At 47.9% G+C, this 71094-nt stretch overlaps 3 protein-coding genes across 3 annotated transcripts; 2 read left to right on the top strand and 1 right to left on the bottom strand.

Moving 5' to 3' along the window:
- Positions 1 to 12576: 12576 nt before the first annotated feature.
- Positions 12577 to 16485, bottom strand: EVX1 (even-skipped homeobox 1; the record flags this gene model as incomplete). The annotated part of the gene is made up of 3 exons (XM_080610786.1): positions 12577 to 13611; positions 14335 to 14585; positions 16056 to 16485. 3 exons carry the CDS (start codon positions 16483 to 16485, stop codon positions 13081 to 13083), a joined length of 1212 nt encoding a protein of 403 aa, XP_080466912.1. The 3' UTR covers positions 12577 to 13080.
- A 35221-nt stretch (positions 16486 to 51706) lies between these two features.
- Positions 51707 to 53666, top strand: HOXA13 (homeobox A13; the record flags this gene model as incomplete). Its single annotated transcript, XM_080610690.1, has 2 exons — positions 51707 to 52379; positions 52970 to 53666. 2 exons carry the CDS (start codon positions 51707 to 51709, stop codon positions 53212 to 53214), a joined length of 918 nt encoding a protein of 305 aa, XP_080466816.1. The 3' UTR covers positions 53215 to 53666.
- A 14807-nt stretch (positions 53667 to 68473) lies between these two features.
- HOXA11 (homeobox A11) lies at positions 68474 to 70838 on the top strand (the record flags this gene model as incomplete). Its single annotated transcript, XM_080609872.1, has 2 exons — positions 68474 to 69153; positions 70606 to 70838. Exons 1-2 carry the CDS (start codon positions 68499 to 68501, stop codon positions 70836 to 70838), a joined length of 888 nt encoding a protein of 295 aa, XP_080465998.1. The 5' UTR covers positions 68474 to 68498.
- Positions 70839 to 71094: the final 256 nt, after the last annotated feature.

The raw sequence follows: 71094 nt of genomic DNA, 5'->3' as shown, positions 1-71094 counted from the left end.
TCATGCTGGCACAGAATGACGTGAGATGCATGAAAGCTTTGGAGAATAAAAAAGTTGTCAGGAAAGGACTCAACTGAAACAGACTGAGATCAACAAATTCCTAAGCTATTGACTTAGAGCTATGGGCATGTAGCTATCCTTAGCTAAACAAAATGCTTAATGCCATAGGCTTTCCAAAGCATGGGTTTAAAGAACATGCAGAGATAAAAAAGATACAATTAGATACCTGTCAGGTTGCAAACAACCAAAAAGACAATGAAGTGACCAAAATGATCATGTAAAAAAAAATGAGAATTGGTGCACTATATAAGCAGACATGTTTGTGAAGGCATCCTGGAAGTGTCTGCTCTGATACTCTCTACAGCTATTGTCAGAGGGTTAAAGAAAGACTTTGGGGATTTGAGAAGGAAGCAAGAGGAATGGCTAGAGGAATATCCATACAAACCTTTTGGAGACCCTTCCACACTTACAAGTTACAAAGAGCAGAAAATATGAAGTGTTCTCAGGACTTTGCTTCTAGTCTGAAGCTGAACTTTTGCTTCAGTGAAAGAATGGGACATGTACTAGTAAGAAAGAAGCTGTATGAATAGTGTGTCTCGTTCAAGGGTGAGGGGAGTGGCTGGAAATTAGCTAAAACAGCAGGAGCTTATTAGTATAATGACTCCAGGGAAGACAGCTGAAGATACAAACATGGTTCCAGCTGCAAATATGGTATAATAAACAACAAATTTTGGACCAATGTAACAAAGAATGTGAAGAAAATGAATGTTTTGGATTCTTCTACAACAGTGGTTGGGTGTGTGGATAACGCAGCCAGAGAACAGGAAAGTCTTACTAGCAAAAAGATGCAGTCAGCATCATTAGCAGATGGTGGGATGAGTCATGTGAGCAGAGCGTCACACTCAGCTTATAACCTCTCTAAGCAGACAGAGTAAGTAAAAGCAGCGAGCAGAAGGAGGGAAGACCAGCTTAGTAATTATAACTCACAACTAAAAAGTCTCAAAAACATATGGATTGATGTACTGACTAACAAAGACCAGGGATGCTGACAGGGGTGTGTCAAAAACCACCAAATCAAACCCAAGAATGGGATGAATTACTTCTTAAACATTTGTCTGCAATATCTAAGAATAAAAATAGTAGCATCTGGACAAACTCAGTTCAGCATCTGTGCTACTTTATCTCATGCATCTAGCAGTAAACCATCTCTGAGAGTTTCTAAAATTCATGGATAATTCCCCAACTTGAAAGGCATATTGTCCAGCATGGAAAAAACTATTTTTTGGACCTTGTTATGATGAATTAATTTTTAGACTGGAAACTGGTGGGTGGCTAGAGACCGGAAATTACATTGCAAGAGCAATATCTACATGGAGGGCAGCTTCTTAACTTCAGAACAGTCCTGGGAGAGAATGAAATGAAGGCAAATATCTGAAACAAGATCACCATGGAACATGCAGAGGGAACTGTACTATATAGCAATTAGTATAAATTAAATGTTATAAACTGAAGGAAGCTGAAAAGGGAAGCTGAAGACAACCTCTGGTTAATAAGCTGTAAAAGGGGTAAAAAGCAGTAAGAAAAAGTTCTGGAGTATACTGAAAACAAAAGAAATCCTCTCAACAGTGTGGATCTAATACTAACTGGAAGTGAAAAATCAGTGTTTTAATCTTCATTTGGAAATCAGGGTGATGTAATCTTTAAAAATGGGAAGATTCAGTACTTTTAATAGGATTATTAACTAAAGAGGATATTAAACAATGCTTAGTGGGATAAAGAAATATTAATATCAGTGAATTTGCAAAGTCTCAAAAGAAGTAACTGATGAGAACTCTTTTTGCAACAAATCTTGGAATACTCATGAAGTTTCAAAAGAGATAATGTGCTTCTACCAAGAAGGAAAGGAGGTGACCCTGTAACTGGGCTGATTAACTTGGCATCAATATTAAAGAAAATAACAGCAAAACTGATGTGGGATTCATTTAATAAAGAATTCAGGAGAGGAATGTAAGTTACGTCCATCAACACAGTTTTATGAAAAATAGGTCTTGGCATTGCACATTTGATTTATTTTAATGAGATTCTGAATTTAGTTTATAAATATCTCAGCCTAAGCTTTTTAAGGAAGTTACCCCATGACATTCCCATCTTAACATATTATACAGTACCCTTGATCAATAGGTGTCAGAGACTACTTCAAGCAAGTTAAGAATTGGCTTATTTAAAGAGTACAAAATAGAGTTGCTGGTATAGACATCATCATGAAATGGGATTATGGCTAATAAGATTCTACACAGACTGGTATGTTCAGCAGTACTGGCTATTGTAATCAAGTGGTCAGAAATATGTACTTACCCAATACTGGTCAAATTTGTATTCAGGATGCATATGCCACGTTACGTATGTGGCACTTGCATATCTATCTAGCTGTTACCATGTCTATGAAAAGAAAACAGTGCACAGAGGAGAGCTATCAGGGGCTACATCACCTTTTGTTTCTTCTCAAGTACCTCTGTTATTCTAGGTAACAGGACAGTCCTGTAGCTAAGGTGCACAAATGTCACAGAGGAATTTCACCAGACAAACAAAGAGATTCTAAATATTGTAAAATATAAAATCAGATATTTAGGAACAATCGATAAAAGCTGTCCATACCAACTGACGAACATGTCGTAGAAAACAGAGGTGGAGAAAAACAATGTTGTAGCGAAGAAATGTGTGAACATGCGGTCCCATTGTATTGCTGCAGAACTGCATTTGGGCTTGTGCAGTTCTTGGTTGCCTATACAGGAAATATTAAATAGAAATAAAAAGACTGCTGCTGAAACAAGTGCTAAATACCCTGCTGGAGCAAGAAGCTATATATGGCTTTCATGCTTTGAGAGAGGAGACTGTAAATTCAAAGATGGTGTAAGAAAAGCCTCACTCAGAGCTCAATAACTGAAGAAAGTGCCTCACCTTGGCAGGTCACACAAATTTCGTTTGCTTAGGTTGTCAGAGTGAAGACAGAGAGGTACTTCACTGCAGTATGTAAACTTCTTTCATGGAAAATACTGGATAATACAAGTTGAGTAATTTAGCTGAGAAAAACAGAAGGATAAATTGTCAAAAATATTTTATTAGAAATGAAGAAAACTGGGTTCAAGGTTTTTTCTGGTTTATTTGTTTGCTTTTGCCAGTGAACCATAGTTGGTGCATATTACCAAGATTCTCCATAAGCTGGTATCTCAAGTCACATCTGGCACCTGATTTTTTTTTAAATCATATGTATCATATTGTATGTCATATGTATCATATTTGGCTCAATAAAAATTAACTGGGAGAAATCTAATGGTCTGTGATATACAGATCAAGCTGTCGGTTCTCTAGAGAGTTTAACTCCAGATAGTTAAACTATAAAGCAACAATTTTAACAAGAAGTCTGGGAAATAACTTCTTGGAAACTTACTGAAAAAACATCAATAAGATGGGATAACAGCTATTCTGTAATTTCTGCTGTTGTGGCAGATTACAGTAAACATCAAGTAACATCCCTTGCTGAAAGGGTAATTATGATAAGCTGAAATGACATGCACACAAATGCTCAAATTTAGAACTGCCTTTTCAAGGAAAGGCTGTTGTGAAAATTATGTTCCTGCATTAAAAAAGTGATTGAGGCCATCAGGGTAGATGATTTTGCCCTTGGTGGAGTTATATCCCAGTGATATGTTGTTGCTGTATCATCATGAAGCCATGCATCACAGTATGGAAATGTCACCAGAACTGACTGCCAGGGTTTTGAGAAGTTTAAAATCACACTTTGGCATATCTTTCTTTTGGCTAAAGAGTGAGGCTGGCACTGAAAACAAAGTACAAAATTTGTACTGGATGTAGGAATCGCATAAGATTCTGAATATGCTAAAATTGTGTGATATAGCTAATCATCACTTGCTTCAAATCTCAGGTGATTGCTCCTATGCAGTGTCAAGTGCAATTTGGGTTTGGCCGAGGAATGTTGACCTGCGGAATATCCTCTGGGACAATGGCAGGGAGATCAACACTGACAGCCAGCACAGTTAGTATCAGCACCTCTGATTTCTATGTCTGGACCTGGATATCCCACACCAAACTCCCAGCAATGCATATGGCTCTTCCTCTGTGAGGCAATGTTAGAAAATGGAGGTCATTGTCCTTTTCCCTGTCTGTCTTGTACTATTATCTTACAAATGCTTGGGCACGGTCCTTGAGATACAAGTGGCCAAGTGGAATATGTTATAATGCAAAAAATGGTATCTGTGTCAGAGATGTGGGTGTTGACTGCCCTACTCACATTAGAAGTAGGGAACCACAATTAGTGATGCCACTGCCTTTTTTTCTTGGAGGACCTGTTGTCATGATCTGAAGATCTGTTAAATAGGCTAAATAGATGTAGGAATATTTGACTCCTTACCACCAATACACAATTCAGTTGCTCCATGCTGCAGTAAGTCTCTATTGTAAAAACCTGCCTTTCTGACACAAATAACATGCAGGCTCTCAGGTGGGAACCTGTGACTGGCAAAGGAAAGGAGAAGGGTATTGGGTCATTCTCTCTCTACGTTCTTGTACCTCTTGAGCCAGTGTTAATGGGGCTGAGAGTGGTGGAAACACTCAGGCTTGCCCACTTGTTCAAATTCACCTTGCCGCTGGCTGAACAAAGAATAGGTTAGGAACATCATTTGGAGCCAAACCACCACCTTTGCGATAGACCTTTCCGGCCTTTGGGATAGACCCCAGTCTGCATTTCAGCTGACTGCAAGCATAAAATCGACAAAGTTAGGGGTTTCCCCCTCTTGTGTCTCCCTTTCCCCCTCTTTTCTCTAAGATTTTATACTTAATTTTTAGATGTCAGAGGAGGCAAGTCTGTGATCCTTTCTAGTTAAAGGTTTTGTAAATCAGAATTTTTAGCTTTGGATTGTATTTTACTTCAGGTCAGGTCATTCGTGGAAAGAGGTTTTGGAACCTATGAGTCAATATCTCCGCATTAGAGAAAACTTCCCTCTCTAAAGTACACAGGCTTGAGCAAACGTTAGAATAATTGTAGGATCATTCCCAGGAGTGATTTGCAATCTGTGGGAGTACAAGGCCACATATTAATTGTGTAGATCTAGTAATAGTAGTTGCTTTATTTGCTCTGTAGCTCATCTTTGATCCTGCACTGCAATAGCAGTAAGAAAACTTCTCCTAAGTAGGCAAAAATGCATTTTGGGATGAGTTAGGACCTTCAGAATTTGGTCCCTGGCAGGCAAGGTAGAAAGTGTAAAAGGTTTTTTAATGAAAATTTAGCAAGGTGAAACCAAGCTATTGGGAGAACTGGCTGAACAGACTGCTAGGGTTTTTTCTCCTGGGCAAGAAACTGAGAGCACTCAGTAGAGAGGGGAAGTGGCATTGTCAGGCTGGGACTTTTGGTGGCAATGCATGACACATACTTACGTATGACATTGCACAACACATGCTTATGTATGTCAATGCACGACACAGGACTTGGCTTCTGGGGACTGGATGAAAAGATGCCCCTAATGTAACATGTTCGGGATGAATATGGCAAAATGACAATATTTTAAAAGGCAAATGCAGAAAAGCAAATAAAATAATTCAGCTTACAACATCGATCAGGGATGTTTTCCTTTAAGAAGCCGAGTGACTGAGTTTCGAGGTGTAGCTGGGTACCAGGGATTGATGGCTCCTGAGACAGCCTCGAACCGCCTGCCTTCCCCAGAGATGCCTCTGTGAACAGCGGGTTTGAAAAGTCAGCGTCGCTTCCTGCTCTGCAAAATTTATTTCCTTATTAATCAAAAAATCTCATCTTCCTCTGGCTTCAGGTGATTTTTTTTATTTTCTTAAACAGAAAAAAAAGAAAAACAAAAAAAAGAAAAAGAAAGAAAAAAAAGGAAAAAAAAGATAACAAAGTAGAAGAAAACCAGAATTCTGTCAAGGTGAGCTTCCTGTGATCTCTAGAACACCCCTTTTGACGGTCCTTATCAAATATGAACTTCCCCCCCCCGCCTTTCCCTCTCTCTTTCTGAGCAACTTCTGATCTCAGAAATGTATTTTATACATCTGATGGAAGAAGCGATCAATTTCTTTTTCGACCGAGCGTTTTTTGGTATAGAATAAATTGGCGGCGCTTTTTCCTCCCTGCGTTTGCGTATTTGTTTTGTTTCCTCCTCCCCCAAGGTAAATCTAGACCGCTGTAATGACAACTATATATACAGTACATGTCATTTAAAGAAGACGTTTTATCAAGCTCCTCTAAATCTGCAGTCAGCCTCATTTAACCTCTAAAATTACGCTTAACGGGCGACCTTCATTACGCAAATTGGAAGGAACTTGCGGTATGTTTTAAGCAGTGTCGTTTCCACGCTGAGGATCCCCCCTCCGCGGCGAGAGAGGGATTTGATTGCAGAGGCCGGGGCACACGGGTATCTGTGGGCGCGGAGCCCCGCAGGACGGTTTCCAAGCAGCCTGTCTCAGGTTTTCGAGGTGCTTTTTATCCCTCCCAGCTCGACGGATGCAGGGTTCGTGCCACCCTGCTCGACGAACGCAGGGTTCGTGCCACCCGGCCAGGTTAGTTATTTGTCACCTTTCGAGCTGGCAGGGCAGCGGGGAAAGCACTCACCGTCCCGCTCCCGGGTTGCCTGTCCCAGAGGACGCCAATTAAAGGCACTAATTGGACAGCGATACATCAAAGTCCACCGCTGAGACTGGCTCCTCCGAGCTCCAGGGGGCCTGGAGAAAGGCTTTTGTTTTAGACACCCGTGGCGGATGGAGGAGCAGAAACACGCACCCGCACGCCTCCCCCGGCCCGCTGCCAGAAGCCTTCGCATATCCGTGTCCCCAGCACCACCATCACTACCCGCGGGTGGGTGCGCCCCACGCTTCCCTTTTAGGTGCTGAAAAACCGCCTTGAGCCGGGTTCCCGTCTCACAGAGGGGACAACGACCCTCGCACGCTCCCTCCCAGGAAACCCACCTCCCCGTGGGTAGCGTGACCAGCTCTCTCTGCGGCCTAATTCTGGGGGCTCCCGGGGAGACTTCGGTGACTTCTTCTCTCCTGGAACCAGGCGGAGCCGATTGACCCACGCTGTCCACGGGTTCTCACAGCTCTCACCCTCAAGAACCCTTGTATAAGGGATGCAGAGCCGGGCCCTACCCCTAAAATATCTCTGCTCCCTTAGGGCTGCTTTTCCCTGTGCATTGGGGTGAGTATTTTTGGGGCAGCAGGTGTTTCTCACAGCCCGGGATCACCTCGCGAGTTTAGATAGAAGTCTGAAACGGCCCTTCCAGGCAGCCCTTCAGGGGGTGAGGACTTCAGCTAAATGGGTCTGTGTTTGGAGAAGTGAGAGGAAGGAGGCAGTTACACACTGGAACACTGACGAATAAACTTGGTCTCTTCCCTGCTATCCATTTCTTTTTCGAGAAACGCAACAATTCTCCCCGTCGCCAAAAGGCCTGCTTGAACTTTCTGAGAGGTTTCATTAACCCTGAGTTACTCGGGACCTCGTAGCTTTTCCGGGTGCAGCTCACCAAAGCCCAAGGGAAGAGTCGGCGCTCCTAGGAGCGGAGCAGGGATGTTCTGCCGCTTCATCCCCTGCCAGGCGGGCACCGTGCCCCTGCTCGCCCGGCCCGGGGCGGGGAGTCGGTAGTGTGCAAGGCTGGGATAGGGGAGACGCAGGGCTCGGGCAATAGCAGGACCGGTGATGTATTTATCTGTACAGATCTGGATCAGGCAGGCAGAGGCAGAAATTACAGTCCTCCCGGCAGCCGGGATGGGTATGCTCAGGCTGAGCGGCACCGTGGTTTGCGTGGTTGCGAGCTGCTTCTTTAACGTTTCCTTTCTGCAGGCATCGCCCCCAGGAGCGGATCTCGGCCCCGCGGAGATGGAGCTGGGTGGCCCACGAAGGAGCGGAGTCCGAGGTGGAGTTTGGCCGTGGTGCCCCTTTCCACCTCACCTGTAGCTCCGCTCTCTTCCTCAGGCCGAGGAGGATGCGCAAGAAGAGCGAAAAGGTGTTAGATCGTTTACTGCCCACGAAGGCATTTGTTTTTCATTTTACAAACTCTTCCCTTTCAGTAATTGTTCCTGTTTAGAGCGTATACCTTTCACTGGGCTCTGCCGCGCTATAAATAATCTCGATGAAGATGCAAGGATATGACTTTCACAAGATTGGACAATTGATTAAATCTGTGACCTGCAATTGCGAATAATCTTGGAAGGCTATTTAAACAGATGAAGGCCTAAATTGTCTTGCTTGTATCTGAATTAATTTCTCATTCATCATCATTATGGACTGATTGGTTCTATTCAGGCTTTGCAGCCTGCTGGAACGAAACTGGATTTAAATGAGACTGTAACACAATTTAAATGCTCCTCAGCTTTAACGAGGCCAATCGAGCAGCTGCAATAAATACAAATATTTTTCTAAACAGCCTTGTTTTAAATAATTACTTAATACTTTCATGTGATGTTCTTAAGTGGCAATTTCTGTCTCTGAAGTCCCAGGCACTTCTTTGCAGAGAGGGCAGCAGGGAAAATCTCTTTGCGTGTTTGCTTTGTGTGTATACGTGCATGCCACACAGGGATGGAGGTTCTTTAAAATATGGTTTGTAAATATTAGTGCAAACCTGCGCTACGGTCTTGGTCGTAGGTACACTCCGTTTAACGGATTAAAAAAAAAAAAAAAAAAAAAAAAAGAATAAAACAAAAAGCAAAAAGAAGCAAACAGTGAATCGTGAATTGGAGGCCAGAGGTTGTTGTGATTGATCAGTTTTCTTGGCTGAAGATCCTGAGCTAGCTATCTCTTCTTCCACCTACTTAGAGAGAAAAAAAAGAATAAAAACTTTCCGAAGACAGGGACCAGCCCCGGCGGGGACCTGCCCAAATCGACTCTAACCCCATCTCCTGCCCGGTAGCAGCTCTCCCTACGCGTACGAGGATCAGCACTTCAGCGAGTGCCGAGGGGGGACAGGATCCTCCCGTCTTACAGAAAGATCAGCGGGAAGCTCTGGAGGGAGCAAGCAACAAACGAGTGCGCTGGGGAGGAAGATGCAGTAAAAGGCCGTGGTTTCCCCTCCTCCCCCACCACTTTGCACTCATCCAGGAACCTGATGCACCTAAATGAAACCGTTTGTGTTAACGAGACGCCAGCTCATCCTGACGTCGGCTTTACCCTAGGGTGACGCTATTGTAAGCGGACCTTGGGGTGACATATGGCGGAGAGTGTTTTCAGGGGCTCAACTCAGTAAAATAAAGTAGCTAGGCTAGCAGGAGCATAACAGAAAACAAAAGGAACCTTCAGATAGACAAGCTAAAAAGCTGAAGGAGCCGCATGCCTTTCTGCAGGTGCCGGCAAAACGACCTAGCAACCCAACAGAAAATGTGAAATATGGAGAGCCGATTTCCTAATGATCTAGGGGCTGGAGCAAAGAATAGTGCTGGGAAAGCAGATCCGATCCAGTTTAATCATCCAACCTTAATAAAAACATAGTCTAAGACGGGGAAGTAAGCGGCGGTCTCAGCGCTATATTTCTTAATGGTACAGGAGGTGACACATAAAATACAACAAAGATGGGCTGAGTGATTTGATAGTAACTGAGCAATTTAATGCGCGAGTTACAGCGCTGCTCCCCGGGATCGTTTAAGCTTTACCCGTTCTCTAGAGCTCATCTTCTTCCACTTTTGGTCCTTTTTTTATTAGTAGTATTATTATTCAGTTGTTTAAAATGAGCATTATCCCAAACATATGCGGTGCAATCAGCTCGGTCACACTTACAAGAACACGCTTTAATAAGGCAATCAATCAAAGGCTAACAAGAGGGGGTGGGAAGGCCTTTCGGAGCTGAATTTGGCTGGCTGGGAAGCGGAGCCGATGTTGCACATGGGGTACCCCGAAGACAACTCCGCACTCGCTGGTGCCAAGGGGGCGGGTGCCCACCGCCGGCTCCCGGCGGGGCTCATCCTAATTCCTCCAAGCGTCTCATCCCCGGCCAGGGCTCGGCAAGGGAAACCTGCCTGACTGGTGACAGTGGCTCGGGGCCAGAAGCAGAGCCTGCTGCCGTCTGGGTGTCCGGGGTTTGCCCTCCGCCGTCGGCGATGCCCCACGCTTGCCCGGAGCGGGCACCCCCGCCGGCGGTGAAGGCGTTAACAGCGCCGGCCCCACGCAGCAAAAGGAAAATTTCATTATGAAGTAATGAGTAATTCCTCCCAGTGAGATGTATTGTTATATCTTCCAGTTCAATTTAGGAGCACAGGGGCTCAATTACCTAGAAAATACAGTCAATTAAAGGCTGCTGATTGGACACGAGGACGGATCATCGATCTTGTACTTTCCAATATCGCTCCAGACACCTCATTTTCCCTCCCCTATTAACTGAAAATACTCTTGGCATTACCGCGACCCGCAGCCTATTTACCTGTCGCAGGCAATTTCTGCCCTGTGACCGAGCCACGGAGAAATTCACAGTCACCCTTTGCCGCAGCATCCTCCGAGAGCGGGCGGCGGGGAGCGGGCCGGCTGCGGACTAGCCGCGCTCCCGGGCTCTGCCTCCCCACTGCCCGTTCTTACGTGGGGGTGTCCCCTTTCAGAGCGAAAGCAGTAAACAGCGGGTTAAGCACTCTAACACCTAGATATAAAAAATATATGTATTTGAAAAAATATATATATTCGGTATGTCTGTGTATACATATATATATATATATATATTGCCCTGCACCCCAGGCGATGGCATACTGTGGACTAGGCGTCTTGCAAGAGCGAAAACCTTGGTGGCAGCAGTAGCATTCCTGGCCGCATCCTGCCCTGTCACCGCGGCCCCGCAGGTGCCTCTGCCCGGTCCCGGGCTGCTTAGGACTCCCCGGTTTGCAGGGCAGCGCTCAGCTGCCCCCCGGCCTCCTCAGCGCTCTTCGTCCCGGGGGTCGCCGCGGGGGGTATCAGGCACTCGCTCCGCAGCTCCCGTTTTCTCTGACTGGTTCTTCTCCTGTCTGCTAAAAGGCAAACTAAGGAGGGGAAAGGGCTGCAAAGCTCGGCTGTTGTTCGGCTCTGACCTTGGACGCTGTTTACAATTGCTGTTTCCGGGGGGATGGGAGGGGGGGAGAATCTATTTGTGAGTGTCCAAAAAGGGCCATCGGTTTCCATGTCCATGAGGACTTCTCATTTAGAAAGGGCGGAACAATCTGCCCTAAATGATTTAAAGATGGTGACTTTGGATCAGCTTTTAAAAAGCTGGAATAAATTTTTTTTTTTTTTTTTTTTTTAATTTGATAAAATACATCCTGACACGCCCATGTCTCTTCCTTGCTTTCCATCCGCTACAAGGAAACGCTGCTATTCACTCCCTATCCTAAGGACAAAAAGTCTCCCGTGTGACAATAAACCAGAGGCTCCTCAGCAATTTAACACAAAGTAGATAACGGAGGTGTCAACACGTCTTTGTTCTGTCCAGCATTTATTTTGCTGCTTGTTGAACTGTAACTGTTAGAAACTGCACGAAGGTGAAATTTGTCTTAAGCAACACTTCTACTTTTTCCTTTAAACACGCACAATAAAAATATGGGTGATATGTTGTTAAAATGTGTCTGTTGTTATTATCGTTAGCGGTGCTGTTATTTTGTGATTGGATTTTATTCCGACATGGTAACAAGATATGGCAGTCTGTTCTTTGGGCTATTTAGAACGATCTATATTTATAATATAGAATTAATTAAACAATTCCAGCTTTGGAAGAAACTGCTACCCAGCCCGATGTCTGTGTGCTTTAAATTTTAGGTTGACAGAAATTCAAGCAAAAGCAATGATGTTATCTCTTTCCGAACTACCTGAAAGAGGCGCGAGGGGGGTGGGCTTGTGAAAGAAATACCCCTCAAAAAGGAAGAGGGACCAGTGTGAAGGACACATACAAAGATTAGGGGTGCGGGAGGAAACACAAAACCCAAGGCGTGAATTAACTAAGAAAAAAGAAAAAAAAAAAAAAAGAAAAAAGCAAGCAGAAGCAGCAAAGAAAAGTCAATGAGAGAACTGAAGGCTGAAGTACAAAGGAAGGGAAATAGTCTTTGCTCCAATTTACAGACTGGTGATTGTCTGAAGGAGTTGTGCTCCCTGTCACCTAATCTCTTCCCTTGGCGGCTTGTTAGCGTTTGGCATGCGGGTTCTGCTCACCGAGCATTATACATTCGATATTCAAAACCCCTCTTTACATATACATCACTTGCTAATTTCGTCAGTGTGTGTGCACATTTCAGCGACTGGTAATAGGACGTTGTTGTTTAAAGGACAAATATCTCTGACTCAGAAAGAGGCAGGAGCTCGTATTTTTTTCCCTGCCAATTCCAGTCTGCCTCTTAAAAATAAAACTTGGAATGAAAGAGGAGACGAAATGTCGGATTTCTGCTCAAAACGAAGGAGACAAGAGACAGTAAAGAATGCTATTAAACCACGAAAGTAATGTACAGAATGACAGTTTTTCTTAATGGTAAAGCATTGTTTTTCTCTATAGAGACAACTGGATAATACTGTTGGTTGCAATCCAGAAACCTTTTGATTTCGCTGTTTGCGTGTTGATTTTATTTTGTGAACACTCTGGTAGGTTACATCTTTGCTTTCTTCACGCGCACAAGCCATTTCGTTATCAAGATAATGTTTCTTTCAAGTATTTCAGATTTTCCTTCTCGTAGGTTTGTGCGTAACGTTTGATGCCGTGATCCGCAGAAGCCCCAGCCCTTGGTAAGAAGTCTATCCACGGAAAAGAAAGTCCCAGCTCGTTTCTAGAGATTACAGACGTATATTTCTTTCGGGTTGGTTTTCTTCCTTTCGCGTACCTAAAATTCTTCTCAGGGATAAATCACCAGTCATTTCTTCCCTTATTTTTTTACCTTTATTTTATTAATTTTTTTTACCCTTGAAATGTAAATCCTTTTAAGACTTAACTATTTTTTTAGTATGGTTTTTTTTCCTCGTAGGTGTCCACTTCTAGGGAGAGAACATAATTAAATAAACATGGGCTGTAGGTACATTAACTGGAAGAGAATCCCGGGAAGGGAACAAGTTTTTAATAACTCTGAGGTGACGGTTTATCTCGTTAAAGGTACTTCTTCTCGCTGGTCCATGGAAACTGAGGTGGATTTGCTCAGCACAGAGGGCGTGAAAGTGAGGAAAGAGTCAGTCCTGGTTGTGGCCGAACAGGTAAAGTCTGATCCGGAGGGTCTCTGCGACAGCCCGTTAGACTGGCCGCTGTGGCAAGCCAGACAGGAGCAGGGGTTGCCCCCAGCGCTGCTGAGTCCATGGCTTGGGGCAGGGTAGAGAGAGGGATGTCTGAAGGCGCACAGCAGTTCTGGTCTCGGGTAGGGGTGGGACAGGACCCGGAAGGTGTCCAGCGGCCGCAGCGGGGTACTGAAGGGGGTAGCGGCGGAGGCCGATGTGGCGCCGATGCCCATGGGGGAGTAGTAGGGCAGGGGCAGGTGGGATGGGAATGGGTAGGGTAGGTTGCCGGTGGCCGCTGCGTGGCTCATCATGTAGGTATAAAACGCAGGGTCTGCCGGGTGAGGCCAGGTCATGGCCAGACGCTGCCGCTTGTCCTTCATCCGGCGGTTCTGGAACCAAACCTGCGGGGAGAGGGCAGGCGAGAGCCGTCACCCACCCGCCGCCGCCCTACCGCCGGCCCCTGCCCAGGAGAGACACAGGCGGGAGCGCGGCTGCCGGCGGGCGGAGACCGGCGCCAGCGCTCGCTCCCAGAGGGTGTTGTCATCACGTACGGAAGGATCAGTTAAGCCCCTATAAATCTGCAGGGAGACCCAGTGGAGCAGCCCTTCGAGGGTGCTTGTTTTCCTTTCTTCTTGCCAGGGCTTGTCCTGCTGACCCCCAGCCCGGGCTCCTGACAAACCCATCAGCTCTGCCTCCTTGCTGCCGTTTCGCAGCCAGAGCTACCTGGGATTATAGTTATTAGTTTTATTTTTATGTGCAAATGGAGGGGTTTTTTTGAAAAGGCAAAGCAAAGCGAGATCAAATTAAGATCTGCTACTGGCTTCTTCTTCCCTCCCCCAAGGGCTGAGAGAGTTTTGGACTGGATTGAGGGGAGGATTAAAAAGTAATCTGTTAGGGAGAGGCCTGATTAGCGGTGCTGGCTGGGATGGCTCCCAGAGCTGTGTTCCCTCTCCCGCATTGCTGCTTGCTGCAGGGTGCGGGCAGGGCCAGAAAAGGGGCGGGAGGGAAAGGTGGGGGGAAGAGGGAGGGTTGTACTGGCAAAGTGCTTTCCTGAGTTTTGCAAGGAAGTTTGGCCATATAGATTTATATCGTGCTAATTGGAAACATGTCCGAGCTGTGTGTACCTTGATGGTGGTTTCTGGCAGATTTAGAGCAGCCGCCAGTTCACATCTCCGGGGCCTGGACACGTAGTTCTCCCGGTAAAACTCCTTCTCCAGCCTGGCGATCTGCTCGCGGGTGAAGGCTGTGCGGTAGCGGCGCATCTGGTCGCTGGCGCTGCAGGCCAGCGAGCCCTGGGAGCCGCCACTGCCTCCGCTGCCCTTGGGGTGATCCCCCCCGCTGCTGGGGCTGCCGGCCAGTGCCTCCGAGCACGTCCCTGCGAGGGGAGCCAGGAGCAACGGCACACGCTCGGAGAAGGGTGGGAGCGTAGGGATGCTCCCCCCCCCCCCGCCTCCTCAGCGAGCTGCTTTCTTCCCTCCATCCATCCCCACTCGCCTTATCTATGCCTGCATGGGTATACTGAGGATGCCGATTGAGACATCCAAGAGGGAGGGCAGGGAGAAGGGGATGCAGCAGAGGGTTGATGGGTGCTTATTCACTCTGGTAGGAAGGCTACCTTTGTGTGTGTCCCCTCGTTTGCTCGATGCCTCTCTGCTCGCTTCCCACACCGTGAAGCCGGAGGTTGCCGCCGCAGCATCCCCTACCCCTTAGCGGCTCGGAAAGGCAGGTGTGCCTCCTGCCCTAGCCGCACAGCTCCACGGTCCCTGCCTCCAGCCCAGACAGGGCCCGGGAGCCGAGCAGCCGGCAGGCAGAGAGCCTGCTCCCTCCAAGGGGAAGGTGAGGCCTCAGGGACTTTCGTCTCAGTTTCAAAGCTCAGGATGAGCCTCTAAGGGACGAGAGAGGACAGACAGTGCTTTCCACTCTTTCCGGCTTCCTCATGAAGTGATGGAGAAATAGGGAGGAGGGAGAAATGAGTTGTTGTCGGGGTAATGGGAGGCTCATCCGAGCTGGGAAGGTGGGAATAAGTGGCCTGGCCCGGGGGGCAGGGGGAAAAGGGGCCAGACCGCTGCATTTGCTTTCAAATGCAACTCTCCCTCATTGTGCCCGAGACCAAAGGCAATTAATTCACTGGGACCATTTCCGAGCTGGCGCCACCGAGACATAGAAGTGACAAGGTAATTTGGACCTCTCCTCCTCTCCTCTTTTTTTCTTTTTTTTTTTTTTTTTTTTTTTAACCCAACTTGCAAACAGGGACCTCTCTGCCGCACTTGGGGCAGGCATGAGTCGGCGAGCGATTTTACGGTCTTTATGGGCGCTTCCGCACTCACCCGGGCACATTTCACCCTGCAAAACCACAAACAGCTCTCGGCCAGAAAACCCGTTTGATCTTGCCCTCCTCCTCCCCCCAGCACATACAAAAAAACCCGCGGTGGGGAGGATCGGAAGGGATTTCCTGGAGCACGCACTGTGCAGGCAATAGGGAAGAATATAAAAAAAAAAAAAAAAAAAGATGGAGGGGGAGAGTGGTTGATGATCTTGGCCAAGGGGGTCCTACGAGACAAGCTGCAGACCTGATGCATCCACGGCGGGAAGCCTGGCTCCCCTCCAGGGACGCGGGGGCTGCCCAGTGTCGTGTTCTCTGACTCCTAAACAAGCCTCCCTGTGGCAGGCAGCTGAGGAATCAGCCAGGAAAGGATGTCCCCCCATAAACACCCCTATTTCGCTGCCCCTCACTCCGGCGGCTAGGGGAAGAAACCTCCGGCAGTCTTCCCCCCCCACCCCCCCGGTGCTGCCACCCGGCCCCGGCGCGGGCGGGGGGCTGGAGGCATGGGAAGGAGTTGGGTACCTTTGCTGTGCTGGTACTCGGCGCTCCCCGTGGCGCAGTCCGGGGTGCAGCTCACCTCGATTTCCTCATAGAAATCCGACTCTGTGTCCGAACTGCTCTGGTGCCCTTTGGTAGAGGGGAGCTCCGGGGCGGGGGGCTGCTGTCCGGCCGAAAGCAGCGCTGCCGCTGCCGAGCGGCTCTCCGGCACCGTCCCTGTCCCTGGCAGCACCTCCACCTCCTCTTCGTCTTCTCCGCCACCTCCTCCTCCTCCTCTCTCCAGGGACGGCAAGGGGCCAGGTCTGGGGCTGAGACAGTTCCGATGGATCATCTTCTCCTGCGGCTCCGGAGCGGGGCTCCCCACTGCTTCGGACAAATTAGGCACCCTCTTGCCAACTAGAGCGCCAAGTTGTGTCCCCTCCAGAAACATCACCATCTCCTTTCTGGTTTCCATTGTGGCTTTGCTTAAGGGAGGGGGAAAAAAGTGCAAATCTTTCCCCCCTCCCTCCCGCTCCCGCCCCAGCCTCGTACAAACCCAGCAACCCTCTCCTGGCAATGCAGAGGAGCAAGCGGTGAGATAGGGTGACCTTGTGATGCGAGCGCTACACTCTGCTGTGCTGCTCTGGGAGGGATCACCATTGCCCTCTTCTTTCTAAGCTGTCATCCTCAATGGTGCAGTCGTCATTACAGTACCACCGGTGACGCCACACATTGATTGCCAGTGGATAAATAGAAACGTCTGCCATGGGGAAGATGAAAGGAAGAGCCGGAGCGAATGGGCTAAATGCGTGATGCACCAGGTGTAGGAACCCGAGATGGAGAGGGAAGTGTGAAAAAGAGATGCATATGGAGCTGAGCTGCAAAGAGGTTGTAACATGCGGAGAGAGTTCCGCAGGGGGAAGCCTTGCCTGACAATTAAATAGCCTTTTGACTGCCTTAAGCCACAACCTTGATGTAGAATTGAGGCGAAGATCCCTAGCTGCATCCTGGAAGTGAGAAGATACATACTCAAGACTCTTCCTTGGATGCATTATTTATTGCTGGCAATCAGCTTCCGCATAACTGCATATATAAGGCTTTAAGAATCCTTTGCAAACTTGAGTATAAGGAAAATTGCTGGTGACATTTGAATGCAGAAATAGCTTTGACTTCTTGTTCTGGTTCAATATCGGTTCCTGCTCTTATAACTGCTATTGATTTCTGTTGACTGAGATTAAAACGTTAGTTTAAATTTTGGAATCGCGGTTACATATTTGTGGTGCTTTACAGCTGAAAAGATACAATTACTTCACTTTTCATAACTGTGGTTGTCTTAATTATCTGTTGTTTGTCTTTTACTCTTGTTTCTTCCCTCGCAGTTTCCATTTGTTCTACGATTTTTGTGCTTTTAAGAGGGCTTGACGTCTCCTCCACTTTCTCCTATTTATCTAATTGTTTTGCAAAAATTATTATCTGCTTTCAGGAGGAAAAACCTCAAGAAGAAGGTCTGCCAAGAATAATTCAGGCTTCGAGAAATGCATGTTATCAAGGCCAGAGCTTATGCTAGCTAGTGGATGCTGTCATAACCGAAATGACAAGGGCAACTATTTGGACAACACTTATCTGAAAATAAAGGACATTGTACCGCGAATATAGCGGCACATGGGGTCTCTTTAGCTTATTATAATATTTCTAATGAGTGCGGAAAGTACTTTGTCTCTAGTTAATATTGACTCACACATGTAGTGTCAAGTCATTTTCACCATCTATCTTAACTAGGTTGTTCTAATTTTTTTCTCGGAGTGTTATTGGCTAGTCAGGTTACAGAAAACGTTCGACCAATTACGTTCCTAAACCGGGAAAAGAATTTACTGGCATATTTGACGTGACGTTGCTTCGGTGGGGAACAAGGCAGAGCAATAGGAAACACGCTGTGATTTTCTGCCCAGCCTTGTGAGAGAGACGGGCACGATGCAGAGAGACAGAGAAACAAGATTCCCGGTCCGGTGGATGCATGGATTAAAGTGTGCCCCCAGGAATAGGCATACTGATTTCAGGGGGATAAACCAGGAATTCTCACGGGTCTCTCGCCACCAATCTCCCTTTCTCCCTGTGTAGACACACACACATGTTTCCAAGCAAATGTGCATCGTGTGCACACAATGCTCCGGATTGCACAATTTTCAATCATATGTGTAACGCGTGCACTGCTCCAAAGCTTGCCAGTTTCTTGAAAACTCACTGTTAAATTCCCTTTCCCTTCTCTCCCTTGTCAGCCTCTAGATCGGTGTGTGCCCCTCAAGCTCCACATGAAGACCCGACGCAGCCAGGCTCTGCCCCACGGACTGTGCGGGAGCCGGGGGAGCAGGATTAGGTCCAGCTGATGAAGGAGCAAGCGATGGATGGATGGATGGATGGATGGATGGATGGATGGATGGATGGATCTATGATAAGGCAGTCCTGCTTCGCCACTTGGCCGGTGGCCGCAGTGCGCCTTCTCCCGCTGAGCAGAGGCAAAGCGCCAGCTCTGATCCCGCTGCGCGGAGCATCACAGAGGACTGCGGAGCGGCGCGGTGGAGCCAGGCAAAGCGAGGTGGAGGGTCTTGTGCCCGTGTCTCGCTGGTACGGCTTCCCAAGGCTGGCTGCATGGGGGGGGATGGGTTCATGTCCCTGGCACCTCTGGGACAGGGGTGGTGAAGGTTCGGCCTCCCCCCAGGTCCGGGGTAGTCGCAGGCTTGCGGGGAAATTCTCACCTCCAGCCTCCTGCCTAGCTCGGCCAAATAGCCGTTTCGGAGGAGGCTGTTGTCTGTGGTGGACGGAGATGTTTTCCTCATTAATATGAGTAAGGTATGAGTAACTACGAGTACTAGGAGTCTGGGGGGAGCAAGAGGAGGGATATCCATGTCTCTTTCTAAATAAAACAGTAACCGGCAGCTCTCAGAGCAGACGATGGAGACAACTGCGGAGGTTAATGGGAAATCCTGTCTCTGGCAGGCTGGAGTCCTAGGATTGGTTCTCGTGGATTATGCTGATCCATCCCCACAAATTTTTCCATTTTCGTTTACAAGCCACTGCTGCCTCCTTCCTCACCCCATTCTTAATCCTCACCAGGATGCCTCCCGTCATGTTCCTCGGATAGGAGGTTTTGTTAAGCCCAAAATGATGGTCATTGCCACGGACGGCTGAGGTACATCCACGCACGGTCGTACGCACACCACCACACACGGACACAAGAGGCTATTTGCCGAGGGTAAAGGCAGAGAGTTGAAGGCCCGAGAGGAGTCCTAAAGGAAAAAATTATAAATAAATAAATAAAGTCTCTGTGGGACTCGAAGTTTTGGGGTCAATTTAGATTGGGTTGATAAAGGCTTGTTAAAATGTCTCTTTTCACTTCCCGCAGGAAGAGGACAGGCGGTGGCACTGCATGGCGAGGCGAAGAGCCCGTCACACTCCCCGCCGCGGCGGCGGAGCTGTGCCTCTCCCGGAATGCGGGTCCGGCGCTCTGCCTTCTGTCTAGTGTTTCCCACAGATCTGTCAAGACCGATTTGGAAGGAGACTCCCTCATTTGGGATTAATTTCCAGGCAGATTGGAAAGTGTATCTCTTAGGGGTTTTGTCCCCTCCCACCCCCCCTCCTTTCCTTGGCTGTTCCAGACCGAGATTTAAAACCTATTAAGTCTCTCTCACTCGCTTGGTCACAGCCGGGATGTTATAACTATCCTCAAAACTTTTCAAACTGATTTATTTCTCCGAGTTTACAGCTTTCCTTGCTGATATACGGCCGAGGCGAGATCAGGGCGACTGCTTTCAAAAGGGTATTGCTCCTATTTCTGCATTACCCCTGCTGAAAGGTGTCCCGCATCCGAAAAGCGAACGAAACTTTCCCCTTCCCCAAAACAAGGAAATCACAGGGGGACATTCAAATATTGCTAGAGTTATACACTCGTAAATCAGGCTTTTCCTTAAAAGTGGTAAGCCTGGAGAGGGAAAGACACATCACACCCTCCTTTCCCACGGGATATTTATTTTCCTTCGCCGGTCAACAGGGTGTCAATAACTTGTGACCGATGATGCCGAATTACGACTGGGAACCCACGATGCGCCTTCAGTTGCTCTAAAACCCCACGTCTCGACATCTTTAAAATAGGAAGAAAGTTTTGACATACTGCGGAACTATTTATTGTCGACCAAACCCCTGATATGTACAGCCAATGGGTGACCAAAGCAGAAAGCCTATTTTTAAATTTTTAATGGGTAGTGTTAACAATAATGGCGTAATTATCACTGTTTTATTAAGGCTATTTTTTACGACATGGTTAGAGGTGGAAGCTTTGGAGAGAAGAGAATAATAGGCGCATTATTCTGGGGTGTAAAGACAAGCTAGTACAACGACAGCACATAACACGTCAGTAGCCTTGAGGAGCGAGAGGACAGAGCCGTGAGTGGGATGTGACTAGGAGAGAATGTAATGGCGTTTGCAGGATCCGAACGAGCACACGTTTCTTTCTCCGTCTAGCTCTGAATGTCGGATGCCGGCATCTATTTGGAGGTCATCTGCCTATTCTTGCTGATGTATTTATTTATTTATTTTTACCTGTTGGCTGCCCGAAGCAGCGCTTCCCTCCTACCGCAGGAGGCTCTGGAGATTTTTACCTTGTTAGATCAAAACCTGGGGACGAGGGGGAAAGGGCGCGATTTCCGCTCCTAGGACATTCAGGATAAGTTTGCCTGAGGAAACAAGATCCGCTGCTTTACTGATTGCAGTGAGTAAATCGTGTAGGAATTTGGGCTTTCGATTTCAATTGCTATCGCTTCCAGACTCGTCGAGAGCCATAAAACTGCGGCAACCTTTTAATGTTAGAATAAGCAGTAGAAACACAATCTGCGTGGCAAACTCCCTGATTTGAAAGCAGAAGAGTATTTATTATGTGAATTTAATTCCGTGGGAGGCAGGAGGCATAGGTAAATGAAAATCGACAGCATTTTAGTGGCTTCCGTGACTGGACTTTTCTTTCTTTCTTTCTTTCTTTCTTTTTATTTTATTTTTTTTTTTTTTTTTTAGATTTGATTTAACCAGAATTGAGCTAGCAGCCAGCTGTGCTGCGCATCTTTGCAAAACCCGCCCGCGAGTGACAGCGTCACCTGAGACCTAAGCATCTCTCACAGAAACACTGAGGGGGTCTCAGTAGGTCCTTACGTGTCCAAAAGAAAAGCTTTAAGGGGGACTGTATCATCAACAAGACAAAATCGCAGAAATGGCAGAGGCGATCACCCAGCCTTTCCTCGCTATTAGTATTTTGCTACAGACATGAAACGGCGTCGGGTTTTCTTCCTGTCCCCAAACCTGCCTTTTTTATTCCCGTCCTGTTTCCACCCCTCGCTGTCAGCAGGGGCTAACCTGGAGGTGGGAAACCCACTCTCTCGAACCCGCATTAGGGCTCGGTTTGCTGAAACTCCCTGTCCTGCCTTATTAAACAGAGCCTGCGGCCCAGGACAGGCGGGGAGGAGCGGTGCTGCCGCCTGGGCGCAGAGCACACCGCGCGCCCGCCCTCCCCTCCGGAGCGACGGTACCGGCCCCACCTCCGGCCGCCCGCACCGGCCACAACGCCGGCCGCCCGCGGGGACACCCCGTTGTTTCCCGCACCGTCACCCCCGAGCAGGCGGCAGAGACCCGGAGAGACAGTTTCTCTGCTTTTCCTGGAAGGAAATGGCTGAAACGAGGGGCGTTTGGAATGCACAGTGTCATCTATGCCCGCTGTAAACAAGCAACGCACGGTCAGAACCAGCGGCTGTCTGCGCCCTCTTGCAGCCCTTCGCTTTGCAGCCTTGCTGTCAGATTTAGGCCTGGTTCTGCTCCGGATGATAGGATAAATCCTGGTCTTTTCACTGGGTTGAAGATACTTTTACACCGAACTTTATCAACTAGAATGGAGAAGGGCGCAGCTGTGATCCAGAGCATTGGAGACTGACCCGAAGAAGTGGAAATTGAATCCCCATATGTTCTGCCACGAGAAAATGGATGAAAAAGTCTCAGCTCATTTACTGGATCATAGGGACCCTTTTCATCCCAAGAGAGGAGTGAAAAATCCCTATGGAAAGTTCCTATGGAGATACCGGTGTCCAAGGGGTAGAGGATCTGCTGAGGGACCTCTCTCAATTAGGGAAATACCAGAAGTGGGTATCTTACTCCAGAGACCCAGCTGTGTGTCTCTTGTAATGAAAGGGTGATTTCTTCTTTGATTTGAAAAGGAGATCTGACCCCATGGGAACAAGCTACAGTCGTGTGTAAAGAGACTCCATTTAGAATGACAAGGAATGGAAAGTTATATATGAAAAAAAAAAAAAAAAAAAAATAAAAAGGAAGAAAGAAAGAGAGGGGAGGAGGGAAGGAAAAGGAAAACCCAGGCACCAAGGACAGGCATCTCACTGAAAATTTCCTCACTCCTCACTGAACCTGAGTGCCATGGAAAAACAGCAGTTGCACTGATGCAGAAGGCTAGCTCAGTTTTTTGCCCACCTCTGCCTCATTCAAACTCTCCCCAAAACAAACACACATTAAAACTCAAATATTGACCCAGAGGGCATGTGGAAGGAAATCTTACCTAGTTTTTGCAATTAAGAGTCAAATGTTAACTCCTTAACCTCCAGTCCCACCTTCAAGAAAATTCACCTACAGCTAGCCAAGCTGAGATGGCATTGCCAGTTATCACAGCAGGTTTGGCTGCCAGGTTTATTTTTTGCCTTGCAACTCCGTGCTTGGCCTTCTGGGATGAGGATGCACATCCACAGGCTAAGTCCGTCCCACAAAAAAACCCAAAACATCAATCCTGACTCCCTGAGCACTGGTCAAGTGCTTCAGCACTGCTGCCTGATTCAGAAAAGCCCAGGTCTGCATCCTGGGTGCTGGATTCCTAATGCCTGACCACCACCTCTCTGTCTTCTGCCTGTGAAACCCGTGGTCCCCTTGACAGGGACAGAAGTGACTGATAGTCAAGGTCAGCATGGAGCAGCAGGGCATGTGCACTGAGCAAAGCCGGTGATCCCGACTAACTGTGCTGATGGGGATCCTTCTCTCATAGCTCGTTGTTGCTCCCTGCATTCTCAGATCTCAGCTCTGGCCACACTGTGCATGTCCCGTTTCTGGTGACTATTGAGCCTGTGAGATAGTAATGAGGGCAAAAGCAGAGATGTAAGAAACTTCAACAGCAAGTCATGGGCTTCTGCCAGAGACCACTGAGTTCAGATCGGGAACAAGTAGAAAATCCTGAGTTTGTCTAAAAAAAACCCCTTATACCAGGTCAAATAAATTCTCTGGAAGCAGACTCATTTATGCTCTTCTCTCTCCCCCTTCCCTCTTCCCCCCCCCCCCCCCCCTTTGATTGATGCCTGTTTATGAAGAACCCAGAAATTTTGCTGGAATTACTGGCTGACTTCTGATCCTACCTACCTCTACATGGTAACAATAGTTATCATAGACTGCATCTGAGTTTTGCTGTCACTGAGGGCCACAGACAGTGAAAGGATGAAGGGGGCAAGGAGGCAACCTGAGTTACCCACCGGTGTAACTGCATTAACTCCTTGAGGCACGCATGCCAGCAGTGCAGAATATCCCCCTCCCCCGGGCACAGAGGCGCAGCCTTTCGGGCCTCCTGCTTCCCCAGCTGAGCTGAACGGGGGGAAATCTGCATCCCTGCTGATTCAGAGTCAGGCCCAACCCTGACCATGTTGTTCTCAAACTCGGAGAGAAAATTGCGAGCCCAGCGAGATGGAGTTTCCATCAGGTGGTCCCACGGGATGCCCGGCATACAGGTGGAGTAGGTGTGGGATGGTGGTCCTGGGAGGAGAGGCACTGCAGCCGCAGGGAGGCCAGGAGACAGATCATCACGTTTCTGCTGGAAATTGGAGGCGTATCGGCATTGCATGGAAAGAAAAATCAGGACATGTTCATGCAATTGCCTCCTGAGCATGGGCGTGAGAAAAGATAATGTTAGAAGCAAAGTGCCTGGGTATTCGCTGTTTCCGAAAGAGGAAATGAGCACTTCCTGGGAACCCTGGCTGAGAAAGGCGAGGGCTTATTTCTCAAGCAGGACAGCACTGTGCAAAGCACGGCTAACAGGACGAAGGCTGCAGCAGGCAGCCACGGCACAGAGGAGGGGTCAGCTGCTCACTCCAGGGCTACCCTGCACTGCGTGTCACATGCTAGACGGCTCTGTTTCTCTGCCAGCTTTTTGCACACACCTTTAGAGACTCGTCTCTCACGGATCGATCCCGAAGTCCCAGTCCAATGACAACGATAAAGGAGACGAGGAGGGAACACGGCCTTCGGGCATGTGGGAGGTCCGGGAGAGGACTGGGTCCCTTCCTTCCCCGGCCAGCTCAGACCTGCCATGGCCCCTCAGCCGGCCGTATCCCTCCTCCCTGCAGCGCCGGCTGCGCATCCCCTTTGCCTTCATCCCTTCCCCCTTCCCGGCCGGCGGTCCCTGGCTGTGATCACCGCGGCCCTACACTAACTGCTGTCTTCTTGCGCCCCCCACTGCTGATGGGCCGCAGAGATGAAAGGAGCCAAGCCAGAGCCAAGCCATCCAGATGGCCCTCGGGGTCCCGTGGTTTTTTTTTTCTTTCTTTCTTTTTTTCGTGCCAGGGAAGCGTGTGGGAGAAGGAGCAATGGAGCAATGCGGGCAGGCAGCACCTCCGACGGTTCTTGCCCGGGGTGCCGGGACGCCGGAGTTTCCTGCCCTCCTTCTCCCGCTGGCAGGGAAGGAGCCACTGAGGCAGCGGCCTCCTGAGCGGGCGGTGGCATCAGCACCGCCCTGCGCCTTCCCTCCGGAGACGTGGCTCCGCAGCCCGCGGCTATTTCGCTGGTTCATTCAGAGATTACATCACTCTCGCCGTAATCATCCCTCCAGGCCAAGGACATTTTGTCCAGTCAAACCTAAAACTGTTGGAAAACACGCCCAGGGAAAGAAACGGCTGTTGCAGGTAAAACCTGTGGGCGATTAACCCAAACAGGTTCTTCTGGGGCTGTCCCCGCTTAAAAGTGCGGTACAAGGGAGCAGCTTCGGAGAAGCAGCTTGGTACTCTCTGTTGTTCCTGGAGTGTCTCCGAAAAATCAGGTGTTTTCTACGGGCGGCCAAGGGTTTAGTTGTGCAGAGACTGAACTCACGGAAATAAATATGCCTCTGTGCTTTAATCGCATCTGTTGATTTCTTCTAAGACATAATATGAGTTCCCCTTTTCGAGTCACAGTATGTACCACATACCACATCCTGTCCTTGTGTACATACATATAGATACACGAACACGCACATACTCATACCACGTCTACATAGAAAAAGTTCTTCTCCCCTTGTTCTTCCATTAAAATGCCGTTTCAACAATGTGCTCAAATCCGGAAAGACTACATTGATGCGCATGTCTCCTACTATGGGTTCACAGCAACCTGTAGGAGTTTTTCATTCCCAGTTTGGAATGCTTTTCGTCTTGCTGCCAACCAGCAATTAAAAAACATAATAATAATAATAATAAATAATCAAAGCATGTGGAACACACCACATGGGCTGCTCCTTTCTCATTTGGTGTGTGGATATGCCTTTCTTACCATTTTTCTAACTAGTCCCATAGGAAACAGGTATTACTTGACTGGGTTAACTTCCTTCCGTGGGCACCACTGTAGCAGGATGGTTCCGTAGGGGAAACTTTGAACCACCTTTATATTTGAGGGTTTGTTTCCCTCCCCACCACCCTCACCACCTTCCCCCATCCCCCCAAACCCCCCCTCCAGCTCTTTTTCCACGGGACCACGGGATTCGGTCCCCAGCAATGTCTCAGGAGGAGCGAACTTCAGACCCAGAGCTCTAAGGAAACAGGGCGCTTCCCCGGTATCTGAGGGTGATCCGAGGTCGGAGGCTATGGGACCCGCCGCCGCACATGCCCATCCCAGGCGGGATCTGGAGCTCTGTCCTTCGGGCAGAGCCGGGTTCCAGGAAGCGCGAGCGGAGGCGCTTGAGTTTTAAAGACGTTTTCGCATTCTTTTTGGCATGGCAGCAGGTTGATGGACCCTTGAGACGCGTGAAGGCCGCCCGCCTGCGTCGGGTTACAGGGAGCCACGCTTCGCTAGGGCATCCCTGATGCTTTCCCTACTCCCGTCTCCCCCATCGCAAATAAACACTCTGTGATGAAGGAAAAACCATAAATCTTATCGAGTTACTTCCAATTCTCAAATATGTTTCATTTCAGGCAGTGCAGTTCTGCAGCAAAAGCCCAATCTATCCTTTGGAATTGTTGCTGAAAGGAAACAAATAAATAATAATTTTAACAGTCCTCACAACTGGGAGAGAAAAAGCGAAATAAAATATTGCGAAGAGGGAAATGTTCCCTGGCATTCAGGCTAGGTGCAGAGAGACACAGGAAATGGGGTATAGCTGACTGCGTGCTCCGAAACTACCCCCGTTGAATGGCAGGAGTATGCCTGGGAGCTAGATATAGGGGACAGCCTGAGATGTCGGAACTGGCGCTTTACACCCTCACATGCGGATGCACACTCGTGAGTCTTGCGCTAGAGAGATGAAATTGCAAATCCACTCTGACCGGGCAGGAAAGGGCTCCGGGCGGGGTGGGCTGAGCCTGCTGCCTGCCGGCACCCCTCTCCGGGGCAGCGGGCGGGAAGCCGCCCGACTTTGCGGGAGACTGGGTATTTTGAATTGCGTGGGGGTTATTACTCCACACGTTCCCGCAGCAGAGACAGGGAGATGGTTCAGATCCTGCTCCCGCCCCCGAAACTGGCGGGGCTGTAGGCAAGAGGGTGTAATTAAGCCCCTGCCGTGTTTTTTTTCCCACCGGGATATATCACGGAGCGCCCTGGCAAAACGGTCCTGGCGGGCGAGGTCGGGGCTGAAGGCGGCACCTCCGGCCCCGCTGGCCCCGGCCAGGAGGCAGCAGGATAGCCCCAGAGCCCCCAGCAGCTCCCGGCCCCTGCCCAGGCACAGAGCTGCGAGGCCAGACGCTCCCTTTGAAATCCGGGGATTATCATCTACAAGGGGCCCTCTGGCAAGAGAGGGGAGCAGACTAGCTCCATCACAGTCCTGAAATGAGTAAGGGTAGGGAGAAATCTCTCTCCTCAACCGTTGTCTCCCTCCCACCAGGCTGTTTCTGGAGCTATTCCCTACACCACTCCCTCACCCTGGCAGCCAGGGGAGGATGTGGCTGGCTGTCTAGGGCTGCATTTTCCATGTACTCCTGGTATAGAAAAGATAGCCACTGATGCTGTAAATACAAATAAACTTATGAAGATCCCATTCTCTCGAAGCTATGGGAGTACCCCTGGGCAGGCAGCTGGAGTCCAGCACCCTCCACCTCCCTTCTTCAACAGCCACATGGTCCTCTTGGCTGGTGGTCAGCACGCTCTTGGTCCAAGAGCACCAAGGGCAATGGGACAGGTCCCAGGCCATGCAGTTGTCCTCAATGCTAGTTTTCTCAGAGCCTGGCCTCTGTGACACTCTGGCTTTGGGTGTAGCAGCAGGAATTACCTACTTCTTCCACAAGCCCTTCCCCAAATGCTGAAGATGCCAAGCCAGAGCTGGTCTGCTTCATACTACCCAAGAAAAGGCTGATCTCCAGACCACTGGTGGGGCTGGAAAACTTCCTGCCTTTGGGTTAGAGAGCACAAAGAGGAGGTACCAAAACCATGTGTCCGAGGTGGCTGCCACACGCAGCACAGAGCAAAACAGTCATCCTCGCATTTCTTTTTTATTTTTAATGACAACATCATGTGTGTGCTTGTATAAATCCTCAGTGATTTCACAGCTCCCTGCGGTAATATCACCAGGCTGACTCTTATGATTTCCTCTACTCCTGCACAGTTTTATATTTATAGGTCTCTTACAGACTCATTCACAGAAATAAAAAGGGCAGGAGTGGAGAGAACTTGATTTCTGGCTGCTCTCTGAGGTTTTCCATGCCAGATCCATGCAACATTCAGAGCTTTGGAAATGTGGGTTTGTAAACCAACTCCTTAACTGTTTGCACCCACATTAGGTGGTTAGGCACACACACGCATGCATGGAGTCAAAAGTCATGCCTAAAGAAGGGTTAAAATCTGTGAAAGTGAGCGCTGTAAAAGGGAAAAAGAGGGAGAAAAGACCCCCAAGCCCAAAAAAACCTCTGAATAGTCTTGAAAGAATCTTCGCATGTCAGATGCATTAACCCCATATAATAGCCATTCTGGTGCCTGCTAGGTCACAACTCTCCCAGTGCTAGGAAATCCGAACTTTGTGTGGATTAGGATGAAATCAAATGGGTATATCAGCATGAAAATTGGACAGTTGAAGAGCAGCTGCTGGGAGGGCCAAAGGGTCTGAGTTATCCAAAGGTTAGGGCCCAATCCAGCTATCATTAGCTGAAAGAAAACATGCAAATAGTGATTATGGCAGGGAATCAGGAAAGAGGTGTTCTAAGCATGATAGCTCTTGAGTGTCATGAGTAGGGGGAAATTGTCAACTCATCTCTCTACAAGGATGTTACTTCATTCTCTTTACTCTTCCTTAGCTGTGTGTTTGCAAAGTGTTTTCCTATTGATAGAACAACATTTACAGAGTGCTTTTCTCTGCCTCCCCTTCAAGAAATGTCCCTGCAGCAGTGCTTTGTGGAGTAAATAAAAATAAAAATAAAAAGACAATCAGTGGGTCTTCCTCAGATCTCCAGCACATAAAAGGAGATCTGTGTGTGCCCTGGTGAAAGCAGTCTAGAACAGAAGCCAGTTCCTCATTTCTGAGACAGGAGCACATGTATGAGTTAAGGATGCACCAAAGGAAAATATGGTGCATTCCAAGCCCTGCAGGGAGGTGAAAGGCACCAACACTACATGAATAGCAGATGCCCACAGACTGTATTTTCCATGGCATCAAGCCTTCACATTAGTAAGAGATCCTTCCTGAAGTGCAGTAGTCTCCTATCAATATCAAAGAATTGGAGTTTCAGATATGCAAGTACCTGCCTTTAGTGGCACTTTGGGCACTAGTGCGCCAATTCTTTATTCTATCTCTTCATTGTGCCTGGAAGGCTTTGCACACCCTTTGTACAGCAGAAGTTAATCAAAACAATTCTCATGGTTAGTACACCTCACAACATAGTGGTGAGCATTTGTATTGGGCTAACCAACACCTTTCAGAGGTTTTGCCTATCAAATGACACCAGAGCACTGACTTTCAGGTGCCTACCTGCCACACAAGCGAGAAGGTGGATCTGACCTATGAACCAGGAAAGTTCACAGAGTAATTTGTACTTTGTAATCTGTAGAAATTGAGTGATACAATTTAACATACAAGGCTACTTTTGATGAAGTCTATGACTGGAGGGTAAAGACTTGTTCAGACTTGGAAATGTTTTAAAGCATCCACACAGGACTTTCTGCTCCACCTTAGATCCACACCCCATCTCAGCCCAAGGTGAATTTCCTGGTTAGGCAACCCTGAGTTCCCGATGGAGATAAGGAAGAACACAGGAACTTGTTCAGAACAAGAACGTTCATGTTAGGAAGTACCTAGGGAGGGCCATTGTATTTTAAACTCAGATCCCATCTTAATTTGCATGAGCTTTCAAGAGTAAACGCTCATTACCACCGATTGATCCTTAGAATAACTTCCCAGTTCAGCATGAGTGTCTTAGGTTGGTTTGCACTAGCTTCATCTAATCTAAATGTAATTAAATGAAACTCCACTGAGATAAAGGGCTCCCATAAGTCTTCATGTAGATTCTCAGCTCAAACCACAACTCAGACCACTTCTGCATAGAGGTTGGATATAAAGTGTTGAAAAACTTCTTTTGAAATCAAGAAGGCCTCACCTGAGCGGGAAGACCAGATCACCCCCATCATGCCTAACAGGCAACTTAAACAATGAGGACACGCTCAGCTGTAAGTTACCACCTCACAGCCATGGCAGCAGAACTGATGGACATGGCACCTCTTGGTCCATTGCAATGGAATAGAAAATAGGTTTATAGAAACCACTGCTGGAACACATTAATTAGTCTCTCTGATTCCTGAGCTTTGACAGCTCTGCTGATGATGCAGAAGAGATCTCCACCTTCAGCTTCTTCATTCACAGCTACTGTTATTAATTAATACAACATGATTTTAGTTTAAATTAGCACACCAGACGCCATGAGGAACAGGCACCCTCCTTTTTTACAGCTGGAATGAAAACAGCAGTAACCTCTTCATCTACATCAGCTAAATCTAAGACAAATCATCAATCACATCCCTCAGTGAAGTGCTGTGTTATGTAGATGCTCCTGCTTATGTACTTGCTCCCACTTCAGTATCTCATTTCTGTATAAACAGTTTTTTAATCAGCAAGAGGGGAATCAGTATGCTGGGTTGATAATGGCTTGAGAATGAGTATGTCACCTATTGAACTGCTTAACCAGCCATTACTTGTCACTTAGCCTGTGCAACTGGATGGCCAAAACCTTAGCTGAAGTGACAGGGTGTTTTGCTATAGTCAAGGAATGAATCCTTCACAGCAAAACCATTTTGATGGTATATATGATCTTGCAACCTTGTTTTCCCACTGCTTCTGATTCACACTGGCTCACATTGCAGCTCTCTCATGTAGCCTGTTCTAGTTAGTCCAGAGAGCACAGGCTGTGGCTATATTTACATGGCACTCATACCTTGTGTCCTGTTGTGTAGCATATTGCAAAGCTGCTCCAAAACACACTAAATCACACTCCAGCAGAGCCTGATTCCATGACACAGTCTTTGGGCAGAACTTCTTGACATATTTTAATCATTTGGAGAAAGATTTTTTTTTATCTCAGAAAAAACGCCCCGCTCTTTAGACATCACTGGAGTGTGGATGATGAATTTAGGAAGAGAGTAGGAGCCAGGAAATCTGGAGTTTTCTTCCTGCCTGATCGCTGGCCCTGTGGCATTGGGCAAGTACTAATCTTTCCGACTCCACTTCCCAGCCTGTAAAATAGGGGTAATATTAGTTACTTCATGGTGACGACTGCAGTAGTGATCAGTTAACAGGTTTTCTATGGTAATAAAAACTTTGAATATTATTACCCATAGTATTCTAAAGAGGAACAGTATCCTTGTTATTCATACTGATACTTGAGGGTAATAAGAACAAGCCACCCCCTTACCCTGTTTATCAGGATCACTTTACAGTACTCCTCCAAGAGTCTGTCTTTGAAAGAGGGACATACCCATTTTGTAATACAATTCATCTGCTTAGGGGCATCCCAGGCATTATACAGCTGCTGTGTGACATCCGAAGTGGAAACAATGCAGTTTTCATTAGAGCAGATTTTGACTGGAAGAAAAAAGCTGGTTTTTTTAGTGTCAAGCTTCATGGTTTTCTCTTGTGCTTCTATTTTGTACTACTTTGTCTTTTTCCACATTTTGCTCATGAAGAAACTTCTCCTTTCTCCCTCTGAGGAAATCAAAATGAAGCTCCCAAAACATTACAAGTGTACATCTTTGTTTAAGATTTTCTCATGAAAAGAAGGCTGTTTGCTGTCAGCTCTTTTCCAAGCCACTTGGCTCCTCAAGCAGATGCCCGTCAGGGAAGCTGCTGATGTCTTCTGTTTACCAATCCTCTCCAGTGTTCAACCACCATCTCTTTTCCTACATATAGATGGAAAATCTCTTCAGAGCAGGGGACATCTCAGTGTTCTCTGCTTTCTCCACACTCCACAGATTGAGTCCTACTCACAGTTCTAAGGAATAATGGTGATAATAACAATGAAATTATATTAGGTTCATTAGCCCTAATAATTTCTCACCACTGGAGCAGTGCCTGGAAACCTCCTGCTGTCAGTGCAAACCCACATGGGTCTGTCTGATCCACATGGAGAATCAGGCCCATTCTGGAGCAGGGGCAGGGCAGGTATTCCTGGCCACTCTTACTCTGGTATTTTATACAGTGGAGTAGGAAGTTAAATCAAAAGGCTCAGCCATAGTTCCGGCTCTTTAGAGGTAGCAAATATTTTCTGTCTGCAACACCACTGCTTGGCTCTGTAACACTAAGTAAATCTAAAATATAACCCAAACCCTCTATAAAAGTAATGTAAACTTCCAACATTTATAACCAATGCTTTGCGCTCTCTTGTGTTCTGTGGTAGAGTTTATTGCAAGGCTTCATAGAAAGCCATTTACCTACACCCACATCCTGGGTAGGACAGTGTTTTCTGACAAGTGTCTGTCTGCAGAAAGCCACAGCAGAGCCATCATAACCAACATTTTGTGGAAAACAGCCTTTCTTATTCATTCTGCAGTCTCTGGTTACTCCCATCCTATATCCCTGATTCCAGGCCTTCCCTGTCATTGCTCCTATGGTGCTCCTATGCACTAGCTGAGAGGCTGTAACAGGGCTTGCATATCTCATGTAACAAGGAATTGCATGACAAGGAATGATACAGCCCAAGTCTTTGTCTAGCTTTCCCACAAAACTCCTGATGCTGGTTTCACAGTACCACACTCGTGAAAGGTCTGACGCTCAAATACAACACCTAGCCAAAAACTCATTCCATTTCATGTGAGTGAATAAGCAGATCCTTGCAGATAGACTGCCTTGGAAGAGACTGAATAACTCGTTTGGAAAAGCATTGCAGTGCTGGAATACAACCCACTGATAGGTCTCCACCAGCTGAGAAAAGGAACTCTTCTAGGGACATGAGGTGCGTGCAGAAAGGTTTTGAAGCCTTTGGCTGTGAGCTGACTGGTGTTACAGGGCTGTGGGCAAACTTGTGATCTACATGCCTGTAGCTGGACAGGGTTGCTGGGTTTGCATTTTTAACAAGACACACACACGAGCTGAACGAAAAATTGAGACAGGAGGAGGGAGAAGCAGCTGCTGGGGCTGATGGCTACTGATCCTTTCCATGTGAGGGTGTAACCTTTGGTAACCCTGCCCCATGTCATGTGACAGGGCCAAGAAATAAACCCTGGGCTCTTACCACCACTCTTGTGTGTTACACCTTTATTGCAGTGATGACAGGTTGATGGCTACACTGAAAGGCTCTTTTCCTTTGGGGAGTCCTGTCCAATGTTTGGCTTTATCCATCCATAAAGGCTGTCTAAGTAGTGTAGGGTCGGTGGGAAAGGTTCCCGCCCCTCCCCCCCCCCTTCCCCCAAAGACTGAGAAAGGGGCCCCTCACCTGCCTGTCAAAAGCCACTAACTCACTGTCACCGTGGCCAGCTTTCTCCTCCCTAGAAGTGGAGCATACTTACCTCCATATAAGACTTTCAGAAGGATCCTACTTCCCTCTCTCCTTTTCCTACCCCACCTCATCTCATCCCAACCCAGTGTACTGAAATACTGTGTACTTTTCTCGGATCTCAGGAGAGAATATGGCAAAGGTGCTCTCATTTTAGATAAGTCCTCTGGCAGTTTGATGAATACTGTAGCAGTTCCTCTCCTTAATAGTTTCACTATTTTCCTTTCTGACAATTACATTATTAAGGGCTTTTAATATTCTGCAGGGTTATTATGAACATAGAGCTGCTGCAGGGGTATTGGAAAAAGGAAATCAAGAGTTAAGTGAAGAAAGAAATTAGCTAGGAAGGATGCCAATCACAATTTGTGAGCTCACAATTCTTTGAATGCTATTATTCTTACTTTTATCCCGCCCCTCACACCCCCTGGCTCTCTTTTAATTACCAGTCATGGGAAAGGTAAGCTGACCGGTTTGCTAATTCTCAGCACCACAAGTGGTAGGAACGAGTTTAAACTGGAGATCCTAAAAGCTTTCTCTTTGCATAAGATGAATTTATAGCTTGGAAACTAAATATTTGTTCAAAGAACTGTTGGGGGTGTTCAACCACACAGGAGAGATGAAATGGCAGCTTAAATATTTCATTTACATGCAATATGCACAGCATTAAATCCTGTCTTAATTCTTCACCTGTTTTCTGAGATCCTTTGACAAACACAGGACATTTCACCTCGCCATTGTTATTTAGAGTGACTCTCAGGCTCGTTTGTTTTGTACTCCTGTGTGGTAGTATCCTAGGAGGGGAGCAGACTCCGGTCTCTAACAGGAGCACCGCAAGCTGCAGCCGGGTTGATTCCTTCTTTAGCAGACATTTCCAAAGTGCTGCTACTGAAGAAGGATGGCGCTTCACCCAGGAAACCAGATCTGACTCCAGTGGGCATGCAGATGCTCGGGGGATGAGCTCCATAGGAATGGGTATAAATAGAACTAACAAGCAAGCAAACAAGCAAATGGCGTTTCCCACTATATGAACTTAATTAATTTTCTCTGGTGGGAAGACGGTCCAGTGATTTTGAGGCTTCAGAATGTTCAGTGTAGTATTTACTTCTGCACAGCAAGCCTCGTCAGAGGTATTTCCATGTCCAGGGGCTCTTTTTCTGGTAGCTGGCTGAGTTATCATGAAACTATGATCAATAGCTTACTCAACCAAAGATTTCCTGTGCTATGACTCCTACAAACCAACCCATCTCACTATGCATAAGTCTGAAAGCCTGCACCACTGTGCGGCAGAGCTCCTTCCTCCACACACACTGGTGCACACAAACATACACAAGAGCACATACACTCTCTGCTCTTTCTACTTACTGGTAAAACTACAGAAGAAGAGAAAGCACTTCTGCTCAGACGATGATCTGATAATTTGCTTTTGAAAGAAATATACATATTTATCCATAGGTTCTGGATATGCTTCTGGGTTTGAAAATATATGTAAACATGCAAATTTTTACTCCATCCATAGTTTATTAGAACAAAACATATTTCTTACTTGTACTTCTAATAGAGAAGATTAAAACCGTACCAAATGTGAGCATTATTGACTTTGGAAAAAGGTTTTATTCTTTATGCCCTCAATGCCTAACTTAATATTTTGAGGTGGCATACAAGCTGTGATCATAAAACGAGTTTTACTGGGAAACCATGTTTACTTCTTGTTTATCAGGCTTATTTTAATTCATTCTGGGCAGGTTCCAAGTGCTGTGTAAGAGATTAAAGGCAACTGCACACCCCAATTAGCAGCCAGCTTTCTCTAAGTAAAAATATTTCTGAGGGGTGAGATGAAAGTGGAATTATTTCTGTTCATTAACAGTAGAGAGCTGGGGAGGGTTATTTTTTACTGAACGGCTATACCTTGACTTTGAGCCTCTCAAGATTTAAAATGGGTGACCATTTTAAAAGTTAAACCCAGTGCAAAAAATACCCCTCCAGGAATGGCTTTCGATAGAGCACACGAGCTCTGCAGTAAAAAGCATACTGACTAGTAAACCATCGGGACTGTGCAGGACTCCAAGCTCTCCAGCAGAAAATCTAGCTCTGGGGCACTAATCTCTCTCTCCGTCTTTCATGCAAAACTTTTCAACTGAAACCACGGTGGAAGCCTTAAAACTTTTTGCTTCCCTTTAACCAAGACGGCAGAAAATTCACTCTGTTCTATGGGGACAGTCGGCTACGGGGCTGAAAAAAATCACCTTCAAAAGGACTTTACCGTCTCTTTCCTAATATGATTCCTCTTTGCAAGTGTAAATCCTACCTCGTGCACACAGTAAGCGAGAAAAGTTTCTCCCTTCGGAGTAGTATGGAGTTTATCAACTAAAAATTGAGCAAATAAATCTTGAAACTTTATTTCGGGAGTGTATTTAATACCTGAAAGACTTATTTTAATTTTCACTTTTTCACAGAGGCTTATAAATCTTACTGTATACCCGCTTAACCTTTTGAGGAAAAAAAAAAACAATAAAAATTAAAGAAAGGGAAAGAAAAAAAAAGGGGGGGGGAGGGGGTAGCGAGCAAAAGCAGCGTCGGCCACAGCAGAACAGCCTTGAGCACACACAGCCCGCGTAGCCCCGACACGGCGGCGATGGGCCGGGCAGAGCCCCACGCTGCATCCCGTTTTCGGTGCCCACGGGCTTCCCAGCCGCTCACAGCCCGCCTGCCAGGCAGCTGTTAGCAAAGCTCTCCTCGGTGCCTGGGCCTTGGCAAACTTGTTCCCCCTCCTCCGTCACCCCGGGGTAAATCCCAGGCGTCTCCTATTAACTTTCTAATGAGTAGAGAGCCAGGGAAGGAGAGTCACCCACCCGGGCTAAACCCCGCCAGGATTCCGACGGAGACCCCGATGACTGATTTATTTACCGTCATTGTTTTACTAGACAATGCTCGCTTCCCGAGAAACTTCGGGCATCTCGGGGGCATATTGTTCTGAAATATCTTCGAAAATACCCCAGCTGCCCTCGTTCCGGCCAATCGTAACACCTCTTTGATTTGAAAGGGAGAAAGCTTAAATCCTTGCCTTTTATTGAAACCAGCGAAGGACTTCTGGAGGAGCGGGCTGAAGGGAGGGTAGGAGAAACGGGGAAAGGGAGCGGGGCTGTGGGGAGCCGTCAATCAGCATTGATCTCGCATCCCCTTGTCGAGAGGAGACAGCGCCGATGCGTGCAGCGCACATCGCTCGGCAGCCGCACTCTCCGCATCACCTACCGCCCGCAGCCGGGTCCTGCATAGGGAGCCACGGAGAGCGGGGCCGGGCCCCCCTCAGTGGCACCTGCGCGGCTCCGCGTCCCGCCTGCCGCTGCAGCCAAGTAACACTCGGCGTCACAGACTAGGATGAGTCTATAGCCGGAGGTTTATCTCTGGCTCGCCGAAGCGGTTCCTTGCTCTGACAGCCGAGGGAAAGGACAGGGATGCAGACTGATTTCTGTGCGGGAAGCCTCGCCTGTAGATTTGAAACTGCAGCACTGCCCTGGAAACACTTCTTCATAAAATGTCTTTTCAAACTCAACGCTCCCCATCATCTACAAGCTCAGCTGTAAATGTGTGGGGGTATTGGCTCCTACAAGCGGGAGAAGAAATATGCATGTCCCTCCCTTCTATAAGTGACCCTTCCTGCACTAGATTTCACGTTTTCAGTCTGCCTTTCTTCTTGATGTGTTAGGCTCAGCCTCTAAATATCAGCTACGAAAGTTGGGGTTTGGGGGAGGAGGGCGGGGCGGGAGACGAATTTATTAAGCTGAAGTAGTTCCTGCCCTCTGCGCTGAAAATAACATAATATGATAATTACAAGACTGTGTCTTTTGCATAAACCTGAGCCCAGAGCGCAGCCACATCCTGGTCTCTGTTCCGACCCGTGAATCGGGCATTTGTGTCAGCCTGTGTAAGCGCTGGTTATTCTGGGCGGAACAAAAGTCTCCATCAGCTCCCGAAGGCGTGACGCTGGTGGGAGCAGTGAAAACCGTTCCTTGTGGGCTAGCTGGCGACCAGCATGAAGGACAAACTATCTGCGGGAGAAAGTCGCCTTGGCCAGGAAAGGGACATTGCAGAGAGGCGGGAGAGGGTGGGCAGGAGACATGGAAGGAGAAAGGATCGCGCTTGGGACCTCGAGGAGCTGCGATCCCTCTGCTCCTTGCGGGTGCACACTACTCATTCACACACACACACACGCTCACATGCAGATGCTCAATGGTGCCGTTCCGGCTCCCAGGACCCACGCGAGGGTTATCCCTGTGATCAGCCAGCGATGGGGCTGCCATCACCACCCGATGCTGGTGCTCAGTGGGATGGGTGCATCTCACTGCCCACTCGGCTTTGCTCTTCCCGCTTTCCCAGCTCAAGGATGCATCTGAAGAAGCTCCTTTTTATTATTATTATTACCACCGCTACTACTACTACTTCCTCTTTTTTCAGGGGGAAGGGAAAAGCAGGAGGTCCCACCACCCAATCCACCTAGTAGAAAGTATCCAGTACACACATCTACATTGTTCCCAGGGGTGTTGGAATAGGGGATAAAATTTTGGCTCTCGTATTTTCCGAGCTACCTACTTTTCCAATACTATGTCCGTGCTGGTGTGATCCGTCTCACCCCTTTATAGAGAAAATAAAGCTAAATTGCTTCTGTTTCCGCAGCTTTTCGAGTGTCTCTCCTTGCAGATTAAACGACCGGCTGCTGGGGGAAAAAAAAAAAATCACAAGACTGTGAAAGGAATCAAACTCTAAGTCCATAAAGATGAAATGTAACGAATATGTCGAATACATAACGCTGCTATATAATAGTTTCAGTTAGTTGAGTAAGTCCTCTGTAACGTCTTGTAAAGGTGTAAGGACACGTTTACAGTATAAGAAACATAATGTTCTCAACTGTATGAGTTAATTATTTCCAGATTTTTTTTTTTTTTTTTTTTTTTTTTTTTTTTTTTTGAGAAGCGAGTTTCACAAGTAAAGGCTCTGTCCCGGTATAAAACAACTGGTGTATTTTTCCAGCATTAAACATCTTGAGTTCATAGTTAGAAGCGGAGGAGAGAGCGGACAGTTAAATAATTAGACCCGTGAATTTTAGAGAAGGAAAAAAAAAGAACAGCCTTTTGTCCTTCAGGGAGCCGCGATTATGGCGACCGGGTCTCCTTCGCCCAGATTTATCTTCACTCAAGAGAAACAGTCCGTAGGCAATAACGACGCCTGGCCCAACCCAGCCGTGTCGGGAGGAAGCGGGAGCAAAGCTTTTCTCTCCTACAGTTCATCAAATCCCGAGAAATTTTGCGAAGATGTTTTTTTCTCACTCAACACATCCAAACTTCTGGAAATGAGGGGAGTAAAGTCTCCGGCGTGTGCCAAGGTCCGTGCAAGACCCCAGGTCTCCGTGCCAGCAGCGTTTCCCCCCTCTGTCCCCCGTGCCTCCAGCGGGGAGCCGGGAGCACCTTCCACACTTCACGGGGTCGGGCAGACCCCAGGGGGGTGTCGATGCTCTTCTCGGTTCTCCTGCAGTGTGGCCGGGGCTGGCTGACCATTCACTCTCTTGCTTTTTATGCTGCTAAGGTCTCAAGTTCCCGAGGAATTGAACTTGTCCCCACTCCCGAGTGGAGAAGAAATCTCACCTCTTTCCCCGTAAGACTGCACTACCTACATGGGCCTGCTTCTAACTGTCTCCTCAAAACCAACTGCCCGAGCCCGCCTCCTTCCCGCCAGTTTCCCTTGAAATTTATCGCATATTCAACCTCTTCTTTTTCCTTTTTTTTTTTTTTTTTTTTTTTTTTTTTTACCTGGAGCGAGTGTAAGCCCACAGTCAAAGCTGAGATGAAAAGGAATAAAAAAGAAGGATGAGATTCTCTATGCTTAGGCCTTTCTTATAATTGAGTCCAGGACCTAAAACTCCATGCAAAAGTCTTGGCTTTATCTCCCTGTGCTCCACAGCTTCCAAGACAAGCATATGTCGAGGCTGAGTAGGGATCCTTTGGTAAAAATCAACACAAAATTTAGTTGTCACTAACTTTGATTGACAATAAAAAGGCCCATAAATCCCTTTCTTTCGTACGTCTTAACCCAAAGTTCTCCGATTTAAAACCAGGTGCTAGTAGCGGAGCAAATAAAGAGTTCCAGATTTCTCTTAAACGTACTTACATTATTTGTTAGGGTGTTTTGTTTGTGAGGACCCGAGCTCACTTTGTGCTCGTAGGGGGTGCTCGCACCTCACCGGGATCACAGAGAGTCTGCAGAGGATTTCTTTTTTTTCTTCAATCCATCAACTACGGCACAACTTTTCGCAGGAAGGGAACATGCGCATACATGTATAAGAAAACTTGTCTAGATTCCCGTATGGATCATTATACGCGCACATAGCCCACGAGGGGCAGAGCAGCGCTTAACAGCGAGGAACGTTTTCAATATCCTATGGGGAGTCTGTATGTAGGTACCTACATACGCGGCAGCATTGATTTTGGGGATTGGTTATATATTTATTTCTTTCTTTCTTTCTTTCTTCTTTTTCTTTTTTTAATTTTAATTTTATTTTATTTTTATTTTATTTGATTTTTTAGAAGGTAACAGGACAGACGAGTTTCTAATCTCTGTAGGTAAAATCATATTTGTGCTTCTAAGGGTGAAAAGACTGGGAACGTCTCTCTGACCTGCGACTGGGATCATATATTGTTCTAAAGTAGAAATGTCAAAGTAAAGTCATTTACCACCTGGATGTCCTTGACTTGGGATGATTAAAGTTTAATCCGAGGTGTGTGCACAGTTTTACCGTGTTATTTAAATACATCAAAGGTCATAAAAGGATTCCAATAGCATGAGTCTTACACCAGAGAGCTTTCTCTGTGGAGAAATCGGTATTTTATTCTAGCCTAATCTCCAGAATGCCCTTTAAAGAAAAATGAAACAAAGGGGGAAAGAAAAGCGGGGGGAGGATGGTAGGGGGAAGAGGTTTTAATTTCTAAAGGAGGTGGCAGACACCCTGGAAAGGACAGAGCCTTCAATTATCATTATCTGTGCAGACATCTAGCGGGAAACCCTCGCAATTGCACCCTGACCTCCTCCGCCCCGCAGGAAGGCGCTTACCCCGGCTCCTCGAACGCACCGCTCCCCTCTTCTTCATTCCTCTCCTTTCTTCCGACCGCTGCTAACCCCTGCCGCCGCCGCCGCCACCCCATCTAGCTGCTTTTCGCTGAGAGAGGCGCCGCACCCGGGATGGCGGCGCTCCGCAGTGCGGCTCCCGCTCGCCCCAATTGGAGGTTCCCGGTGCCCCGCCCGGGTGCTGCCACAGCGGGACCGGCCCCCGGCCGGCATCAGCCCCACGACCCCTGCAGCCCGTCGTGCTGCTCCGCCCGGTGCCTCACTGTCTTTGCCACGGGCGGTGCTTGAAACTGAGACAGCGATATCCACCTTCCCCCCGCAGCCTCCGGGTCTCTGTTTACCCTTGCAAATACCTGACGGTTATCGCTAGCAGGGGACAGGAGCCTATCCCGGCGCCGGCGGAGCCACCCGAGCAAGCCGAGACACGCGGGGCGCTGCCACCCGCCGCTCCCGGCGGGACGGCGAACACCCAAGCTTACCCGAAACTCTTCCTGCTCCTTTTTGGGTTCCAGATCTCGGCAGGGGTAGGCAGGAAAGGGGTGGGAGGGAGAGAGGGCTGACTAAAAACACGAGAGAGAGCTTGGCTCCTGGTTTCCCTTGCGCCACAGCGGAAATTCGTGTCTTCATTTATCCCGTGGGTTTTGGGGAGAGGACGGAGGAGCGGGTAAAGAGGAAAAGAGGAAGCGTTGACCTTGAGCTTTGAACTATGTGTTGGCATCTTAGAGACCTACCCTTCCGTGCCGGGGGCTGCCAGGCTGCCCCCGTGTAGCAGGTGGCTTCTCCCTGAGCACGAAAGGCGTTTCCAAGCTGCAGTGGGACTCAGTGCCAGCATCTCTCAAATTTTGTGGAGAGTTAGGGGATATTTTCTAAATCAGGTGGTCTGCTCCCGTCCCACCTTTCTTCTTTTCCCAAGGAGTTCAGATTACTTCCAGCTTCTTAGCTGGTGCCTAATCCTGGGGCAGTTAAGATGTGGGAATCCCCACCACCTGCCCAAAGGATGCGGAGGGCGAGCCACGGAGGAATCCTCCACTTTGTGAAGACTCAAACTACAGTTCTTACAGCCCATACATTATTCTCGAGGTTCCTTTTTACTAGGCAGGGGTTTCCTTGTCGTTTATTACTTCAGTGACTTCTACCGAGGCCACATTTCGATTTTTAAGTATCAGAAATCTCTACAGATCCTAAAAATACATTATCTTTTCTCACCTCTTCCTCTCCCTTTTCTCTCACGTTGCTGGTCACCTGCTGTTCCCAAAGACTTTCCCGGTTTCCAGGTATGCTCCTCACCTCGGAGAGCAAAATGACCCCTTCAGGTACCCAGAAAGGGGAAGAGACATCTTGCTATGAGCATGCAGGTTTGAATTATTAGGCTGTAAATTTCGTACCGTGATAAAAGCTTCAGCTGTGTTGTTCAATATTAAAGTTTTTGGCAATAGCATCACTTGGGTTTTTTTACTTCCTTTAACCCCCGCCTCAGACCTACATTCCCTTCTCACAGATTTCTGAGAAAATCTTTCATGTTTCGTTTTAATATCTCATATATACGTTTCAGGTTTCTTAGCTGGTATACAAATAAGAACAGACATATGGCAGAAACATTTGATGTTTGCAAACGGGCAGAGGATACTTGCTAACCGATTTCCGCTGTGGGGTTATATAGGATTCTCTTTTTATATATAGGCAGTTTTTATGGCAGTTGGGATATTCTTGCTCACAGTTTTTAAGGATTCGATCCTGTGGTTATTGTTAAAAAAGTAGTACAATCCATCACACACACTAACCCCTAGTAAATGCAGCTTAATCTTAATTCTCTCACTGGGATAGCCGCATACATAATGTCATCTTCCCAGCTACAGTGGATTTTTTTTTTTTTTTTCCTTTTGCAATGGTCTTGCCATCCTATCAAATATGAGAACTTGACTGAAAGCGCATTATGAAATGATGGTTACTTGATTGTCTAAGCGGTGTCCAAGCTTCCTAGGAACCTCAGCACGAACTTCTGACCTCTCTTTTAGTGACCCCCAGGGTAGCCACAGACCCGGAACCCGCCTCCCTCCTGCCTCCCGCGAAAATTAATAGGTCAGACAAGCTCCCTCTCCTTTATTTGCCAAATATTTACATCACCCAAAATGGTGATGACGTGTCTGTTCGTGCCTTCCCCACCTCATAGCGGAATTATTCCTTGTAGGTAAAACTTCCTGGCGGGTTATGGGACTGGGAGCGGGATGTTCCCCCCACAGCAGGTGGGCTCCCGTCCCGGGGCCCCAGGACGTGCCCCACCTCCTCCTGGGCTCTCCCCATCCCCGCCGGGGCCGCTGCCGTGTCCCCATAGCCTGGGCCCGACCAGTTTCTATTGGTTCCGCACACAGGTTTCAGCCTGAATCCGTGTCCACGCGCCGTTCTGGATTTCTCCAGATACAGAGAGCCCCAGGACTGAGAATTTGTTGACCTGAGAACAGGGAGAAACCGGTATCCGGCGGATATAGATACTTCTGTTGAGCAAAGAAACACCAGCCTTTATGCTTCTCTTGCAACACCACCTACTAGATGTTGCTTTATGTTACATCCAGCTGGGGTTTTCTTCTTCTTTTCTTCCTTTTATTTTCTTTTTAGGGGGCGGGGTGGCAGCGGGCTGCGTCGGGAGATGACAGATGATTTGACATAGTCCCACACTCGGGAAGAGAAATTGCAAAGAAATACAGTCTTGTGAAAGTGGATGACAATTAGTAATTACTGGCAGGCAGAGTATCTTCCCCACAATGGGGAGGAAGCGGCTCGGAGCGGGGATACTCACTAGCTGGCACCAGGGCAGCCACATCTGCAGGAAGGCGGCCCCGGGTTGCGTGCAAGGGGCCGGGGGAATTTCTTCCCTTAGGTATCTGCTCCGGGAGAGCAAGGGACATGCCCGACTAGAGACTAACCTTTATTGTTTCACTGCTCATTATTTCTTATATCGAAGAGGTTGCTGTGAAAACACTCCCTTTTCTCCGTGCCATTATTGAACTAAATACACTTTGGCTCCCGGGATGTTGCGAATTGTCTTCTGAGCATGGGAACCTTGGCGTGTGCCCTGAGCTCCGCTTCAGCTCCTTGGCACCAGCCTGGCTCCTTCTCCCCCGGTTTCTCTCTCAGAAGGCTCCCAGCACTGCAGCAGGGCTGTTTTTTCCGGGCTGACGCCGTTCCTGCTCTTTCCTTTTCCCCCTGCCTCTGGCCCGTGGAGAGGATGGAAAAGCCTGCACTCGCTGATCCACTCCCGCTCCTAGGTGCGGGGCGAGACACAGGGTGGCAATGCCAGGTGGTGCGGAGGATCCAGCTGACCGCCACCTTCAAGAACCCCCAGTTCGGTGTGCTCGGGCAGATGGAATCCGTATCCCAGATGAGAAGCTCTAAGCCCAGGCATGGGCAGATGGGAGCTGCGGGAGCGCGCTGAGTGCGGGTTAATTCCGGACCGACTTTGCTACCACCTTTCCTGATGAACCAACAGCCTCAAACGCAGCACTTCAAGCTGAGCCCAGAGTAAATAACATCTTAGAAGTACAGTCAGCTGTCGCGTATGTAAGAATGGGATTTAGCCTTCAACAGGGCCACATATGTAAGTGCTTATCTAAAGAAGACATAAAATACAATAAGCTTTTTGGAAAAATTCATGATTCAGCAAAAATGAAGGGAGTAATATGCTTACCCAGAGATGCAAGTTATCAGCTAGTCTGCATTTGGTTGGTGTTATGTTTAAAGGAAAATACTGTATAATTCCTATTTAGAGAATGTGTTCACGGTATGGATGGAAAGACATTAGTTCCATCTGACCTAAAGAGTAGCAAATGCCTCTTGTTATTAAAGACAACACGTATTACATGTACCTGAGAAATGGATCCTAGGAGCTAGAATGCATTTTCTAGACCCCGATTTTACTGGATTTTTTTACCAAATAAATTTTTAACAGAAATGTGTGTGCTTGGTGAAATGTAAAGCTAATTGGAGAACACGGGATCATATCACGGTATCGAGTAACTTTTTGCTGGGAGGTGGCTTGTAGTAAGAGCACCCACGACATGGACGAAGGGCATTTAAGCAGTGCTGAGGGCTCAGCTGAGTCCAGCTGCATCTTTCTGCCAGAAACTGATAGCAAATCCGTGCAGATGGTGAGGCTCTCCTAGTAAAGCGTGTCCCCAGGGTTGTCCCCGCAGGATCTCACCCGTGCTAGAAGGAGGCTCTCACCAAGCCAGAAGTGGGATGAGCCTGGGGGTGGGAGAGGGCCAATGGGAACCCCATCCCGGGGCCGAGGGGCGCCCCACTCTCCCCTACAGCCCTCCTTGCTCCAGCACGACCCTCATCGAGGGGATGAACTCAACGTGTGGCGAAAGGAGAGGCATGTGTGTGGTCACACCCACACCCTACAGCCAGGGTGAGGAGATATGGGACCCATCTCAGGTGAGCGCTCCCCCACGACAACGCACCTCCCTTCTCACTCTCTGCCTGCCGGCAAAAAACCCAATGGGGCGGATGAAATGTTCAGTGGGGAAAACCCAAAACACCCAAAGGCGAGCCCCGTCTGTGCCCGGGAGTTGGAAGGAGCCGTGGTGACGTCTCGTGGGTCGGAGCTGGCACCCGGCCGGGTCTCCCAGCACAGGTGTGCCTCGAAGCGGCTGCCAATCCCGGTGGAAGTCTCTTCCAGAACTGGTGGGCCGGCAGCCCTCTGCCATGCCAGGCGGCGGGCAGGGAGCCCCGCGGACTAGCCCCGCAGCCGCACGGCCTGATGGAGGAGCCAGCGGGGCAGGGGATATCAGCCATAGGGCTTCTCCCGCCGCCACTCCTGCCCCTCTCCACACCACCTTTGGCAGAGTTGCAGGGAGCTGTCAGATGCAGCGTGGTTTGGCTTTGGCTTTGGGATTTTTTATGTCCTCTCAGTAGGATAACCTCCACTCGTGGCTCAGGTAACTTTCAGCTAGAGTCACCCTCCCCTCTTGTCTGCGCGGTGAGTCCCCATATCTCTTCAGATACAAATTAAGGCAAACGCGATTTAGAGCCCCGGTTATGTACAGTCTCATCTGAGTAAAGGGCTGGAGAAGTGAGGAAAAAGAGCTGTTAGACAGACCCAGACATTAGAGATAAACTGCCTCCATCAAGTCAATGTTTTAATCACTATAACCACTTCTGAAAAGGGAACCAAAAAAACCCTCTTGGAGAATGTACTCAAACAGCTGTCTTCCAGTGAAGGCAAACATGTCCAATGTTTCCTGTATGATTTTTTTTTCTTCTCCCTCTTTCCTTTCTTTCTGTAGATACTGCGCACAAGCATCTTTAGCTCTTGGAGCCTCATTGTTTCCCTAGGTGAAGATACGGCTAGGGACTCAACGTGGGAAAAAAAAAAAAAAAAATAAAAAAAAAAAAAATAAAGACCCTGCAACTTCTAGGAGAAATCAGCAAAGTCCACTCCTGCCCCTGAGCCCTCCTGCTCGGACGCTTTGTAAATCTCACTCTATTACAGGGAAATTGCGGTGGAAAGGGCGTTTTGGAAACGCTTTCTCTTGCATTGTAAAGGAAAGAGCAACTTCGGCTTCTCTTCGACAGCTTTTCAAAGGGAAATAAAACAGCACAAAATGGGCCTGAAGCTCAGGAAGAACTTTTTTTTTCCCCTAATGAAAAAGGTGGAGGGATAAGTTTAATTGTAATCAGGCTACAACAATACACCATGTGATCATGTGGTAGCAATTATTACAAGCTCCCAGCAGAAATAGAGAGGATATGTTATTGCAGTTCACTGTACCCTGCCTTTATTTTCTTTTCTTTTTTCCCCCACCAGAAATTCTGATCTTCTGGTAGATAAGGCGGGAAAGTAGTTTACCCTCAAAACGCTAAATCCTGAAAATCGGAGGCTAGACCCAACAAAATCAAGGAATATTAACTTGAGTATCATTTTGTTATCTGTTGCTACTACACATTCATACAATAATATTTTTACCTGGAAGATGTAACCGGCCTGATAAGCTACTCCAGTGGCCACTTGCACGGCCAGCCTGGCCTCCTCGCTTATCAGAATTGACTAATAGGAAACAAAAAATGTTTTCTGCGCCCTTTGTGCGGGCGGACAGAACTGATGGCGAAGAAATCCGCCTCAGTTTACATGGCAAAATTAACGTAATTTGTAGGGAGGACTTTATCACTGCATGGAGGCAGCCTGCAGCTGACAGGGAGCCCGCGAGGGCTTCTCCTCGTCGCCACATTTACACGATAGTTTAAGTAAAATATTTTCTGCTGCCTACACCGCGTAACGCCAGACTTCTGTTGCTTTCACCCGCCAAATATAAACAGAAAGCTATCGCACCCTCCCTGGAAATGCGCTTGTGAAAATATCATAGGACAAAAAAGTAAAACAAAGCCCCCTCCCCCCCAAAGAAAAAAAGCAGGAAAAAAGACCTTGACCGTGAGACAGAGATCAGGATCATTCCGATTTTCACTTTAATCATGTGAAATACCTCCAGCGTATTTTCTAGAGCTGAAACAGAAAAATAAATATCACGGAGTGAAGCGATCTGCTGAGACCTCTCTCCATAAAGACCAGTCCGTGTCTCACACTTCTGATGAAAGCAATTACACTATTTTCGAGCACACCTCATTTACAGGAAGTGCAGTCTGGAAGCTGGAGTGGACTGAAATAGGTAGGTCCGTACCTAACGTGCGCCTGAGGATTTTTGCGACGCCTTCGGAAAACTTCTCAGACTCTTCCCCTTCTGCATTTGCTTTTACAAATGCCTCTTATTTTGTAATTATCTCAGCACACACACACACACACCCCAGCACACAGTGGGAGGGAGAGAGTTAAGATGTCCTGCGAACCCCGCTCGTAAAGCTGCTTACTTCCATTAGAAACACATGAATGTCCTGAAGTACAGTGTCTTTAAAACGGACGCAGAAATGTTTATCTCAATCCTTGGTGCTTTAGAAATTGTGGAGGAAACCTCTGTGACAGTACTGCTCCAAATTAACCTTCTGGCAGGTAAATTTCATTTGCTCATGAAAATCAAGTTCGATTAAGGTTCTTGGTCCTGCTATCACTTCACTCCGCGTCTTCCAAGACTCCTGGGCTCTGCAGGACGGAGATTATTAGTAGTAACCAAGATCACCGTTTAGCCCCTCCATTATCAGCTAAGACCTTTTAGCGGGTTTAGAGGGATTTAGCTCTGACACAAACACATATTTTCAGCAATCAGCCACGATTTTCTCCCCACTTAATGCTCATTAATTAGCTCTTAGCAGTGGACGGAAAAATTAGAGTGGATTTCTTTGGGAGATAGTTTTTCTGCTCCATTTGTACGATTGCGATTATCCTACAAGAAATGAGAATTCCCCTCAGCCAGGCATTCCCGTAGCAGGGCTCCAGAGGGTGGATGGCGGTGTTATCACACAAAGGTTTGCTTGGAAAAAAAAACACCCAAACTTTCTATATTCTCTGTCGACAAACTCTGTATTTGCAAAAGCTGATATTCAGCTGAAAACACTTTTTGTTTCTCTAAGGAAAGCGAAATTTTAAGGCCTCTTTAGGAAAGCAAGTGGCCATATTCCTATCGCATGGGGAGACTTACAAATTATTTATATGCTCTCATTTAAGGCCGAAATCCCGCAGCCCTTACCATGCCAAGAGTATCTTTGGCTTCATGGTGCCAGGAATACACAGTGACCTGATTCAAAGCACTTGATTCTACCCTCACACCTGCGAAGTGTGTCAAATGCATCAGACCACTCTCAGGGCAGCCAAGGGAAGAAAACGCCACTAAAGCATTTTGTAGTACCTGAGATGGGCATGGCCGTGCACTACGAGGTGGGTCTGCCGCCGAATAGGGAAATCAGTGAGAAATTGCTTGGTTACAAAAGGATTCAGCACCTTTTAAAATCCTCCTGCTGATCATGGTTGTTCATCCTCTTGCTCCCTAAGGAATTAATAGTCGTTTTGGAGGAAACGTTTTAACAGATGTATTTCTCTCCAAGATGGTTTATACGCTATATAAATGCAAAGCAGTTAGGAGGTTTGCATCAGATCTCTTGGAAAAAATGTTGAGACTCTACCATACGTTTGTATTTGCTATATCCTAACTTTATTTCGGACGAAAAAGCGGGGAAAAAAAAAAAAAAAAAAAAGAAAAGAACAAGAAGCAGAAGCAGCAGCTTCTATTGGTCTGTCGGTTGCATGCATGGAAGCATTCAATTATCAAGTTAATGTCCCAAAATGAAGCGTTTGTGGAGCATGGCCAAATCAATCAGTAAACTCTTTCTGCGTTTTGGTTAATTTATCCAGCGCATCCCGAGACTTAAGTTGCAAAAAATAAAAGCTCTTCCACAATTGGTAGGGAACGGTGTAAGTGCAAGGCAGGGGTTGTCTCGAGCATATTTTTATCCCTGGTGTTCATTACAGGGTCCATGATTTTCGAAGAACATCTGTTCTGCTCGATGCGTTCAGCTCTCACCGTTATTTTCTAATATTTAAAGGTAAATACCCTTTAAAGCAGTAAGGAATTATAGCTTGAAAATGAAAACTTACGGGGGGAGGGGGGATGAAATCTAAAACAGTTGACGAGGCTTTTCTCCTCTCTTGGTGTCAATAGTTTGTTAAAAGTCAGTCAAATTCTAAAATCAAAACAAAGGCGTAAAGTTCCGCATCCGACAATAACTGTTTTGCTGCTGCTGCATACGCGCTCTGCAGATGCCATTTTGCCTCTTCTGAGGAAACGGTCCCATTCCCTGACTCCCCCCACCACGTCATGGCAAACAGGGGACAGGGACAGTCATATCACTGCTCTTATCACCATGAAAAGCATGGCCCTCTTCCTAAACGATTAAATTGAGCTCTAGAGCAAGGGAGAGACGCAGGGAAGGGAGAAAATAAGAGCTCTTTAATCTAATCTCCCTTCTCCCTTTCGCACACACGGCTGGAACAGCCCCAAGTGGGTAAACAAAACAAAAAAACAACCACTAAAACTCAACAGACCGGATGCTCTCCCTTTACCCCCCTCTTTGCGCCCCCAACCCTCCACCACTTGTACAGTTTGCACCGGGGCTGAAAGCTACAGTTCCACACGGCTTCTCCTTGCTCATGGAAAGGAGCTTGGAAAGCAGAGGCAGATGAAGGAGAAACGCTTCGTGGCTGAAGGACAGGAGTTGGGGGGGGGGGGGGGGGGCGAGCTGAGGAGGGGGAGAGCTGTGGAGATTAGTGTTCTCATGGCTACCCGCTTTTTAACAAATCAGACAGATCTTAGGGCTGTGAATGACAGTTCTCACATTGGCTAGACTGCAACTTTCAACTTGACCTTGGCCTCTAGCCGTGTCTAACCCGTATATAAAACAGCGCTGCCCCATAGAGCTGCCTTCCATTACCACTTCGTGCATCCCCCTCGCCATCCCGTTGCAACGCGATTTTCAAAAGCAGCCTCGAGAAAACAGAGGGAAACAAAACGACCCAGTTCATGCCAGTCAAGCAATGTCTGGCCTGGGGAATCCACAGGTTTCAAAACTGGAGCCTGAAAGAAAAAGGAAAAATATGCAGGGAATAAATATTTGCTTTTGGCCATGAGGAAGAATGCGGAAAAGCATATGCAAAGTCAAGATGGGAACTCTTTATTGGCTACAATGGAGGAAAAAAGGGCTAAAACGGTGCCAAATTAGCAGGGGAATGACAGCGACTCCAGGTATCCCAACCCATCGGAAAAAAGCACCTTGAAAAAAAATAAAACAAAACTCCATGGGCGCCAAAGGGCTAGTTCTCATGGCTGGCAGCTCTGCGCTAGGCAAGGAAAAGCCTGCTCGGTAACAATGTACGTCCCGGGATTGCTCTGCGCTTGTAGCCATGCGGGCAAAACAATGCGACAACGTCAATGGGAAGCACAATAGGATAATAAATACGCCGAGCTGTCAGGCGCAAAACAAAGCAACATGCAATTGGGGAGGGGGGGGAAATAGAATTAGTTTTCAGGATGGGAGTATTTGGGGCTGTTTTGTCCACACGCGAGAAAGCTGAGAGCTGTTAACGACGAGATGAACGTTGCTTTAGGTCAAGTTTATTGATAGCTCAGTGATGGAGGGTTTAGAGTTCAAGGTTGTATGCGAATGACGACGGGAAATGCATCTGCGCCGGTGGGAGAATATTAAAAATTGAAATTATTTCGCCCTATGAAATATTGTAACTTTTATCACGAAAAGGGAAAGCAATTGTGAGTTTGTGGGTTTGTTTTGTTTTGGTGGTGTTTTTTTTTTTAGCTTTCGCCTGCAGAGAGGTAGGAGCTTGAAGAAGAATAATTTTCAGCCAATAAGCCATACTTTTCCCAGCACGAAAAAGCGCCGTGGGCCCGTGCGCGCACTGTACAAGCCGATGTGATATTTTATAGCCAAAAAAGATTCAAGCCGAATTGTAGGCCCCGGGTTTTATTATTACAGCAACGAATAATACAGCAGAGTGGCGATGGAGATGCAGTTAACCCTCCCGCTTCCCGAGCGCGTCCTAAAGGATAATAATACATAAATTCGTGATTTCCTGGTCTGTTCCTCGTATCTGATTTCTGCGGCTTTGTGGCGAGAGGAGCGAGATGTGTCTTGGGCTTTCACCGGGCGGGAAGCAAGGAGGAAAACACCCAGAAAGAACCCTGGGAGGCTCTGTTTCCAGAGCCTTATCTGTCCCGGCGTGCGGCCCGGCGAAAGCTACTTCACCAGCAGTGTGAGGGGGCTCCCCGCGCCTCCGGTCCGGGACCCCGTCAGCAATCTCCGGGCAGAGGCACCGGTTTAGGCCGGGGAAGGCAGGGGGTCAGAGGGGTGCGGCTCGGCCCCCCTCCCGGTATATAAGGGGAGGCCTCCGGGGCTCCCGCGGCCCCCGGGGCGGGGATAAGCGGAGCTGGGGAGAAATCCGGCAGGGTTCCGGGGTAGCCCCGCACCTTCAGGAGCGGGCCGCGGCAACAACGGGGCCAAAATGCTCACGCCTCGGTGGCGAGGGGAGAGAGCGAGGGAGGGAGGAAGGAGGAAGAAGGGAGGAAGAAGGGAGGGAGAGGGCGGACGGGCGGTCCCCCCCCACCTCTCCTCCCCCCGCCGCGCCCGCGGCCCGCGCTGCAGCAGGACCTCGCCGTGCCCGCGCCCATGCCCGCGCCCCCGTGCCGGGACCCGGCCCCGCGCGGTTATGGCGTTATTTAATTATCTCCACTTTATTCCTTCAGATGTTTATCAGCTGCTTTGCATATCACGTGGGGGAGCGCGGCCCAATGAGGGCCGGCCTGGCGCGACACTGGCGCGTCAGCCTTGGTCAAGTCCCGCAGATTCAGTATCTCTTTTTTCAGTCTTTGGGGCTTTTAAAAAAGAGCCACTAGTCTCAATGCGGAGCGGGCTATGACAGCCTCCGTGCTCCTCCACCCCCGCTGGATCGAGCCCGTCATGTTCCTCTACGACAACAGCCTGGATGAGATCAATAAGAACATGGACGGGTTTCACGCCGGCAGCAACTTCGCGGCGGCGGCGGCGGCCAACCCCTGCCGCAACCTGATGGCTCACCCCGCGCCCCTGGCCGCCCCCAGCGCCGCTGCCTACACCTCCAGCGAGGCCCCCACCGCCGGCATGGCCGAGCCCGCTGTCAAGCAGTGCAGCCCCTGCTCGGCCGCCGTGCAGAGCTCCTCCGGCGCCGCGCTACCCTATGGCTACTTCGGCAGCGGCTACTACCCCTGCCGCATGACCCACCACAACGCCATCAAATCCTGCGCCCAGCCCGCCTCCACCTTCGCCGACAAGTACATGGACACTTCGGTCTCCGGCGAGGAGTTCACGTCTCGGGCCAAGGAGTTCGCCTTCTACCAGGGCTACGCCGCCGGGCCCTACCAGCCGGTGCCCGGCTATTTGGATATGCCTGTGGTGCCTGCCATCGGCGGCCCCGGCGAGCCGCGCCACGACCCTCTGCTCCCCATGGACAGCTACCAGCCTTGGGCCATCACCAATGGGTGGAATGGGCAAGTGTACTGCCCCAAGGAGCAGAGCCAACCGCCTCACCTCTGGAAATCCACCCTCCCGGGTAATACACCTGCATGGCTCTCCTGCAACTTCCCTCCTCTTCTCTTCTTCCCCCACTCACTCCTCCCGGGTATCCCGCCGGAGGGGCTCCGGGATCATTCCCGGCCTGACCCTTCCCCGCCCCCCCGCGATCCCCGGCCCCGTCTCGCACATGCCCCGGCTCCGCCGGAGAGGCCCCGGTGCCGCCCCCTGCCCCCCACAGGCTCACGGCGCATCCCTCCTAGCCCGCCCGGCCCCGCTGCCGACATCGGGAGAGGAAACAGCTGAAAGGGGCCGCGGGGAGGGCTGCGATACTATTTCTCGTAAGTGCCGGAGCACGCAGGCTGAGGCAGTGGCTGCAGCCACGCGCGGTTCTCCCTGGAGTCTGTGGCCGTGACTGTCTGTCTGACAGCAGCGAGCCCTCCCGTGCCTGAAAGCTGCCTGCGGCGGCCAGGCAAAGGAAGACCCAGAGGCTAAGCCGGGCTTTAGCAGCCGGGCTGGAGTGGGACAGGCGCGGACTGCGCTGTAACTCTCAGCCCTGCGCCTCTTGCAGATGTCCTAAGCGGTTCGAGCTGTTTTCTAACGCTTCCCCCCGTGGTTTTTCTATTCCAGACGTCGTTTCGCATCCTTCAGACGCGAACTCGTACAGACGTGGGAGAAAGAAACGAGTGCCTTACACAAAGGTCCAGTTAAAAGAACTCGAAAGGGAATATGCTACAAATAAATTCATAACCAAAGACAAACGGAGGAGGATATCGGCGACTACTAATCTATCAGAGAGACAAGTCACAATCTGGTTCCAAAACAGAAGGGTCAAAGAGAAAAAAGTGATCAACAAATTGAAGACCACCAGTTAATGGATTAAAAATGGAGAAGCAGCAACTCAAAAGTTTCAGAACATTTTTTTTTCGTGTTCAGATTAAAATAATTATTAATAATAATTAAAAAGAGAAAAGACAATGAACCTCTTATTTCAGAACAAGAGATCTGTATCTTTGGAATTATAGCTTCTTCTTTTTTTTTTTTTTTCTTATTTTTGCCTTTTTTTTTTAATATTGCTGTTGCAAAATGGCTAAAACTGACAGTTCTCCTGAGATCCCAAGCAGCCAGACAGTATCACTGACAGACTGGAAAGACCATCTGCCCAGCACCGAGAGATACATTTGCAATTAAGACACGCTTTTCTGAGAAACTTGTAAGTATTTCTACGACCATATTATTTGAGAAGACTCTTCGTGGCCACGATGCAAGACGTGGTTAACGTGAGGATGTCGATGTGGACACATAATTTGGTTTTCTTCCGTTGCAATCCAAACTGTATGTTGAATGACTGCTCAGGTAAACCATAGTGGGAAAAAAAATACAATTACTGTAAGATTTTAAACAATGCATTTAATGTCAAAAAATAATAATAAACCTCGAAGGTACTGAATAAGGATTTCAGAGACATCAGTAATGAAGGAAGCTCTGTGGAGGATCTATCTTGATAGCAAATTCTAAACCATCGCGAAGTAGTGGGGATAGGAAGGAAAACGTTTGCTTGGAGATGTCTTTCGGTTTTAATTTTTATTTTCAACAGATGATTTCTTGTCATCTGAACTGTTTTTTTGTTGTTGTTTATTTTTCTTCTGGAGACCGTACAATCAATACCTTTTTAAGGACTATGCCTATTATAAACCTTAAATAATCTTCAAGAATTCATACTTTATGTCCCCGGAAAATTTTTAATATTTGACTCTGGGTGGATACAAAACCCGTGAACATTGGCAATTCATTACAGTAGGAAAGAAGCCCAAACACTTCCTAGAAAAAAATCCAAGAACTTTTAACAGAAATACATTTTTTTCCCAGAAGTATTTTGATTTATATAATCTATATTTTGATCTGTAAGTAATTAGTCGTTTCTCCTTGTTTATTGTCTGTTATGAGGCCGCAGTAGAACGTTTAGGGATTCTTTTTACAGCACCTTTTAATCCAATCAGTTATTTCAACCAGCACATTATTTTGTTTTTATTCACTATAGGAAGCTATCTTGTAAATAAAAAAAAAAAAAATCAGCGCACTGTGAAAATGTACTTGTGCACCCTCTTTTTTTTTTTTTTTTTTTTAATATTTCTACTGAAAAATGAAAACCCAAGACGTGTAGACAGGTATAGTAGTATTAATACTGTTAATAAAATAGTCACTGTAATAAACCCTGACAGAAATACTCTTTATTTTTCCATACCTATGTGCATTTCATCAGAAAAAAAAATATAATGTATCTGTCTTATAATTGTAATACCGTTGTCTTCCATCACATAGCTTATGTTTATATGGTGGGCTCTTTTATTCTGGATGGTGTTTATCTGGGGGCTGGCACGCCTGATAAGCAGCGTTCCTAAACTATAAATATATCAGTAATGTTGAGCTGTGGTTTTGCAGGGGGGCTGGGGGCCAGGGGGAGCAAATGCAGGATGATACCAGCGCGGCGCTGCAGCCCTGGCCGGGAAATGGAGGCCAGTGGCTGGCCCTTGGGACAAGGGAAGCTGCCCAGCTCGGCGGTGCCTCGTCGGGAAGGTGTGGGGGGGCCTGCGTGGCGATGACGGGACGGGCAAGGCCTGAAACCTTGACCTTGAGGGAAAAACAGCCCATTTGTGACCTTGACTTTTGACAGCTACCCGCGCCGGAGGCATCTGCGGGCCGACAGCGCCACCTCGTGGCCACCGCCGTGCTGCGCCCGCACCTTGCCGCGCCCGCACAGCATCCTCCCCACCGGTGGGCGCGCACACTTGTGGGACCCGCATATCCTTGTGCGTAGAATACTCTTGAGCTTGCAAGGCAGAGCACGGAGCAAGTTGTGCTCTGCTCTCTCTGTCTTTCTAGTGGTGGCAGGACACCGGTGAGCCCTAGCCAGGCGTGAGGATCGGTGCTCAGCCAGTGCTCAGCGGGGGGATGAGGGTGGGTGCAGGGCGAGGAGCCGCCGGTGTCCGGCTGGTGCTGTGGGTGGCGGGAGAGTTCAGTCGGGCACAAAGAGATGTTTGCTTTCGCCGCCCGTCTCCTGCGGTGGTCTGCAGCTCTAATTAGAACTACTGGGGGGACCTTTACGGTGCATTTAGAGGGTATCAGATACCGCGCTCTCTGAGCTCTTCTAGCTTTACATTTGTGAAATTCAAAAGGAGCCACCTCGGCAGGGATCAGCTCTAAGCGCTTTCCGCCCCTCAGATCTGGCTGTAACGCTTTCGTGCAATAACTTACATGAAAAGTACCTGCGGGAGCGGGATCTGTTTTCCAGGAGGCTGGCGTGCCGGGGCTTTGCGCTCCATCCGTGCGGGTTTTTAATCTTCCTGCCGTGTGCGGGAGCCTTTTGGGGTACGCAGGGACCGCGGAGTGCTGTGGTTTTTCAAGCCGTGAAAACTCGCAGCTGCGAGGCGTGGGAATGTCGGCTGCATCGCTCCGGAGGCCGGACAGGAATATTCTGGGGGAGATTTTCCCCATCACGCTCTGAAAATAAGAGGGAAGAGGTATAGAAATGGCAGCTGGTTTCCAGGCCGTGCAGTTGAGCTGTGCATTGGGGTGACACCGTGTCCCTTCTAAGGTGACGGGGAATAGCCCTTTTTAACGAGGACGGTGACTGCCGCCGCCGGGTCGAGGAGCAACGGGCAAAAACCCACGGCACATCACCCGAGGGGGCGACATCCCATGTCTCGAAGGCAGGGCATTGGGATGCACACGGGCGAGGGGACCCGCGTGGGACCCCCCTCTCCCTCGGGGAGCCAGTAGCATCCACTACTCCCGCGGCCTGGGGCTTTCATCGGGGCTGATGCAGGCAGCAAGCGCCGCGCTGGGGTCGAGGCTACTGAAGCCGCCCGCAGCCTCTCTTCCCGGTTGCACCCTGCGCGGGGTCAGGGGCTAAAGACTGGCTCTGGCGGCCGGTCTCCCACCGGCTGTACCTAACGCCCGCGGGCAGATACCCGCCCGTTGTCTCGGCTGCAAGCACCGAACAGCCGCTTTTCCTCCGCCTCTTTGCAACTTTTTCTCCTGAAGGAGCTCAATTGCCTGGAGAAAGTCACTTGCGAATTACACTTGTTCTCTCTCCGAGTGAATAATTCTATTTATTCCGCTATATTTCGCAACCTGTATAATTATTGCATGAGACACGCCGCAAATTACATGTACTGCAGGTCGGAGATGGGGGAGATAGGCAGGATTCGAATCCTCCTTATCTTAGGCAGGATCTTCTATTTTCACACCATGCCCCAGAGCGATATGATTCAAGGGCTCCTTGAAAGAAACACACAACGAGAATATGGCCGACATTAGTAAAATAACAGGGGTTTGGGTTTTGTTGGGTTTTTTTTTCTTTAGTGGTAACTTTCAATCGGAGCTAGCCTTTGAAGAATGTTTTCATACTGAACTACCTACCGTTCAAATCTGCTAAACATTTCTAGACTGACCGTGGATTAGCAAATTAAAATTCTCACTACTGTTCAAATAGCTCTGCTGCATATATATTTCACAGGGTAAAAAGGGGAGCGTTTGACTCGCGATCGCTGGCAGGAGTAAGGTAACATTTTGGATCGGACCCCTGCTACCATGTAAATCAGCGTCGAGGCTCTCGCAGGCTTCAACGGGAGGAGCAGGTCGTGTTTCCCGGCCCTGCAACCGAGAGTCCCCGCCGGGGAAGAGGGATCGGACTGGCTGCGGAGCTCCGTCATCCCGCCGGGGTGTCTCTCCCGGACAATCGGGCTTGCGGCGGCTCCACTCAGGAGGCTCCACGCTCGGTCCCGCGGTGCCAGCGGCTCCTCTCGTACCCGCTGCCACCTCTTCGGGCCCGACTCGAGGCCGAGCTCGGAAAATGTCCCATGGGGGGCGAGTGGCTTGGTCAGGTGAGTAAAGGCCGGGAACTCCGGGAACCCAAGATGAGGGGACAGAGAGGAGAGGCTGTGCCCGGCGGAACCCTCCGCAACGCGGATTCAGAGCACCTAGACGGGTGTGTCTGAGGTTTTATGAGCCGCGAAAGATTCCCTGTGTGAGGGTCTTGAGTGGCCTGCCCGCCCTCGCATCGGTTTCATCGCATGTCTGGCGACCCACGGCTGCACACCGCGCCCCCATCCTTCCGTCCCTCGGCCGGGTCGGTGTAGTCTCGAAGCGTGGGGGAGAGCGGATGGGTAGGGGTGTGTGTGTGTGTGTGTGTGTGTTCGTGTTATTTATTACCTTCATTTACCGTCCAAAAGCTGTTGGCACATACATTTTCAAGTACAAATTGCTGTTGTATTGCATATTCCCCTCTCACCAATCTGCCGCCAGCGTCCTAAAATACATCCCTAATATGTTTTACAAGTAAATATATCACCAAAGAAAATAATTAAGCAACGTGATACATTACCTCACGAAGCCCGTCCCTGCACGCAGTTCAGGCAGAATTATTATTATATTCCCCGCGTTACCGAGAACGTATTTAAATGGTGGTGGTGAACTTACTGTGCCTGGCTCACTGTGCAGAGTTATATGTGCGAGGAGGTTTAGTTGCAGACATTAAAAAATAAATAAATAAAAATGCCTGAAGAAGGATTTGAAAAGAAAGCAAACACAAAATTAAAAACCAAAGCGTTCATAACCAAAGTAGGGTCTCTATTTTCTCCACTCCCCTGAAATTAAAATATTCAGTATATTAGGTATAATACTTAAGCAGGTGTGCCGAGGGACGCAAGGACAGAGGGGAAGAATTATTACTGCATATTGGGTTTACTTATTGAAACATTAATGTCAGAGCAGTATTTCATTCGCCGTGTAAAATGCAAAACATAATTAAAGAAAAAAAAAATAGCTCAGTTTCATTTCAAGTAATTCTTGCTGGATTCAACGATGTCTACTTTGATTCCCAGTGTCTGAGCATGTTAGTTCAAAATCACGTAATTCTAGGCGCTCTTGGTCCCTCAGATTTGAAATTCCCATGGGCAGACAGTGGCCTTTACTGCTCTGAGGCAGGCGGGCGGGTACAGCAAATGTTTTGTATTTTTTCCTACCAAGAGAATAATCCGGTATCTAATCTATCCCCTGTTCGAGCTCTTGGCAGTAGCAAAGGCGGTTTGCTATGGGAAATAAACCTTGACAGGAGCATATTTCTGAAAAGAGTAAGTAGAACTGCAAAGCTGTGTCTTTTTCTGCCTCCTTTTGCTCGAAAAGACTCCTGCTTAAAAACCCTCGGTAGGCGAGATGGCCTCAGCAGCAAACACAAAAAATATGGTGCTCAATATCGACATGCTCAGGAAAGAAAATCGCCCATAGCTTCCAGAGCAGAGCCCTGATTTTGTATGCCTCTGAACGAACGGGTAAGCATCTCGGCCTTTAGCCTATAAATTAGTTATTTCAAAAATAAAAAAATGGTTATGGCTTAAATAAAACCCCATTCCTGATGCATTTCAGCATTCTCCATGGGCAGCGTTAGCAATAAAATCAAGACAGCGTTTAATAAAAAAAAAAATATTGGCAGGCTCTAAAAGGCTGTTTGTTGCCATTCATAACTTGGAGATGTGTTTTAATGCACTTTAATGATGATTTGAAGAGACGGCTTTGCGCGTTCTCGGCCGCTAAAGGAGTCTAAAATAAGAGGGGGGGCCGAGACTGGGGTTGGCTTTTCCGCGTGGGGCGGCAGAGACGTGGGGCTGTGGGGGCCGGGCGGATGCGCCCCTACCGCGGGTGTTTTAACCACGCCGGGAGCCCTTCCCTGCCCCCCTGGTCCCCTCCTCCTTGAATGCAGTTGATTCATGAACTAGGGTACGAAATGCAAATGTTCATTAAGTCTTTCTTCCCTTCCTCCTCCCTCTATCCTCCCTCCCACCTCCGCACCCCCTTCCAAAAAAAAAAAAAAAAAAGAGAAAAAAAAATTTTTTTCTCTCTCTTTTTTTTTTTTTTTTTAACTCCAGTGAATAGCTTCAACATGGCGTGCTGAAAGGCAGAAGCTTTGCCCTTTCCTAGATCTGAACTGTGATTAAACATCCCCAAAGAGAGCATCTCTCTTCCTCCCACCGCTCCCCCCTCCCTCCCCTCCCTGTAGCGTAGAGGAAAGCGCCCTCTTCTACGTAGGAAAGGTCAAGTCCTACAACGCACAACCCACGGTCATTACTGTACGGTGACCCGGGGTGTACTGGGGAGGAATGGCCGGGTGTCCCGTGATCAAAAACACTGGGACTTTTTTTTTTCCTTTTTCTTTCTTTTTTCTTTTTTCTTTTTTTTTTTTTTTTTTCTTTTTTTCCACTCCTCCTCCTACGATGGGAATCCGTGGAATTAGACAGCATATTAGCCTCCTGCAATCACCTTGTGTGCAAATCGTCATCGGAAATCCTAGGGAACCAGGAGAGACAGAGAAAAAGAGGAAAAAAATAACTAGCAGTAATAATAGTAATTATACCAGAAATAATCGTCATTAGCCCGTGATATTGCTGCGTTTTGCCTGAAGCTGGCAGGAAGGACGATGTGCCCTAGTGGCTAGATTTCTCTTCGTCTAAAGACAGACCAACAACAACTAGAACAAAAAAAATTATATAAAGCCACAAATCAACAGCAACCCAAGTCACTGAGAGATCGTGAAGGAGTGTTTTGTGGACCGGGTATGTTTAATCTGTAAAGGAGGAAAGCCAAATAATATGCAGTCCTCATTGATCTGGAGGTCTACAGCCCAGCGCGGAATCCTAGCTGTCAGTCTCCGCGGGGATATATTTTTGCACAGGCAAGAGACTTCTGGATGCTGGGGTAAGATTTTCATGCTCTTCCTGGAAGTGGCTGAATGTTTCTCCTCTCCCCTTGGCTCGGTGGTGAATTAAGCAAACAAGCCAACACCAAACACCCACCCAGTCCTCCCGCAAAGCCGCTTGCATGACTGGAGCAAGGTCATTTGAAAGGCCTCTGTGGAGGGTTTCCCAGGCCCCCTCTCTCCCCCCAGTCCACCCCTTTACCTCCCCACCACGCTTCCTTTCTCCCACGGTGTAGGAGGCCGAAGTGCTTCTCCTTCGGAGACCAGCTTGGGCTAAGAAAGCCGAAGAGCCAGCTGAGAAGAGTAAGATTGCTTTTCCTAGCTTGGATGCTGGCTCCACCTTTCTCAGATGTGCTGCTTCCCATTCCAGCATAGGTAGAATGTAAAAAAGGCTCCTGGCAGGAAAGTGAACCAGAAGAAGCTGGGGTCAGAGCCCAAGATGTGGGCAGACTTGCAGATAGAGCTGCCGTTTGCTTAGCTTTGTGCTGCGCCGGGGTGTCTTGCAGATTTGGGTCTGGTTGCTTGGAAAAGTGACTCCCGGGTTTTAATTCTTTTTGGTTTATTGACATGTGTTTGCCTCTGAAATTATTTTTATCGTTCTAGAGACGGGGAGGAGGGTGGACGGCTATGTGTGGAAGAAAGCAGGGGAAGCATGTTGAACCTATCTGCTTTTCGTCGTTGTCTATATGTATCTAGAGAGGAAAGTGCCAGCCAGGAGGTATAATCTGCCAGTTTAAATTAATCTGAACTTCATTGTGATCACTTTGATTTAAACTGACCAAGAAAAGTGTTTTCATTTATTCCTGACCATATCAATCGGCCTCTCTAGTCGGCCTGGGAGAGGAGCAATGGAAGAGCAGGGTGTTTTAAGTCTGGTTTTAGCATTCGAGATACCCTGGGGTAGGCATAAAAGATGATGGATTTTAATACAAAGCAATCCTGAATGGGCGTTGTCTCAAGCTAGTGGTTGGTTTATGTTTAAATACTAGAAGGTTTGTAAAATGAAAATACCGTGCTGTACGGACACTTAGCAGGAAAGTAAAATCGAAAGAGAAAGGAGTAACCAACACACTGAGCCCGGTCTGATTAGGAGGTTTTGCCCGAATTCCCCCAGCCTCTACGGTGAGAACCTGCCGTGTTGATGCCCCCCCATTTCTGTAAGGAGTGATATTAGTATCGGTCTTTGTTGGAAAGTCGGGAAAGGGGAAATAAGTGGGACCGTGAGCAGGTTTCCACCCCGGCATAGGCAAGAGCAGCCATATTAGGCTTAGGGGAAGTGCTATTTTTATGGGTATCTTTGGGTGACATAGGACAGAACGAACAATAAGGGGTCCTTATAGAGCTGGCTGAGCTATACGGAGGTATGCAATCACATCCTCAGCTGCAGTGCGGATTTTAAGCTCGTGTTAGACAAATAGCTTCCTATAAAGGTTACACAAATACAGGTACCTTCATTGTAATGCAATTCTGAGAGTCCATCAAAATATGAAGTTGGGGCTTTGAAGTCGTTGATTTGACAGCCCCAGTATAGTGATACTTCCTGTACCCGCCCCCTAAAACTATCCCTGATGAAGAAATGCCTTTACTTCAGTGGGTTTCACGATATATGAGTGAGGTTCCCCTAAAAAGTTAGCGGTATGGTACAGTAAAATCTGATTTGTTTCTTGGCGAGTTGGGAAGGAAGGAAGGAAGGAAGGAAGGAAGGAAGGAAGGAAGGAAGGAAGGAAGGAAGGAAGGAAGGAAGGAAGGAAGGAAGGAAGGAAGGAAGGAAGGAAGGAAGGAAGGAAGGAAGGAAGGAAGGAAGGAAGGAAGGAAGGAAGGAAGGAAGGAAGGAAGGAAGGAAGGAAGGAAGGAAAGAAGAGAAAGAAAGAAGGAAGAGAAATAAAGAAGGAAGAGAAAGAAAGAAGGAAGAGAAAGAAAGAGAGAAAGAGAGAAAGAGAGAAAGAGAGAGAAAGAGAGAAAGAGAGAAAGAGAGAAAGAGAGAAAGAGAGAAAGGGAGAAAGAAAGAGAGAAAGAAAGAGAGAAAGAAAGAAAGAAAGAAAGAAAGAAAGAAAGACCTTTATAAATCATTGTTAAAATTCAATGTGGATTAGAGAGAACCCTATATCCTATAAAATTCAACTTAGCTTAGAATCCAAGTCGATTACTTTGACTTGAATTTCTGTGGCAAAGTGTGGATCTTGGCATAGCAGGAACAGTTTATCTATGACAAGCTTGTCTTGGCATTAAGACATTTCACTTTGTGTAGCTTTCTGCTCTTGATCGAGGGGGCACGTTATATATCTCGTAACTCTGGTGTGTTGTTTGCATCTTGAATTTGTAGGGGGGAAAAAAACCTCGTTTGTCCGAGGCAACGCAGTAGTACTTTTTTTCCCCCTCTCATTGAATATATTTCCTGGATTAACAAATCTAAGGTCAAGTTCAAGGCACCAGTTGTAGCAATACTTTTAAATCTAAGTGGACATTGGAATGTTTTGGCGGCCTTTTTTTTTTTTTTTTTTTCCCTACGGTGGAGGGTAAAGCAGCATTCCGAGCTGCGGGCGAACTTTGCGTGGGAACATTGCTTGAAATGTGGCCGTCCGTAGGGCTAACCGTGTCATTTAATAGCACCGCACTTTCGAGGGATTTCGGGGGATGCTCCCTAAACCGCTTTGATGAATTCCACATAAAGATACATTGGCTCGAAAGGAGACTGCTACCTGCTTCCTACAAACGGCGCTAAAGACTTGGGGTTTTGTGTGTCTGGGTTGGAGTCTCTGGGAAGTGCCTGCTTTGCTGTACCGGCGGATTATACCCAGGGAAATTTGCTTTCGCGCTCTCTTTAAGTCCGCCGCTTGGTCTAGACACCCCTCTCCCGCAGCTTAGTTTTGCCGAAGTCTTTTGCACCTGTATGTGGAGAGACGGTGTGTGTGTGAAATGGATGACTGGATGTGAGTATTCGTGTGTCGGGAAGGTCTCGCAGACCGTTGAAGGGTGAAAAAAAAAAGAGACATTTATGGTAGCACCGTCAGTCAACCGATTTCTGATATACTTTGCCGTCTGAGAAAATATATCCTCATATCCCCCTTGTCGCCAAAACTGCCTCCATTCTCTTTCACGAGCAAGCTACTAAATATAAAATATTCCAGATATAAAACAAACCGAATTTTAGAGGGGTTCAACTCCCCGGAGTGTGGGCAGGCAGGCTAGAAGACCCGGGGGCGGGGGGGGGGGGGAAGAGGGCTCTGCGAAAGACTCCCCGCGCTTGGGAAGGCGCCGGGAGTCTGTCACAACAGCCAGTTTGGCTGCAAAAGGGCAGGAAAATAGTAGTCGAAAAAGGGAGTTTATCCCTCTGGAAGAAGCTTCGTGTCTTGAAAGAAAGAAAAAAAAAAAAAAAGATCCCTCGGTATTTTGCCTTGCTGCAGCTGTCGGAGTCAGGGTCTGCCTTTAGATAGAGCCCTCGAATGTACAAGGGATGCAAAATAGCCGGGTTGGTCGCCAGCGATGGTAGATCTCTATAGGTCTGCAGCCGTCTAATCCTAATAGGCGGACTAAACGTGAGGGTTGAGAAGAGGTAAAAAACAGCCACTCTCAGAAGCTTTTCCATCTCAGCGACTTAAAAAGACACAGGGGGTGATGGAGGAAAGGATTTCGGAATCGATACTAAAAATCAATCTAAAATATTCTCCGGCCAGATGACCGCAGCCTTTTGAGATGTTCAAGCCTCTGAAACAATATAACGCGATTAAATACAACAAAAAGAGTCAGAATAACCTTGACTTGAATCGTGTGTACATCCGCCCTTTCTCTTTAGACGTATTTTGCAGTTCCCTAGAAAAATCACAACCGTACCGCTTCAGGTTTTGGACGACAAATATTCTATCCCATACTACATAACGGGGCTTCCATCTCGCGGATTAAAAAAATTACCTATTATTTAAATTATTATAAACATTTTGGCTAAATATTGAAACACACTCCTATTGCAGTGTTACGGGAACATATTTAGTTAAAAAAAAAAAAAAAAGAAAAAGAAAAAGAAAGAAAGAGAAAGAAAACCAAAGACTACGTATAGCTCCTTTCCATAACGGACAAAAAGGCAAACAGAAAAGAAGAAATAACAGTATAGAAATTCTAAGCCCTAAACATTTCAAATCCAAACAATAAACACTTTTTTTTCTTCTTCTTCTTCTTTATTTTTTTTCCCTGAAGCTGCATTTCTGGTCAATTTTGCGAAGAATTATTGCCTTATGGCCTTATTTTCATTGGAAAAGTTGGGAGGGGTTTGCCCTTTTCGTTGGCAATAAGGTTGCTAATTCTCTAATACTGTTTTTTTCTAATAAGCCTTTGTAGATTGTATTCAACCCCTAGGTTTACCGAATACTGTCCTAATTCCTGAGACATTTTCTCCTGCTCGAGCAGAAACACCCCTCAGCCTTCCCAGGAGAGAGGAGTAGCAACGATTGAAGCCAGCCATCGTGTAATATTTTAATTAGTTACTCTTGACGCAAATTCCTTTCAGCACACGTCTCTCCTGTTAATTATAAGCACCCACCCTATTGGCAAGGTAAATGGCCGGCTTCAATTTTTTTTTTTTCCCCCAAGCAAAACCCTGTACAAAAAGACCACAATTTAAATACTTTAGAACTTGACCTCTTGGAGACTAGCGGTAGTAACATAAACAGTCCCCTTCGCACGCCATCTGTATATATAAAAGCTGGCTATCGAGGCGTCCTAGCTCTGTTTATATTCCTCCAAAGAGGAGATGTAGCTTTTTTTCCTTTGCTTTGTTTAGCTTAGCTATGGGTAAATGTGCTCACAGTCTCTCCACCTCTTGGCCACGCTTCTCCTTTGCAAAAACGTCCTGCAGCAGAGCTCCCAAATTCAGAGCGGTTTTACCCTCTCTAATCCTGCCGAAATACATGGAAAGGCGTAACGAATGCATTTTGCTTCTCCAAACGAAATGCTTGACTTTGTTTATGTTCTTTTCAGTGAGGTTAGCGAGGGGAAGGCTCGGTTTTCCCTCTTCCTCAACGCGGAAGTCCCAATTACTGTATTAAAAGAGCAATTCAACATTAGACTAAATAATCAACATTGATAATTGTGCTGAACACAGCAACTTAACAGCAGGCTCCCTGCAATTACCCGCACTTTCCGGGACTTTAAGCGTACATTATCTCTGTTTCACTTAACAGCAAATAAAGCAGAGAACAGCCTGTGCCTTGGGTGTCTACTCACTCCCAGACAAGCTGCACCTCTCATAGTCTTCCCCCTCACCCTCCCCGCTTACCCTGCATGCGGAGCCCAGAAGCATTTTGGGGTCCCCTTGCATTGCTAAAGGGCTGGGATAAATAAGCTGCTAGGTTTGGGAAGGGGGTGTGGGAGGCGAGGGGATACACACACACAACTCGAGCGATGCAAAAGTAGGCATCAGGGCTGCATCTGTGCATGCTGTACAAGCACACATATGCCCAGACACACGCGCACACCCACACGCACACACACGCCTATTCGCAGTTGCATTCTCGCCCTTCTTGCCTTAATTTCCTTTTGTTTCCCAGAGGCAGCCCCGACCTCTGGCACGGCAGAGCCTCGCACGGCTCCGCAGCCCCGGCCGCCGAAAGGAGTGAGGACAAGCCCCATACAAACCTGTGCCAGCTCCGCTCCTCACTTCTAGCCCAAAGGTTTGAAATTTATTGAAATGCAAGAAGGGGGGGGTGGGAGGCTTCAGTGAGCCCGAGGATGTGGCGTCCCGCGATTAAGCGCTGGGCAGCTCTGTCATGTCTGCTCTCACACAAGCTGAAGTTGACTGCCAAAGTGCTATAAAACCGCAGGTCAGTCTAGAACTGTTTTCGGTTCTCCTAGACGCGCCGTATTCAATTATAGCCTTAAAAGCCCTAATACAAGTGCAAGAATTTGTTTGCCATCACACAGAGGCGGGGCGAGGCTCTGCAGTGGTGGTGCCTTTGTTATCTCAAAGTCACTGAAATCCTTATACATTCCTTTTTGTTGGAAGGAAGGGGTGTCTGAGTGTGAGCAGGCTGTGGGGAGAGGGGTTTCATCTACGGAATTGAAGGGTGGTGGCACACAGGGAAAGGAAACAGCGCTCGGATACCAAAAGAGGGCTTCCGACCCCCCAGTCCCACCCCACACCCCCATCCCCCTTCAGAAGTGGAAAGTATAACATTAAGGAAAAAGCCAACCAGAGCTCTTGCACAACGCCTCCCCCGTCCCCAAATTGAAAAAACAAAAAAAAAAAAAGGGAAAAAAAAAACAAAAAGAGAGGGAGAGGGAAACCCCCAAAAGCTTTTACAGTCCTTAAACGACGCTGCAGTCTTCTGCTGGCGGTTTTGACAACGCGCAATCTCTTTCCATCCACTTTCTAGCAAATATGTCAAGCTGTAAGATTAATTCATTAATTTCAAGTTCAGCTTGCAGATATGTAGTAAGCGTAAGAAGTTCTTGCAGCAAACCAAAAGAAAGAGTTCATCACAGGGATACGTCCAGAGCATTTGATTTGTGAACGGTAACCCTTGTAAAATAAGAAAAAGGCATATAAACATGAATGCTAATAAATTAGTTTACTCCACTGCAAAGTAATTACTTGATAATACTGAATTTACAGCTTGAATTCAAACGCAATAGTTAACTGTAATGTGGGGAAAATACATAATGAGAATTTTTTCTCTGTGCACAACATGATTAGATTTGTTATTGAGTCAGTTACGATAAGCTAAGCAATAAATAAACAAATCGATGTTGACATTTAAATACCGAAGATCTCCAGAATTTACTGGAGAACTTTCTCCGGATATATAAATACTTCCACAGCACTGCAGAGGAAGAGGGGGGAAAATCCAAATATTCCTTTCCCTAACGTTTTCGTTTCCCTTCCATTAGCCTCCAAATCCACGGGGGCATGGATCTTGAGCTACGTCTGATTCCTAAGAGCACCGACTTAACAATAGCCTTTTGCCGTTCTGTTTTCCTATTTTGATGAAATCCAGCCGGAACCCAAATATTTTGTTCTGCAATCGAGCATCAGAATAGCAAAAAAATATTTTCTCGGAGAGCCTAGGGATGTCCATGCCTCAAAAGGTGCTGTATTCTTTGGCGTATTTCTCTGTTTTCTTTGGCTCTGCTCTTTCTGTGGTGTGTGCATTTTTATTGGCAGAGAAGTACTTTTTAGTCTCTGCCCTGTTCAATCCGCTTTCTATATCATCCCTTTCATGCAACAATAGTAAAAGTTTAACCACGATTTTAAAATAGGTCTCCCTGGGTCTCAGCCTTCAGCGATAGTACGAAGCAAAAAGGAAAGTATGTCGGTACGGCAAGTTTGTTCCTAGGGGTTAACAGTATGTCAAATAATTTTAACTAGGCTTCTGGCAATTAAGCTCTGCGTATTTGTCAAGCTAAGGCAGCCCAATCTCCACTGGTTTTCCAAGTATTTGGCGGCAGCGTTGAGGAGAAGAGATCAGCAAACACTCTTTAGCTCCGTGGTCTGCAATTTAAAGGGCTTTCTGGCGTTGCGAATGAGGCAAGGGACTGTTTGGAGGGGGTGAGGAGGGCCAACCTGCGTCCTGGGAACCCGACATTGTTAACTACCTCCAGCAAAGCTTGACTGAAGCCGCGCGGGGTATTTGAGGTTAATATGTAAGTAAGGGAAGGAAGACACTAAGCGCTTCGGAAGTGAACATGAATGCAAGCATGTAATCTATTCACCATGAAAATCAGTACAGACTTGACCCTGGCGCATTCTTCCTAGTTTCAAGAAAAACCCTGCGGGGCGAGGGCTTCATTCTTTTTTTTTTTTTTTTTTTTTTTTTTTGAGGGGTGAGAACTCCAACCGAACTAAACTAAACCGGTAAAAAAAAAACCGGGGTGGGGGGAAATAAGCCCCCGGTCTGTTCCTTGAGGAGCGTTTCCCGCTCGGCAGCAGCTCTCCAGCAGGAGACATGTCTGGATCTCTGCCGTGCCCTCTACTCGGAGCCTGCCGTCCGTCTGCAGAACTCCCCAGCCCGCACACGGCCAGCGGGAAGGTCTCACCCTGCCCGGGGGGGACCGCTAAGGCTGTGCCCCAGCGCCAGCGGGCGGCTCGGTCCGGGCGGCCCGGTCCGGGACTGCGGCAGTGGCCCGGTGAGTCCGTGTCCGCCGGGGCTGCCCCCCCGTGCTCGGCTCTCCCCTGGGCGCCGGCGACGAGCTGTTGCTTCCCCCCGCGCGGGCCACAAAGGGAGCGGGGCCCGGACCCGCCGCTCGTCAATGTCAACGTCGGGCCACGTGACCGCACCTCCCTGCCGCCGCCGGGGAGAGCTTTCCACGTCAGCTTACGTCTCCCCATCTCTTACTTCACGGATCTGCTTCAAAGAGGCAGCTGCGTTAGAGAATCATGTTAAGCTCAGCTAATGCGGAGAAGCCGAGGTAGCCCTAATGATGGATTTTGATGAGCGTGTTCCTTGTTCCTCTAACATGTATTTGCCAAGTTGTACTTACTACGTCTCGGGTCCTGATTTTTCCAGCCTCCCTTCTTTTTTGCCCCAGACCCCGTCTTCTCGCCCTATGACATACTCCTACTCCTCCAACTTACCCCAGGTCCAACCTGTGAGAGAAGTTACCTTCAGGGAATATGCCATTGATCCCTCCAGTAAGTGGCACCCCAGGAACAATCTGCCCCACTGCTACTCCGCAGAGGAGATCATGCACAGAGACTGCCTGCCTGCCACCAACACTGCTAGCATGGGCGAGATGTTCGGCAAAAACACAGCTAACGTCTACCACCCCAGCAGCAACGTTTCCTCCAATTTCTATAGCACAGTGGGCAGGAACGGGGTCCTGCCCCAGGCTTTCGACCAGTTTTTCGAGACGGCTTATGGCACGGCGGAAAACCTGGCCTCGGCGGACTACCCAGTAGACAAGAGTGGCGAGAAGGCGCCCGCGGCCGCTGGGGCGGCGGCGGCAACTTCAAGTTCGGAGGGCGGCTGCGGCAGGGCGGCGGCGGCGGCGAAGGAGAGACAGAGGCGGCCGGAGAGCAGCAGCAGCCCGGAGTCATCTTCCGGCAACAATGAGGAGAAATCCGGCAGCTCCAGTACGTATAAAGGCAGCGCCCGAGCACTTTTAGGAAAGGCAGCTTGAAATCTAGCGCACCGCCGCTGTTAAATTTTTATATGCTGTTTTATAAGCATATAAGGTTTATGAAGGGCCTTTAGATTTCCCCCAACAAAACTTTGTTATAAAAGGCGAGATCACGTGTTTAGTGCTGAAATTGGCCGTGAAATACCCACCGGGCAATGGATGCCTTAAAAAAAAAATTTTCTCTCTCTTTCCTTTTTTTTTTTTTTTAATAATAATAAAAAAGAGCTCTGTGGTCAGCTCTCGAAAATATAATAACGTCCGTTCGGTGCCTGTAAATTCGGAAAAAAAAAAAGAAAAGAGGAGATCCCGACTCCTTTGATATCAATGTAATCCAGTGATTTTATAAAAGCCATGTGTTGCACCAGAAGTCTAGTTAGGAGCTGAATTCAAAGCCTTAGCCGTTTTAACGATTGCACTAGAATAGCGTTTAACAGATAAAGTAGCCGCCTGAACTGCAGCAATATATTAAAAGAAACAAATTAACCTAAAGCTGGCCTTTTTGTCTAAAGGAAGCCATTTTACTAAAGCACTGTGGCAATTATGTGTTGCCTTCTGTCCAACAGTTTGTTACTTACAATTGTTATTCAATCTGTCAAAGTCTGATTTTTTTATGTGGGCTTTTTAAAAGGCAAAGCCAGTATACGGCTCGGGGGAAAAAAATACCTCGACAATGAACTGTACCAGAAAAGGAAGTTTTCAAACGGATAGGAGCTACGTTTAGCGTAAAGAGCTCCTGAACCCTGAAACCTTTTATATTCTGCTTAATGAACTTTAAAACCGTAATGACTAATCTAGAGGAGAATACATCGGTGTTGCGGAGAGCATGCTTGAAAATAGCCGGCTAGGGGAGAATGACGCGCCTTGGCCCTGGGCTCAGGGCTTTTTTCCTCTGCTGGGGATTAACCTAGGGAAGGAGAGAGAGATCCGAGCTGGTATAGGCTCGAAGAGGGCTGGGCGCGGGGTTCCCCTGCCCGCTGCCGCCCTGCCCGCTGCAGGCAGCCAGGTGACGGCTGCTCCCTGTGCAGCTCCGTGTGCACGGCGCCCGGTGAAGTAGTCTACAAAGGCTTCCCTCCAGGTCGTGAAACCCGCAGGAACCCCCCGCCATCAGCCCTTCCTCCGGCCGCCCGCCTCGCCAAGGCAGTGAGGCCGGATCCCTGCTTCCCGTTGGGGCTTTCGCCCTGCCCGAGACCCAGGGCCGAGGCTGGTCTCGGCCTGTCCCGCTCCCCGGCTGCCCGCAACGGCCAAGGCGTGGGGCTGGCGCCCAGCCCCGGACCTGACATCGCCGGCCCTGGAGTGGGCAGAACGCGTCTTTTCCCTGTTAATGTGTTTTTTTGGACTGTGTCCCCCCCACCTCTCCTCAGCCCCCGCAAGGTCTCAAACGCTTCTGCCTTTTTTCGCTCCACAGGTGGACAACGTACCCGTAAAAAGAGATGCCCATATACCAAGTATCAGATTAGGGAGTTAGAAAGGGAATTCTTCTTCAGTGTCTACATAAACAAAGAGAAACGCCTCCAGCTCTCCCGAATGCTCAATCTGACCGACCGCCAAGTGAAAATATGGTTTCAAAATAGAAGAATGAAAGAAAAAAAAATTAACAGGGACCGATTACAATATTACTCAGCTAATCCACTACTTTAAAACTCATAGCGTTTTTCAAGACGAGATTAAATTCAGATTTCGCCCTTGACAAGGTCAAGCCACGGGGTTACATGGAGGAAGAAGGTGTGTATCTGACGGGACTAGAAGAATCCAAGGTTTTACATACATGTAAATCTACTCTGGAACTTCAATGGTGATTTTATATATATCGGTATATTTACATATCAACTGGAATCGATTTGATTTTGACACACATGGCACCCATTTCGGAACGGGCACGTCACCTTTGAGAGCA

This window comes from Psittacula echo (assembly GCF_963264785.1).
Source record: "Psittacula echo genome assembly, chromosome: 2".
Classification (NCBI taxonomy): Eukaryota; Metazoa; Chordata; class Aves; order Psittaciformes; family Psittacidae; genus Psittacula; species Psittacula echo.
This window is presented reverse-complemented; position numbering and strand designations above follow the sequence as displayed.